Source organism: Saccopteryx bilineata, chromosome 3 (assembly GCF_036850765.1).
Source record: "Saccopteryx bilineata isolate mSacBil1 chromosome 3, mSacBil1_pri_phased_curated, whole genome shotgun sequence".
NCBI classification, from domain to species: domain Eukaryota; kingdom Metazoa; phylum Chordata; class Mammalia; order Chiroptera; family Emballonuridae; genus Saccopteryx; species Saccopteryx bilineata.
Window position 1 is genome coordinate 247,034,162 of NC_089492.1, and position 67,358 is coordinate 247,101,519.

The 67,358-nt window shown below is 50.4% G+C and overlaps 2 protein-coding genes and 1 long non-coding RNA gene across 3 annotated transcripts; 1 reads left to right on the forward strand and 2 right to left on the reverse strand.

Annotated features, from left to right (window-relative positions):
• Positions 1-1,699: 1,699 nt before the first annotated feature.
• BSND (barttin CLCNK type accessory subunit beta) lies at positions 1,700-11,954 on the reverse strand. Its single transcript, XM_066264994.1, has 5 exons — positions 11,928-11,954; positions 11,496-11,779; positions 6,032-6,126; positions 3,995-4,264; positions 1,700-3,113 (listed from the first exon to the last, which is right to left on the reverse strand). The coding sequence occupies exons 2-5, from the start codon at positions 11,670-11,672 to the stop codon at positions 2,699-2,701; spliced, it is 957 nt and encodes a 318-aa protein (XP_066121091.1). The 5' UTR covers positions 11,673-11,779; positions 11,928-11,954; the 3' UTR covers positions 1,700-2,698.
• Positions 11,955-20,166: 8,212 nt separating this feature from the next.
• On the reverse strand, positions 20,167-31,949 carry TMEM61 (transmembrane protein 61). Its single transcript, XM_066264995.1, has 3 exons — positions 31,600-31,949; positions 25,942-26,291; positions 20,167-20,566 (listed from the first exon to the last, which is right to left on the reverse strand). The coding sequence occupies exons 1-3, from the start codon at positions 31,612-31,614 to the stop codon at positions 20,287-20,289; spliced, it is 645 nt and encodes a 214-aa protein (XP_066121092.1). The 5' UTR covers positions 31,615-31,949; the 3' UTR covers positions 20,167-20,286.
• Positions 31,950-44,790: 12,841 nt separating this feature from the next.
• On the forward strand, positions 44,791-52,194 carry LOC136329049 (uncharacterized). Its single transcript, XR_010730143.1, has 3 exons — positions 44,791-44,899; positions 45,454-45,642; positions 50,164-52,194. It is a non-coding gene; the product is annotated as an uncharacterized lncRNA (long non-coding RNA).
• The last annotated feature ends 15,164 nt before the right edge of the window (positions 52,195-67,358 follow it).

Below are 67,358 nucleotides of genomic sequence, written 5' to 3' on the forward strand. Positions count from 1 at the left end.
CGTAAACCAGGACTGTCCTGGGCAGACCAGCCATGTTGCATCTGCATCACACAGCAGAACGGCGGGGAAGCTGGGGCTGGAGCCAAAGCCCACGTCTCGCCACCTCTCTGCTGCCGAGACCTGGCGCAACTTCCCGGGACGGGGTTGGCACCTCTCCCTGGATTCTCTGGTAAGGTCTAGGGAATGCCCTGCCACAGTGATTCAGGGACATTGGGGCCACTCTTGAAATTCCATACCCCACAGCTGTCCCACATGGTCACACCACTGTGTTTGGTGTTCACTTTCCAGAGGGTGCCATGCTGCCCGCCAGGCACGACGCCTCATTTATCCTGCCCAGAGGGGAACCAGTGGTTTCACATAGAAGAATGTACAGGTGAATGAAGGTGACCCCTTTAAATGTCGAAAATATTTTTATTTTAGCCATTCGTGTCGGTGCTGTTGCTGATGCGGTCAGCCCCTCCCCGCTTTAGTAAACAGAGCACAGGAAGAGACCACACCTCGCCCAGTCCACTGACTCGGGTCACGGGTGAGAGCACCCGTCACGGCACAGGGGTGTGCCCGGCGATGCCCTTCGCTGCTGAGGCTTCCACTCTGGAGGTAGACTGAGCCAGAAAGGAGAGGGTGGTGCTCCAGTGGGGCCGTGCCCTTCTGATCGGCATGGAGGGATCCCTTCCCCCTGCCGGGTCCCCCAGCCCTGACCCAGAGGCCCAGCCCAGAAGGTCTCCTCGCCCCAGATGGCCCAGCGTGCAAGCTCTAAGTGCGTGGACGTGGTTTGAGGCAGTGCCCTGCCCTTCTTTTGAAGCCGCTGCCACAGTCCTTGTGGTGGGACCCAGAGGGGCACGGCAAAGACCAGCACACTGAGGCCACCCTCTGTGGTGCTAAAGTACAGTGGTGTCTTCGGGGCTGCTGAAGCAGGCTGAGCTGTTTACGGCGGCTCGCTGGCCCCAGATGTCACTCTGCTGCTCCTGGTGTGCCAATTTTTTTTTTTAATTTTTTTATTTATTCATTTTAGAGAGGAGAGGGAGAGACAGAGAGAGAGAGAAGGGGGAGGAGCTAGAAGCATCAACTCCCATATGTGCCTTGACCAGGCAAGCCCAGGGTTTCGAACTGGCCACCTCAGCATTTCCAGGTCGACGCTTTATCCACTGCGCCACCACAGGTCAGGCTGGTGTGCCAATTTTTTAATTTCCCTGCTCTCACCTTGGCTCCTGCTCTGCACTCCGTCCCTCACCGGGAAGAAACCAAGCTCGCTAGATTGTGAGTCCTTAGAGAGCAAGAACTGTTATCAGTTCATGTCCCTTTTCTCCTACAGATCCTGGCTTAACGTCTGGCACACAGCAGATGCTCAGTAAATACCACCTGAATCAAATTGAGTTCAGCCAGGAAGCTTCCTTCTCCCCACAATCCTAAGTGAATGCAGACGTATTCTGCAGGAAGAGGGTTTATTCTGGGGGTTTTGCCTGGCTTTGTGACTCCTGTGCAAGCCATTTGGAAGTTTGAATGCCAGAGGGTAACAGAGCTGGGAATCTAAGTTGGGAAAAGGGGGAGGGGATGTTATCTGCGAAAGTGTCCTGAGTTCTGGTCAGTTCCGTACCCCCCCCCCCGTGACCACTGACTCTGGACACAGGAGATACCAGTGTGACTAAAGCAAGAGTGCTGCAAGCCTTGAGCAGTCATGCCCAGTAGTAAGTGTGTAAGACCCAGTGGTAAGTGTGTAAGACCCAGAGGTGGCACCGAGGAGCCAGGACTAACTGTTCCAGGAGGCAGGGACACCAGGAAGAAGTTTCAGAGGGAGGGTGTCAGCACAAGGGTCTGAAAGATGAGCACACATTTGCCAGGCAGACATGGGATCTCAGGGCTTCCTAGCAGAGAGGACAGCACGGGAAGGGAGGGGCTAGCAGCGCACGCGTGTGTCCTAGGGCCCAGCCTTGGGATGGAGGACAGAGGGTGCGGCGTGGGGCTGATGTGGGCAGGGAGCTGGGTGCGGCGTGGGGCTGATGTGGGCAGGGAGCTGGGTGCGGCGTGGGGCTGATGTGGGCAGGGAGCTGGGTGCGGCGTGGGGCTGATGTGGGCAGGGAGCTGGTTGCGGCGTGGGGCTGATGTGGGCAGGGAGCTGGGTGCGGCGTGGGGCTGATGTGGGCAGGGAGCTGGGTGCGATGTGGGGCTGATATGGGCAGTGAGCTGGGGGGCCGGCAGGGGCCAGCAGAGACCGGGCGTAGCAGTGCAGTCCCAGAGCAATAGCAGTTCAGTCTCAGGATCGCAAGCAGGGAGACGGGGTTAGCTCTGGGTGCAGGCCATGCACCAGGCAGACTACAGGACCCATAGGAGCAGGAACCCCAAGAGGCCCTCATGGAAGACCGGAGAGCAGGTGCAGCACCAAGGAGGGCTCCGTTCAGAGGCCAGCTTTGCGGAGAGGAGAGAGGGCTTTTGAGGGCCCAGCTGCTGCAAATCTCCTCAGTGAATCACATTTTACCTTCAAAGCTCTCACCTCCCAAAATAACAATTGGAACAGAAACGGTGCATTGAAAGGAGCCGTCCCTTCCCCAGGTGTTTCTGCACGGTTCTGCAAGTGCTCTAGGATCCGCCATCTCATCAGAACTTCCAGACAACCCTATTTTTCAGACAGGGAAGGTGAGACCCTGTGAAACTGCACGGGCTAGTGGCCAGTGCCACGCTAGCACCCAGGGGCAGCTGCATCTCAGCCCTGGGCGTCGGGCTCAAAGCCCAGTTCCTTGTCGGGGAGGGGGTCCCCGGGACTGTCTGGCAGTCCGTAGTACAAGTCTTCCTCCTCCTGCTCAGGCTCCTCTGCACCTGTGTCTGAAGACGCCTCCTCCTCTTTTGTCCTCGTGGGCCTCTGCCAGTAGCTAGGGAGGGCTGCATCCTGCCTATGTCCCTCTGAAAGTGTATCATCCGACGTGGGGGCATCGATCAGAGCAAAATCACGGAAGCGGTCCAGCTGGCACCGGCAGGCCCAGGGCTCCCTGGGCGGGGGGCCAGGCTCCTCCTCCTCGGGTGGGGACGGGTGGGGGCTGCCGCCCTCACTGGAGCCCACGTCCAGGTCATCGTCTTGGAAGGAAGCCAAGGGTGCAGGGCCCTGGGGACAGGCTGGGGGACTGCAGAGGCAAAGCGAGAGAGGGCAGGCACAGCTGTGAGTCAGAGTCCCTGGGTCTAAACCTCAGCCAAGGCTGCAAGGCCGGGAGAGCTGAGCTCACCTCTCTGGGCCTCAGTGTCCTCCCTTATCAGGAGGAAACAACAGCATTCACTCTGCTGGTGTCTCTGAGGTGTACAGCAGGCCGTGTGAGGAAAGCACTCTGCATAAGGCCTGGCACCTGGTATATGCTCAAGAAACGAGCCACTATCATGTTATTATCCAAACCAAGTCACTCCTCCACTCCTCCAGTCCCTCAGGGGCCTCCTCGGGGCCCTCAGCCCCCACCACACTAGGGGTCACCCTCTGCTCCCACACCTGGGAGCACTTGCAGGGTGGGGTCAAGGCCTGGAGGAACGGTGGTAGGCGAGGGAATAAATGGATGAATAAGGAGCCCAGATCATAAACATCCAGGGATGGGGTGGGGTGGGGAGTGACCTGCCCGAGCTCACAGAGCACATCAGTGGCAGAGTCAGGACTTGAACCCGGGTCCTCTGGCTCCCTGCCGCTGGCTACGCAGGGCAAGCATTCAGATGGTACAGAGAACTATGGTGTGACTGACAAATGCACCACCCAATCTTCAGAACACCCCTCTGATATAGGAGTGATTATTTCCATGTGGGGAAACAGGCTCAGGAGTGTAAGAAACTTACACAGAAGAGCTGTCGGAATTGGAACCCAGGCCCTTCTAAGCCCAGACTTATGCACCTGCTGCCTATCAGGTGCCCCCACCCCCACTGCCCTCTCTACTTCCAGGTGTACCCGGCCAGCCCTCAGTGGCCCACGTCCCTCCTCCTTCGCCCCGCAAGTGGGCAGCATTCGTCCTGCTGCGCTCTGCACACTCACCTGGGACTGTCCTGCAATGGGTTTCTTTCTCCCTCGTCCTCATCCGAGCCCTTGTGGACGACCACAGCAGCCTCTGTCCAGGCCTGAGCACCACTGGGACCAGCTGCCCCTCTACCACTAGCTTCCAGCGGCTGCCGGTCCAGCTCAGGGGCCAGCAGGGGCCGGGGATCCTCACTGTAGCCCATGACCTTCATTTGCATGTGGCTGAAGTCGGGTAGGCTCTGGTCATAGGCGGCTTCCTCCCACAGCCTTACGTAGGGGGGCTGGGGGCTAGACGGGGGCACAGCAGACAGCAGGAGAGAGAACAAGCAGGTGGGTAAGGATTCATTCAACAGGCATCAGTGCTGTTCCCTAGCCCACCTGCTCCGGTCACCTGGTCTTCCCTGATCTCAAAGAAGTCCTTAAAGGTCATTACTGTACCCAGCTCATGGATGAGGAGTCTGGGGCCCAGCAAGGTCAGGCAGGTGGCAGAGCTCAGACTCTGAGCCTGGTGTTCCTGTCACTCACGTCTCCAAAGTTTACCCCAAGGGGGGACTGCAGAACAAAGCCCAGTCTCCTGACTGGGGGTTTACTGGACTCCAGACAGTGAGCTCAGGCTTTATGCTTGTCTCCTTTTACTCTGAACAACACCTTCAAGTGGAATAATCGTTCCTGTTTTCCAGATGAGGACTCGTCAACCCTAATTAGCAGTTCCTGAGAGCTCCTTGCCTGCCAGGCTCCGTCAGTTAGCTCCTCTGATCCTCACCCTGGCTCTGGGAGATAATGAAGGGAACTGAGGCACCGAGACGGTAGTGGCTGCCCGGGCGACGCAGACACTGGTCCAGACCTCACACTCCTACTGCTCTCTACAGCCCTCCACAAATCAAGTCAAGTTAAGAGACTAGGTCCCTTGCCCAGGGTCCCGAGGCAGCCAAGTGGCAGGGGAGAGACCAGAACTCAGGGCAGCCTGAGCCTGGGCTCTGGCACAGCGGCTGTCCCCTGTGATCAGGCCTGAGGCTGGCCCCCTGGCCACCCAGGTTCTGTCACCTCATTTCCCCAGAACATTTGGTCACTCCGTGACCAGAACGTAAAATACCATCACCACCTCCTTCTCCAGCCAAAGCAGAGAGTTTCAGAGCCCCAGCCACAGAACCTGGCCCAGCAGCCTGGCCTTCTTAGCATAGAGTTACAGCCTCCAGGGACAGAGAGGGGGCAACCAGTCCCCCAATCTCTCCCAGCTGGAGTGCTCTCTGCCATGTCCCAGCAAGCCACAGCTTGACACCATCAGGGACAAAGGCAGGTCTGGTCTGGTCCGTCACTGATCTCCTATGAGGTTTGGGATTGTGCTTGCCCTTCTTAAGCCTCAGTTTCCTCATCTGTATAAAGGACTAGAGAATCCACCCAGTTCCCTTCACAGGGTCTCTATGAGGACAGAAGGAGGTCATGGGTGCAAAATGTCTGATTTGGTCTCTGGTGCATAGGAAGTTCTTACTAATGACGACAAACACAGAGGGCCTACCGGGCACCAGGTTGCTCTTAGCACTGTGTTTATATTATTATCTCACTGAATCCCCAGGAAGAAGGTACCATTAGTGTTCCCATTTTACAGAGGGGTCAAAGAGAGGTACATCACTTTCCCAAAGTTGCACAGCCAGTAAGTTGCAGAGCCGCAGGCTGTGCCTTGGCCTCTCGTCTGCTATAGTGGTAGTAGTCATAGCTCTTTGGGATTTAGGGTCAAACCTGATTCTGATTTTTCGTCTGCCACTAGTTCACTCTAAGACAGGATAAGGTCCTTGAGCCTCAGTTTCCTCATCTGTAAAATGGGAATAATAACATTTGTCTCACAGAGTTGAGAGTTCAAAGCAATCCATGATTTCTAACAGTACGCGCTTAGTTAAGTGGGAAAGCCAAGCCGGAGCCCGAGCGAGGGGAGGAGACACTCTCCACCCCTCCACCCTGCCCCTCACTCTCCTCTGTGAGGGAAGACTGGCTCACTGCCTCATGGACGGGCTCACTGTCCCCCTCCCCCGCCCCAGGCTCAGAGGGCCCAGCCCCTACCTCTTCATCTCGGCAGTAAGTCTGTTCTCCAGCAAGCCCAGAGGCTTTGGGGACAGGATGCCTTGGAATTCAGAGTCCGCAGGGATGAAGGCGATCTGCAGGGCAAAGGGAGAAAGGCTCTCTGCGGCTGCCCACACATACCCTTGGCCGCTGCACCCCCAGAGCACGGGCCTAACCTCTCCACGTGCCCTGGGAGAGAGGCCTGGCCAGGGAGGGCCTTTCCTTTCGACTGGAGAGGCGTCTGCTCAGGACCAGCACTGGAGGGTGGGTGGATAGCTGGACTCCTGCTCCTACCAGGCTCTACATTCACCCAACAAACATTCACTGAGCACCTGCTGTGTGCCAGGCACTCTTCTGGCCCCAGGGGCAGCAGGGAGTGGCGGAGACAAACATCCCTGCCCGGGAGGACCTCTCAGCCTGTCATCTACCAGGGTCCTCATCCAGTGCCCAGAATTTCCACTGCTGTGCAACAGATCTCCAGAATTTTTTTCTCTTGCAAAACCGAAACTCTCTACCCACTGAACAAGAACTCCTTGCAGCGTGTGACAGCCACCATTCTACTCGGTCTCTGTGCCTCTGGCTATTTTAGATACCTCGTGTAAGTGGATCGTACAGAATTTGTCTTTTTTGTGACTGGCTTATTTCTTAGACTTTTATCCCTGGCACTGCATCCACACCTGGTGAGTGAGTGGAAAGCAGGTCACTGCCATGTGTTTCTGGGCAGAGGTGGCAGGGAGGAACAGATGACTGGGGTGGTGCCCACCGGTCCCTGTCGCTGAGCTTTCAGGGATCAAGAGGTTTCTTCTGCAAGTGCAGCCCCACAGCGTGGGCAGGACGTAGCACAGGGGAGGCGGGCCATAAAGAAGGCGTTGGGATGAGGCGAGAGGGGACTGCCTTTTGGGTCTGGGGGATGGGGCAAGAATCCTTCCTCGTCACCTCCTCTCCCAGAGCCTCTCTGTCCTCCTCGGTAAAACGGAGCTGGCCTCGGAGAGGTTATCTGCTGCATCGTTCACAGTAGACACGAGGAGAAAGCTACCCATGTGTTCCTACACAGATGAGTGGACAAACATGGTCTATACGTGCAGTGGAATGTTACCCAGCCTTAACAGCGAATGGAGTTCTGACACCAGCTACAGCATGGATGAAAGTCTAAGAAATAAGCCAGTCACAGCAAGACAAATTCTGTACGATCCACTTACATGCGGTATCTAAAACAGCCAGTCACAGAGACCAGGAGAAGAATGGCGGCTGTCACACGCTGCACGGAGGGGGAGGAGGAGTTATTGTTTAATGGGTAGGAAGTTTCAGTTTTGCAAAAGGAAAAGAACTCTGGAGATCTGTTGCACAACAATGCAAATGTAATTAATCCTTAAAAATGGTTAAGGTGGTAAATTTTATGTTACGTATTTTACTACAGCTTTTCAAAATAAGACTAGCAGTGCCTGTCTCCTAGGGTTGCTGTGAGGATTCCATGAGACAATATATAAAGAATCATCCAGCCCACTGCCTGCCTGGCACATAGTAGCTGCTCAGTAAATAATAGTTTGCTGCAAATGAAGATGAAGTCGTCTTCTGAATTTTGTTCTCCTCAACTGAAAATTAGTTCAACAAATATTTGATGAGACCCTTCTGTATTGTACCAGGTTCATACACAGCATGGCCCTCTTCCTCTTCCATAGAATGCAGTGAGTAAGAGACGCTGGTCTGCATCAGCCAAGCTCCATTCCTCTGGGCAGACGGGGATGGTGGATGGAGGAGCTCTTTTAACTCCTGGGAGGGGCACGCTTCCCTCAAATGTCTGGACATAAAGCAGACATTTCCACACCCACTAAGGATGACCTGCATTTGCCAGTTGGCTCCATACTTCAAAGAAGCTGCCCCTTCCTCTGCTTCAATATCTCATGACCCAGTCACCATCTTCCTCCGTCTCATCATCACCACCACCACCCCCATCTGCACCAATGTCATCATCACTACCACCATCCTCTCCATCCTCACCATCACCATTATCATCACCTCCATCAACATCATCACCACGTCATCACCACCATCCTCATCCCCATCATCACTGCCACTGGGAAAAGCCTGGAGGAGAAGGAAAGACTGGAGCACCTTCGGACACAAGTCCTTTTAAGAGAGGGAGACAGGCAGAGCTGAAGCTAGCGAGGGGAGATCAGACCATGAAGACTAAGGCGTTCAGCCTTGATCCAGAAGCAGTGGGAACCCTGGAGGAGCTCTCCACAGGAGAGTGCAGCAGATCTGTGTTTAGGCAGAGCATTCAGCAGTCCCCAAAGGGGGGGAGCAGAGGGAAGAAGGGAGGCCCATGGAGAGGACAGGCCCATCAACTACCAGTCAGGACCCTGGTCCTGGGCTCCAGCGAGCAGGCAGGAGTGGGAATGAGGGCCCTGCGGGCAGAGGCGGGGGCTGGACAGGGAGGGACACTGCCTTCCCTGCTGGTCCTCCCCAGCTCTCCTGCCCCATCTCGGCTGACAGGTGCAGCATCCCTCACTGTCCCAGCGACTAGACCAGTGGTGGGGGTCGAACGACCAAAACACAGGGGTCACCTAAAGCCATTGGAAAATACATATTTATTATACAATACATTTTTAAATAAAATATGTATTTCCGATGGCTTAGGCAACCCCTGTGTTTTGGTCGTTTGACCCCCGCCGGGGTCGCGACCCACAGGTTGAGAACCGCTGGACTAGACCTTCCCGGATTTCTGCTCCTCTCTCAAGCCCAAGGCCTGGCAGACCACCCTATCTGACCAGGTCTACCTCAGCACTTCAGTGAGATAAGCTCGATGCAGGAAGCAGTGCCATGTCCAGCCCAGCAGTCACCGTACGTTTCGGTAAACTAGAAATGTCTTCCCAGTTCCTACAGTCTTGGGTTCAGATTCTGCCTTAGTCCAGGAGACCATCATCTCTCCTGGGACCAGAGAAGGAGCCTCCCGCTTGGTCGGGCGGCCCCTGGACAGCTCCCCTCCCTGTGTGAGTCTGATAACTACAGAGCTGACCACGTCCCTATCCTGTCCCTAACTCAAGGGGAAGGTCCACACTCCTCAGCACAGCCTCTCCAGCCCTGCCCCTATCCTCGTTACCCTCCTCTGCCTCCCGTGGCCCCCTGGCCACGCTGCCCACCGCCTGTCTTTGACCATGCTCTTCCCTCTGCCTGGGATGGCTTTCCCCTCTTCTCCACGTGGCGAATTTCTGCTTAGCCCACAAAGCCCAGCTCATCTTCTCTGTGAAACCCACTCCCTTCTCCCCAAATTAGGCAGAAAATTGTCTTCCTTGCGAGACCGCCAGCTCTCAAAGACAGAGCTAAATTCACGTCGGCACTGGCTACATCTAACCCTCATCTCTTAACTAGCTGATTCCAGTCCTTTATATTTATATTTCTTTCAACCTAGGAAATTTCCATTTATCAGGCACTGAGAGGCCAGGGAGGACCCTGCGGGAAGGGCGGGGCACCAGCATTTGCAGAGGGTCTTGATGGCCCAGGCGCCAAGGAGACCGTGCTGGAGACAGGGCCTCCCTCGCGAGCGTGCCTCCCTGGTGTGCAGCGCACTTCCTTTAGTGTGCGTTACCGCCCTCAGTGTGCCAGATCTAACACCCGTACAGACCCACCCTGCGCGCACACAGACCGCCAAGGCCCCCCAAACCAGTCCTCAGACGGAAGCACTGAACCAGCTTTGTGCCGGGTGTGACACACTGGGTCCCCCACACGCAGGACCCCTCTGGTTCCTCCCACTGGGCTCGGGAGGCAGGGGGACTCCCTCCGACAAGGTCACAGAAGTGGGGCAGGGAGGAGGAGGGATCTGAATCTGGGCCTGCTGAACACTAGGACGTGTTTCCACGCCACCCTGCTGCCTCCACAGCACAGGAACACGTGGATCTGTCAGCAGTTACTCATTAATACGCAGCCATATTCCCTCTCCCCTCTCCCCCATCTCCCGCCACCACCGGCCACTGCCCACCGCTCAGAGCCAGCTCTGCAAAGGGGGAGAGGGCAGGGAGGACACCCCCTCTGCACCCCCACTGTCCACAGGGCCCAGGCTCATCACTGGGAGGAGCAGGATGGAGGTTGTGACGGGAGTGGCTTAGGCCTCAAGTGTCTCTTCTCCTGTGACCTGCGCTCAGGGCACTGCACAGAGGCGAGTTGACTGTAAACTGCCGGGTAAATAACCACAAACCAGCCAGGACCGCCCCAGCACCACACAATCTGACAGCCTGGGGCTGGCGCATGACGGGGGCGGGGCGGGAGAGCTGGGCCTGGGCCCCCAGGAGCCTCCTCCTTCTCCCTTCTCCCCGGACCCCCGCCCCGCAGCAGTCACCCACGTGGGAGATGAGGAGGGGACTCAGGGAGTGGGGGCTGCCTGGGGCTTAGAGCCCTAGATGTCCGGCACAGCAGGGCCCTCAGGTGTAACCCCCTTCCCGCTCTCTCTTCCTGACTCACATTATACAATTGAGGAAACTGAGGCTCAGAGAAGGAAGGGGCTTGACCAAAGTCTCCCAAGCAGCAATGACCCATGCTTCTCTCTTTGTCTCCCTGGGTGTGTCTGACCAGCTGTGTGACCATGGAAAAGCCACACCACCTCTCTGAGCACAAAAGGCTTCCAACTCCTGCCCTGTCCATTCCGCAGGGTTGTTGGGAGGATCAGTAACAGTATGGGTGGCAGCCATTCACCTAAGCTTAACACCGTACAGTTTATAAGACATTCCTATATCCCATCTCTTCCCTGTTCATCGTAACTGTGAGCTCCACCTGCACGTGGAAGAAACTGAGGCACAGAAAGACAAAGGTCACACAGAGAGTTTGGGACAGAGCTGGAACTAAAACTCAGGACTCCCAAACCAATGTTCTCCCCATCATTAAGTCACTCAGAAGGCTAGGAATACACTGAAACTCTGAGGGACAGAGCACTCACCACCCCATGCCATCAAAGTTACACCTGGCCCACCCAGAACTCCCAGCAGCTCTGGAACAGAGGGACAGCCCTCCGAGGTGGAGGGGTATGCCTTACGTCACACACACCTGAGCTCTGATCTCTGACACTTGGGAGCCGTGGGACCTCACCTTTCTGAGCCTTGAGCTCCTCCACTATGACCTGAAACTACAGAGGAACAGAAAGCTCTGGAGGAGTTCTGAACTGCACCATGAGCGCAGGGGTGCCAGGCAGGCGGCAAGCACTCTTTCACTTTGAATTCAAGCACAAGGATGACTGTGTGTTGGGTTTCACTGCATCTCCCTGTGGGCCCAGTTCAGGGCTGAAGATCAGGGGCGCTTCTGACTAATCCTTATGATAAGGGAGAGAGGGATGGATAGATGGATGGATGAATGAATAATCTGGAGAGTGGAGAGAAGGAGGTGCAAAGGAGGAGGGTGAAAAGATGAAGAATGGTACATTATGCCTGGAATAAAGGCTCAGCCCCTGACCCCCAGATGAGCGCCCCCACACACATACCTTGGGGTAGCACTGGCACATGCTCCAGACGACGCCCCCAATCACCATGACGCTGCCCATGGCATAGAAGGTACCAAAGACCTGGGGCCGGTCGTGGCTCATGAGGAACGTGCCCAGGGCCAGCAGGAAGAGCCCCAGCACAATGAAGCCGATGCGGAAGGTCTTCTCGTCTGCCATGGCTACTCCGCCGGGCCACGCTCCATGCACCGCCCACGGAGGTGCGCCCACGAACCTGCGTGGACACCCACACACCTCACACCTGGAGGGATGGCACTCCGGGATCACTGCAAATCGGGGCTTATAGTTAAAGGAGGAGCAGGCTCCTCAGGTCCAGCCACAGCTTATAGTTAAAGGGGTGCACAGGCTCACCGGGCTGCAGGAGCTATGCTTCAATGGCCCCTGCCCCCACCACCCACCTTCACTCCCTCTCACCTTCCCTCTGGGCCCAGCCAGAGTGTGTGCGTGTGACTGAGTGAGGCAGAAGCCAGGAGGGAAAGGGGGTGGTTACAGGAGCTGGGCCCCAGCCAAGGCTTTGACATCACCTCATTTGCCTGTGTGGGGCTGAGCTGGCGGAGAGGCGGCCCCACACCGTCCAGCCACGGGAGGCCGGGTCCAATGCCACAGCCAAAATACACCAGAATGCTGCTGGAAGGTTCCAGGATCCCACAGGCTGGCATTTTAGAATCCTGAAGCATTCTACTAGACTTTCAAGGTCATGTGCCCACCTGAGGTTCAGGAATAACAGCCTACAGTTACTGGATAGTGCAGGGGTCCCCAAACTACGGCCTGCGGGCCACATGCGGCCCCCTGAGGCCATTTATCCGGCCCCCACCACACTTCCGGAAAGGGCACCTCTTTCATTGGTGGTCAGTGAGAGGAACATAGTTCCCATTAAAATACTGGTCAGTTTGTTGATTTAAATTTACTTGTTCTTTATTTTAAATGTTATATTTGTTCCCGTTTTGTTTTTTTACTTTAAAATAAGATATGTGCAGTGTGCATAGGGATTTATTTGTTCATAGTTTTTTTTATAGTCCGGCCCTCCAATGGTCTGAGGTACAGTGAACTGGCCCCCTGTGTAAAAAGTTTGGGGATCCCTGGGATAGTGCCTGCATGCGTGGCACTGTTCTAGACATGTCATAGATGTCACTCACTTAAGGGGAACCCCGTGAGGCAGGCACTACTATGCTACTTTACAAATGAGGACACCCATGCACAGACCAGTCACTTGCCCAAGGTACAACAGCTGGGTTTTGAATTCAGAGGCCATGCTCCGAGTCACTGTGGGATAATCCCTAACTGTAGAAGGCAGTTCAAAAGTTTGGTCTCTGGAGACCATGCACACTCCCTAGGCTTGGGTCCTGGGTCTTCTACTGTGAGGCATTATGGCCTTGATCAAGTTATTTCCCTGTGCCTCAGTTTTCATCTTCTGTAAAATGGGGATAATTACAGCACCTCCCAGGACAAAGCTGTTGCTGGCATGGCCTCCCTGGCTTCCTCTGTGAGCTGCCCCAGAAGGGCTCAGGTGCCTTAATGACCCCCTAGGGTGTGAATGACTGACAGTGATTTCCTTGCCTTCTAATCTAGGAAGATGCCTTAATTCTAAGAATGACATTGTAATGGTGGAATTCCAGTGCTGGGGATAGGTTGATGGGGAAGCTCAGATAACCTTACAGGATTATAGGAAAATGAGGACCAATCAGTCTCTCTCTCTCTTTATAAAGTGAGAGGTGGGAACCCAGAGACAGACTCCTATGTGTGCCCTGACTGGGATCCACCTGGCAACCCCTTTACCACCATGCTCTGCCCATCTGGGGCTGCTACTCTGTTGCTCAGCAACCAAGCTATTTTAGCACCTGAGGCAAGACCACAGAGCCATCCTCAGTGCTCAGGGCCAACTTGCTCAAAGTGTTTGAGCCATGCTGTGGGAGTGGAAGAGAGAGAGAGAGAGATGAGAGAGAGGAGAAGGGGAAGGGGTAGAGAAGCAGATGGTGGCTTCTCCTGTGTGCCCTGACCAGGAATCGAACCCAGAACTTCCACACACTGGGCCGACTCTCTACTGCTGAGCCAACTGACCAGGGCCCAATTAGCGTCTCTAAAAGAAAATGTTAGGCCTGACCTGTGGTGGCGCAGTGGATAAAGCGTCGACCTGGAAATGCTGAGGTCGCCGGTTCAAAACCCTGGGCTTGCCTGGTCAAGGCACATATGGGAGTTGATGCTTCCAGCTCCTCCCCCCTGTCTCTCTCTCCTCTCTCTCTGTCTCTCTCTCTAAAATGAATAAAATAAAAAGAAATAAAGAGTATAAAAGAAAATGTTAGCTTGTCATTTGTACAGGGTTCGATTGCTAATGTGAGATAATGGCTTCTATTTGGCATCCTGATTTAGTAGTTTGGGGATTTTCCTGTTTGTTGTCATCACTGTCCCTCCTCCTCAAGCGCTGTGCTTGCAGTCACCATACCTATGCTCACACTATACCCTCTGCCTGCTGCTCTGCCCACACACACTTTTTCCAACAGCGGTTTCCCCTTTGACAGCCCTGAGTTCCCACAGGACTGGCACCCTACAGTTAGCAGAAGAGTTCCCCTGTCACAGGGCTCGGAGAGCCTGCCAGTGAAAGGTTGCTGAGGGTCTCAGAGAAGAGCTGAGAGTCACAGGTCTTGTCCAGGTCTGATTCCCTGAGCTAGTGGCTCTGCTCTTGGCTTTAGCTTTGTCACCTGTAGGCTGACTGTGGTCAGGGTCATCTCCCAGGTATTGTGCAGGTAACTGACCTGATGGAGGAGAAAATGCTTTGTAATCTGTGCTTATCAAAAGGGTGAGACCCACCACAGAAACACTATTATCATCACCTTACAGACAGGGTCAGGGAAGGGCAGCAACAGTACCCCAACCAGAAGTGGAAACGGAGGTCCAGAGGGGCCTCAGCGGCACTCTTTGTCCCTGGCTTCCGGTGGGCGGTGGGAACGCGTTTCCGAGGTCGCAGTCCAGCAGGGGTCTCTCGCGCCCCCTTGCGGCGGTGTCGCATGCACTCGGCAAGGCGCTTTCACGCCCTTTGGGACTTGCCTCTTGCTGTCGCTTGGAGAGGGGCACAGGGAACTGGTTATTATGCTCATTTTACAGGCTAGGAAGCTGAGGCCGGGAAGGGGAAGGGACTGGCCGAGATCTCCCCAAACTGAGTTGGTGGCTGAGCAGGGATTAGGACCCACAAAGCCCCAGCCCCAATGTAGATGGATCTGGTCCTTAACCGTTCCTGAAAGCCCTTCCAGGCACCAGAGCACTCTCCTCCTCTCCTCATGTTTCCTTTCCTCTCCAACACCCCAGCCTCCTTTCTCCTTTTTCTCTCCTCTTAAAAAAAAAAAACTAAACTAAATATGAGTGACGAGTAAGCAGCTCTGAGACAAGCAGGTACTCAGTAAAATGTGTCTAATCTAGCTTCTTCCACAGAGCCGTGGTGAGAGATAAATAGGAACAAACAGGTATGCACGGTGCTTGGGCAGTGAAGGGTTACCTACCCGCGGTTCCCATTCCCCTCCCACGGGCCTCTGCGTTTTCTCTCCCTCAGCTGCGAAGTGGAAGGAGCGGTTGAGGAGTCTGTCGTCTTCCAGCAGAGGGCGCGCTAACCACTGTTTTCTTCCTACCTATGGAACTGCGGATCCCCACACAGTATCCTCAGAGACTGGGGGGCGGGGCAGATCACACCCATTTAACAGATGCAGGACCCTGAGGTTCATGGAGGCAAGATGAGAGACCCAAGGTCTCAGAACCTGGAAGTAGTAGAGCCAGGATTCAAACCAGGTCCCCTCAGTCTCTTGTTGAACACCTACTATGTGCAGGTAACTCTGAAGTATGAGACACTCCGATAAAACAGGTTTCAAAGAGTGATGGCCCTTGGTCTTATTTCCGGGGCAACATATGGTAAAAGCTCTGAGGTAAGCGTGAGGTCCAGCATGTGCGCAAAGCAGAGAGAGTGAAGACTGGGGACTTGGACTGTGGATTGAAGGAAGAGGTTCACAAAAGCTGAAGTCAGCTGAAGTTCTTCTGTCAGGGCAATCGAAGCCATTCAGACAGAGACCAGCATGTGCGAAACCCCAGGGGCGAGTAAGCACTGACTCATAACTGGAGATAAAACTCTAAATGCTATGCATATACTTGACCTTCGAGTACCCCCTCGAAAACCTAGATATCCTGGCCAGCATCCTCACCTCCTCTCTCACACCTGCACCCTGTTGGCTCTACTTCCAAGGTGTAAGAATCCAATAACTGTCACCCATCACTACTGCTTATAAGCCTGGTCTGAGTCCCTATCATCTCTGTCCCCCTAAGTTCTCTGCTTTTACCCTTGTCCTCTGAAGTCTCTTTCCAAATACCAGGTCAGACCATGTCACTTCTGCCCAGAACCTAGAATGACTGTCTGTCTTACCAGAGTAAAAGCCAAAGCCCTCAAAATGGCCTCTAATACCCTAGTCAACATGAAAATTTGCCTACCCTCTCACCCCTCTGAGCTCATTTTCTGCCATTCCCCCCCCCCCCCGACTTACTCCATTTCAGTCACCCTGGCTCCATGCTCTCCTTGGAACACACAGCCACCCCAGGGCCTTTGCACTTGCTGTTCCTGCTGTGTGGACTGCTGTTCCTCCAGATATCTGTATAGCTCCCTCCCTTACCTTCTTCAAGTCTTTGTCCAAATGTCAGCTTTACAGTGAGGTCTTCCCTAATGTGATATCACTACCTCCCCCAGATATTTCCTGTCCTTTCCAGATTTACTTTTCTCCATAGTACTCATTTCCATCTTTCATAATATATACATTATTTATTTATCTTGTCCCTTGCCTCTCTCCCCTCAGCTAGAACTCAAGTGCCCACAGTGGGGACTTTGTTTCATTCACTGTGGTATCCTCAGGAGCTAGAACAGTGTAGGCTCTGGATTCATATTTGGGAATGGAGGGATGGGTGTAAGTTGCAGAGGAAAGGGATGCCAAAGAGGAAGCACAGGCTGGAACCTCCTGGGGTCATGAAGCTATCTCACGTCTTTCTCAGAAGTCAGCAGAGAGCCTCTGCTATGCTGGGAATGACAGATCGGGTTTTAACTTGACAACGATCCTCTGGCTCCGAGATCAGGTCGGAAGAAGCAGGAAGAGATGGTGGAAGTGAGGTGCAGTGGCCAGGCGCTAGGAGAAACAGGGGGACAAAGACTAAAGTGAACAATTTTTAGGAGTGATTAGTTGCTGGGGGAGGTGGGGAGGTGGTGTGGAAATTGACAATCGGGAACTTTCCTACTGGAGAGCTGCGGGTTCGGGTCACTGGCCAGTCCAGAGGAGAGACGCAGGGAACGTGCAGGAGAGGCCTGAGCTCTGAGGGTCCCTGGCGTCCCAGGCCTGGTGGCAGGCACCAGCTGTGGGCTCTGAGTGGCGGCAGAAGAAACCAACAGCAGGTCCAGGAGGAAAGAGATGAGGAAGCAAAGCCTCCTTGGGGCTGGGCAGCGGCAGACCCGGCTTTTGAAGCCCCTCCACCCCATGCCCTGCCATTGAGCACAGGGTCCCCAGTTCACAGCAAAGCCACTGCAGCTCACGAGGACCAGGTGGCTTGCCTGACAGGAGACTGGCTCCATGGCTCTGGCTCAGCCTCCAGGCTGCTGGGTGCTGTTGACCTTGAGTGAGTCGCTGTCCCTGCTGGGGGCTCTCACAGATTAGTTGGTATAGAGAGAAAAGCACAAAAGGTTTTTCCAGTCTAACAGCCTTCTCCACTCTCTACACCTCCTAGCTCCTGCCAGGCTGAAATGGTGCCTCCTAGTCAGACCTGCAATTCATTAACTCACCTGCCTGGGGGAGATTCCTCACTTTGGAGCAGGAGGGAGACTGGGCTCTGCTTTGCAGCCTGGGACCCCATTAACCCTTTAGGAATTTCAGAGAGCCTGATAAATCTCCACCCCTATTTTTGGTATACAAATGGAAAACTGGTGTGTGTGTGTGTGTGTAAGAGAGAGGGAGAGAGGGAGAAAGAGAGGTCACACAGCAAGGTCAGGACCAAGGCAGGATTCAAACCTCTATCTCTATCATACCAAGAAGGGCCAGGCACAGGCAGGAGCAGAGGAGAGGAAGGGAAGGGGACTCGGAGTACAGGATTCAGTGTGAGGGGAGGGTCTGACCATGAGATCTGACTTGGGGACTAAGAGAGGGCCCAATAACAACATTAACTAATTCATTTGTTCAGTAACGAGTACCCACTGAGCCTCTTCCTCACGCTAGCACCATTTTAGGCTTTAGAGAGAGATACAAACATAAAGGAAAGAAAGAAAGAAACAAATTCCCTGCTCTCAGAGAGCTTACATTCTGGTGTGGAGAAACATACAATGAACAAAGGAATAAAAATCTAATTTAAAAAGGTAAAATGTTAAACGTGTTATAAACTGGGGTTATGCCCTGGCTGGTTCCTCAACAGTAGAACATCAGCCCAGCATGTGGAAGTCCCAGGTTTGATTCCCGACCAGGGCACACAGGAGAAGCGCTCATCTGCTTCTCCACCCCTCCCCTTCTCAATCTCTCTCTCTCTTCCTCTCTTTCTCTCTTTCTCTCTCACTCTCTTCCTCTCCTGCAGCCAAGGTTCTAATGGTTGAAGCAAGTTGCCCCAGGTGCTGAGGATAGCTCCATGGCCTTGCCTCTCGCGCTAAAGTAGTTCTGTTGCGGCCCTGGCCGGTTGGCTCAGCGGTAGAGCATCGGCCTGGCGTGCGGGGGACCTGGGTTCGATTCCCGGCCAGGGCACATAGGAGAAGCGCCCATTTGCTTCTCCACCCCCCCACCCCCTCCTTCCTCTCTGTCTCTCTCTTCCCCTCCCGCAGCCAAGGCTCCATTGGAGCAAAGATGGCCCCGGCGCCAGGGATGGCTCCTTGGCCTCTGCCCCAGGCGCTGGAATGGCTCTGGTCGCAGCAGGGCGACGCCCCGGAGGGGCAGAGCATCGCCCCCTGGTGGGCAGAGCATTGCCCCTGGTGGGCGTGCCGGGTGGATCCGGTCGGGCGCATGCGGGAGTCTGTCTGACTGTCTCTCCCCGTTTCCAGCTTCAGAAAAAAAAAAAAAAAACACAAAAAACAAAATAAAGTAGTTCAGTTGCCAAGCAATGGAGCAATGTCCCAGATGGGCAGAGCATCACCCCACAGCAGGTTTGCCTGCCAGGTGAATCCTGGTATGAGGTGAATGCAGAAGTCTGTCCGCTGCCTCCCTACCTCCCACCTAATAAAAATAAATAAACAAACAAATAAATAGGGGTTATAAACAAATAGGGCAGGAAGGAGACTGGAAGTGCAGGGGAACTCAGTTTTAAATAGTGTCCAGAGATAGCTGCATGAAGAGGGACAGAGCAAAGGTGCAGGGATGGAAGGAACGGGCCCTGGGGAGGAAAGAGGGAAAGTGCAGAGACCCACACAGGGACTGACCCTGGGGGAGGGCACTGATGCCTTGACCCCACCCCACCCGCCACCCCCTGCTGCTCACAACTGTTAAAGACTGCATTATTCAAGGTGAGCTGGGAACCACTTGAGCCCAGAAGGCCGTCATCTACATCATCTCCTGGGATTTGCTTAGGCCATTCCTATCTGAGAAGAGACTGCAGGGGACCCTGGCAAAAGCAGAGAGACTGGATGGGCAGCTACTGAGACAGTCCAGGCCTAAGTATGTAGAGCCTAGCCAGGCCTGAATAAAAACACTGGCTCTGCCTTTATTCTCTGTGATTTTACCTCCCTGAGGCTCAGTCTCCACGCCTGTTGAATGAGAACACCACCTGTAGCAGAGCAGACTTGAGAATGTAAAACATGGCAAGGGGCACCCGGCATACAGCAGGCCCTCCGGAAATGCCGCTCTCACCCAACTGACTGAACCGCAGGACTTTGAACCTTTGCTTGCTGTGTGACCTTGGAAACCTTACTTAACCTCTCTGAGCTGTTTTCTCATCTGTGAATGGGGTAGGGTGGAGATGTAGGGATGCAGAATGTAGCTGGACAGAAAGGAGACTTTTTTACGATGTCTAGAAAGTAAAGAGAGGTAGCCAGCTCCCTGTCACAGGAGATATGGGAGCAGAAGCTGAATTTGCACTGGGGGGGGGGGGTACCTCTGCTAACAAACTGTGACCATTGCTGCATACTTCATAGACACCTGTCACTGGGCTGAGAAGTCTGCATTTACCATTTAATGCATGAGCACCAAGGCTGCAGAGTCAGTGTGAGCTTACAATGCCAGCTGCTTTCACCTCATTTCATCTCCACAGCTCAGCTCTCTGAGGCAGGAGCTGGTGCCACTGTAATTCCCAATTCCCACTCTACAGATGAAGAAACTGAGGCAGAAAGAGGTTAAAGTCACTTTTCTAAGGTCACTCACCTGGTACATGGTAGAACCCAGGCACAGCTGGTCTGAATGCAGAGTCCACGTCCTTTTGGTTTTAAACTCAGTGTGTGGCCTTTGCCAGTCCTGGCTCCGCCTCTGGGGGCCAGTGTTCTCCTCTGCACCAGAGAGCTCCCTGCTGACAACCAGCTCTAATTGCCAGCCATATGAGTGCACCATCTTGGATGCTCTGGCCCAGCTGGGCCCAAGACTGCAGCCCCACAGACATCATTTGGGGCACAAGAACCACCCAGGTGGGCTCAGGCAACCAATAGAGTCAGGAGTGATAATAAAACAGATTTATTTGAAGCCATTTGTTACACAGCAATTGATAAATAAAACAGCTCTGAGAAACACACACCCGCCGAGTGCCGACAGTGAGCCCGGCACTGTATTAGACACTGGAAGCTCATGGTTTGTCTCAGGACTCAGGGCCGGCAGGGGCCTCGACTTCGTCCCGCTGTGGTCTGAGCCAGCCGGGCAGTGCCAGGTATTGTCTCTCCAGAGATGGCATCCGCAGCAAGGACAATGCTCTCGTAGCGGGGCAGGGGCAGGGGCGAGGCGGGCTGGGGCCCAAGCAGGGCAGCACCAGAGGCGCTGCACATCAGGTCTTCCTCCAGGGGGTACGCGGGTGGTGGCAGGGGCCCCTCAACCAGTGGACAGTGCATGGCCTCCTCGTACGTGGGGACGGCAACCAGCTCTGGGGTCCTACAGGGCAAGAGAAGAGGCTGTTAGCAGGGGCGAGGGCAAAACCTACCACGTGCCAGGCAGACAGTGATGCGGGCTGGCGGCAGGGAAGGCTGCACGGACAGATTCTCTGTGAGGCCCCTAGGGAGCCCTGTACACACTTGGAGCTTGGCATGAGCTGCCCCTGCCAACCACAGCTCTCCCATCCGACCCACCCCGCCCCCATGTGCTCACCAGGCCCCCTCAGGTCTCTGCCAGGCAAGTCCTTCACACCTCCCTCACCCCTTCCCCGCTGGACAGTCTCTGCTTGTCCTCTGGGGAGCTTTCCTGACTGGTACTTCCCCAGCAAAGCTCCCCCTCCCTGCTCTGGGCTCCCACGGGGCTCTCTGTCACCACACTGACCCCACCGGGTTGTCCTCTAGGGCAGGGACTGACTGAATGTCATGAGTCTGAGGACAGAAGCTTGGCGACAGACTAAGTGATTGTCTTGGGCAGAAAGGCTCCCAGCTTACTGTAATATCTCTTACAAGAGGCAGAGTTGTGGATGCTCAGAGCAGGACGGGAGACCTAACTCTCCTGCCCACCTGGATGCTTGAGGCCCAGCTGTGATAAGTCCGCCGAGTGAGTACCTCCGCTTATAGAGCTCCAAGATAAAGCCAACCATGTCCATCTCTGACCGGCATGGCTTTCCTGAGACTGGCCTCCAGCTCCCTTAAATGAACCACTGTGCAGGGGCTCGAGGCGGAGACCAGGTCCTCTAAGGCTGCTCCAACCAGGCTCTGCAGCTGGATTCCAGGAACAGTTCCCCACATCAGTGCTGATGGGAATGACAGCGGCCCTCAGTCCTCTCAGGCCCCACTGTTCACCTCCGGGGAGTCCCTTTCCCTTTCCCTCTCAGGGCCCTGTGGGATGGGAGTGTCAGTGACACTGTTGGGGATGACACTGTCAGATAAAGGGGCTGACTAGGTGATCCTGAAGGTTCCTTCCCACCCCAAGTCACTCAAGGGCTGGTTGAGTCTGGGCACTAGATGGTTCAACTCCCTGCTCTGTTACATACATTCCTGGTGGAAGGTCAGGGTCAGTAACTCCATTAATTGGGACCTTAGTTTTCCCCTCTGTAAATGGGGACAATAAGCCCCTACCCCACAGAACCGTGTGCAGATTAAATGAGATAGTGCAGGGGTGGACTTAGCACATGCTCTGCAAATGGAAGGCAGTCACAGAATCTCAAAGGTCTCCTCAAGGAAGGCGTGTGGGAGCAAAACCCATCACAGATTTCCTGCATGGGCTCAGGGAGGTTGTCACTCACCCAAGATCATCAGTTTGGAGCTGGTAGGGAAGCAGTTTAGTCCATACCAGTGGGCCTGCCTATCTAGACAAGGGGGTGGCCCATGGCAGAGGCTGGCCCAGAGGACAGAAGTGGAAGTAGAGGGGATTTCACTCCAGGGACCAATGGCGGTGCTGTGCTGAGAACCTGCACATGCCCCTCATGTGAGCACCTATGACCCAATGGGGACATGGTCTGTCTCTGGGCAATGTGTCTTCTCAGCCCAAGCCCACCGCAGCCCTCAGAGTGGCCCACTGCAAGGCAGGCTTGCTTCTCTAGCCACAGACAGGGTCATGATGCAGGCGGGGGGTGGGGGAAGCCTGGGGTTGACTCCCAGCCTGTGTGTCAGTCTGAGGGAGAATACCAGCCAGGAGCCTAATCTGGTACTTCCCACCCAGTGCTCTTGCAAACTCCTCTCACAACCCTCCTCCTCTGGAGGCCAGCCCAGGCGCCTCACAGCTGAGGAAGCTGAGAAAGTTGAAAAGGGACCTCATCCTTCTCAATATCCCCAGCATCCTTTGCAGGTGAGGGCAGACAAAGATTATTGCTCCTAGAGGCAGGCAAGGCAGGTTTGATTGTTGTGTGACCTAGGCCATGCTCACAACCCTCTCTGAACCTGTTTCTCCTTATCTGTAACATGGGGGTAACAATTTTCATTTTATAGATTCAGGGTAGGAAAAATGGAAAAAGCTTTGACAACACTCAGAAAAATGTGGGTAATAAGGCTTCCAGAGCCCTATATCTCCTGCCTTGTTCACTCCTCAGCCACACCTCAGCCGTCCCCCACTTCTCCAAGCGCTGGAGATATGACACAGGCATTGGGTATGCTTGGGGCCACCCAGCAGCCAACAGCTGAGAGGGCAGGGCATAGGTGACTGAGCTGCTGCAGGAAGTTTGCTTAGTGGGCAGACATGGGCTGGCCCTTAGGCCACCCTCTGGGCCAGCTGCACCTACCCAGCCCCAGGTCTCCATGTCATGGTCCAGAATGTTGGAACTTGAGGGCCATCAGGCCCCATGTAGAGTGCCATATTGCACATGGCAGAGGCTCTGTCCATGGTGTATTCTGGATGTGGCACCTGCAGTTGTGTGGAGCAGTCTGTCACTATGGTCCCCATGCACAGGAAGCTCCACTGATGTTGGAGCTCACCCCCACTGTGGAGCCTGGCCTGGCCCCGGCTCCTCCGCCCTCAGCTGAGTCAGGCAAACATGGTAGGAAAAGGGAAGGGACAGGAATGAGATTCTCCTTGCCCAACACTTAAGTACACTAAATCTATTTCACATTCATGACGATCTTGGGGGACAGCATCTCTCAGTCACTGTACAGATGAGTGAAAATCACACATCAACCAAGTGGCAAAGCCCCAGCTCTGTCCAACTGCAAAACTCAAGTCAGTTCCACCTGTCACACCTCTCCCCATCCAGCCTCTAATCTCTCCACACCTCAGCTTTCTCATCTGTAAAATGGGCCCAAATCTTACACTTACCTGATAAACTGTTCTGCTCACAAGCAGTGGAGGCTCAAATCAGTTAGTGGGCATAACAGTACATTTTAAACTATAAAGCACCAAAGTAGCAGCGAAAGATAAAGTGTGCATGAACTTGACAGTGTACGCACTTCCTCATCTATCATCTCATCTCTTTCCCTAACAGCAACTCTAGGGAAAGGGTCTGTCACCCCCAGCTGCCAGGTGAAGAATTAGACACAGCTCAGGGAGTCTAAGTAACATGCTCAAGAGCTCACAGCTCATCAAAGAAAGAACAGAGACCGAAACCCTCATGTCTGAATAGGTTTCTTTTTCTGCTGTACCTCACTGAGGGTGGAGGTCCGGGGGGGCTTCTGTTCAGTCACTTTATTTAGGGGCTCACACAAAAACTGGGAGCCCTCAGAGGGCAGGGGTTTTATCTGTTTAGTGCAGTGTTACGTTGTCAGCCCCCTGCATAGGACCTACCATACAGCAGGTGCTCAGGAAATAGGGTTAAATGGGTGAAAGAACAGTAGATAAATAAATGGAGAAAATGAGGTCCAAGAGGGGAAAATCCTGGCCGAGTCTTCAGCTTAGACAGCCTCTCTGACCTGGGTTACAGCCAGGTACCCCCAGGGAGTGAGGTGCCCGGGACAGGAGCAGCAGAGTGGCCTCCCCGTGGGGCCAGAGGCTGGTCCCACAGGCAGCAGGGTGGGGCGGAGTCAGCCCCAGGGACAGGGAAGAGCCGTTAGCAGAAGCAGCTTCCCTGATATCCCGCACCCGGTTCTGAATCTAAGACTTGGGTCTCCAAACCTGGACCACTCTGCAGCCTCCTGGGTAGGCCTCCTCCTTGGCCTACCTGGGAATTAAGGCTGGGTAGCCCTACCTGCAGCTGTGGCCCAGATCCTGTTGGGTCAACATGGCTGTGTGTACAGACAACATCCACCCCCTATACTCAGGCCACCCTGGGTGGGGAAGGACAGGCTCAGGACTAGAGTGCTCTGAGGCTGGGACTGGCTCCCTCTGACCCACTGGGTATCCAGGTAGGTCAATGGTCTCTCTGAGATCCAGGCTTCTCATCTGAAAAGTGAAGAGTTAGGTGGAGAGTTCCCAAGGCCCTGCCCTTCCCTCTAACAGGTCAAACCCAGGCCGGACCATTGGACTAAGTAGCCTCTGTTGAATACTCTATTGTCTCTGACCTCAAAGATTCAGCCAGTAGTGGGAATAATCCTGTTACATTCCTTAATTCGGAATGCATTTTCTGCTTTAACTAAGGGAAGAAGGTGTCTAGTTTCCAGGCCATCTCCCGGATGTCTGTTAACCCCCTAATATATCTAAATCTGTTTACGGAGTAGTATGCGAAAGCTTGAGTTTCCCAGCCAGCACGCTTTGCCACTTTCTGGTTGTATAACCCTACCTTCTTCTTCTGTAAAGGGCAATGGTAGGTCTTACCTTGCAGGGGACAGAGGACTGGAGATGTATGCAGGCCCCTGACATGTAGGTACACCCAGTGCTTGGCTGAATGAGTAAGTACATAGTAAGAGCAGGCATAATTCGCTTTCTCAACAAGGCAAAAGTTGGTTCCTGGAATCTTGGCAATATAAAGCACAGATATTCATACAGAACATAAACAAATATATAGTATATCTGTGGTATTTAAATTTCATGGGGGAGGATTTTTTTTTTTAAATGCCTGAAAAGCCTCCTTAGAGGGAGTAAAAATGAAAACTAAGGTTGAGAAATGTCTAAGATTTTGTCTCCGCCCCCCATCCCACCGCTGAGCCTTTGCACATGCTCTTCTGCCTGCCTAAGAAGCCTCTCGCCACCTTCGCCACTTGAGGGAAGGTTGACACTTACTGTGCACCTGTTGTGTACCAGGTATGGGACTAAGTTCTACATACACATCATCTGAGCTAGGGAATGGGTGAGCACACAGACTCTGGGTCCAAGTCCTGGACTCTAGCTGGGTGTTCTTGGGCAAGTTACTCAACATCTTGTGCCTCAGTTTCCTCACTTGTAAATAGAGTTAATAACCTTACCTATTTCAGAGGACTGCTGTAAGGATTAAAAGAGTAAATATATGGAAAACACTTAGAACAGTGTCTGGCCCATGGTAAATACTATACAGGTGTTCGCTATTATTGTTGCTCTTATTATTCTTGTTTTATTTCAGATGAGCACACTGAGGGTCAGTGAGGTTGCATGATCTAGTTGAAGTCCTACCACTAGTTAGTGAGGGAAGCAGGAGAGGATCCAGTCAGTCTGACTCCTGTGCCTAATTCTAAACCCCTGTGCTACTCTGCCTCATACCATGCTGAGCTCAGCTTTCAACGCTTCCAGGAAGCCTTCTTGGATTTATCTATGTCTCCACAGGACTATGTCTGGGCCTCTCTCATAGCTCTAACTCTGATTTGTCAACATCTACCTGTCATGGGGCTTTAAACTTCTCTAAGACTGTGCTGATCAGCCACCAAGTCCCCAGAGCATACATAGGCAAAGCCTGGTCCAGGAAGGAAACCTATCAGAGTGTGATGAGCAAACTCATGATGATGGGATGGTGCCGTACCTTTGGCCCCACCCTGCGGCCCCCAGCCTTCCCCACTAACCTGCAGCTCTCCTTCTCTAAGGGCTCCACAGTGAGGTAGTACAGGTCTCTGGAGAGGTGATATGGGTCCCGTCGGGGTGGTCCCCAGGTGTTGGCCTTGACGGACCACAGCAGGCCAAGGAGCAGCAGCAAGCCGCCCGCCCCACAGCAGAAGAAGCTGATGGACCTGAGCAGGGTCCTGGGGGCCTCAGGCGTGGGGTGTGTAGTGGGTGGGGCCAGATGGCTGGGTGGAGCACCTGTGTCCCCTTCACTCCACCAAGCGAAGCAGAGTGTCCCAGCCACCAGAACCACAGTGCCGCCGACCATCATGCAGTAGCGGAGGGTGGAGGCCACTCGGCCCCTGTCGCAAGTCTGGACATGGAGAAAGAAAGAGGGGAGGAAAATGGGCATCTAAGAGGCCTGCCAGGTACTGCCAACCAGAGTCTTAGTTCTCCTCCACCTGAGGTCACTGCGCAACCTTGAAGAGGCCATTTGAATTCTCTGTGCCTCAGTTTCCTCATCTGTGAAATGGAGATGATGCCCCTAACTTTGCAGGGCTGTTCTGAGGGTCACAGCTAACATATCCGAAGCTCCTAGCACCACACCTTGTATTGAGTAGAAGTTCAGTAAGTGTGGCTGTGTCCACTCTGGGCCTCATCTCCTGGTGGGTATAAGACTCCCCACTGTGTCCACCATAGGCTGGGAGAGAGAGGAGTGATACCCTCGGGTCCACCGGGCCTGCCAGGACCGGGGCTGGCAGCAGCACTTCCCTTCACCGAGTCACAGTCCCCAGAGGTGGACACTCGTCTCCATGTGAAAGAGGAATACACCAAAACCCAGGACAGGTAAAGGAGCAAGTCTGAGGGAGGGCACTGAGAAGTCCGAAGGTAAAACTCATGATATGAAGCAAAAGTGTGCAAAAAAAAAAAAAGTTCACTATGGCCTTATTTATAATGATCCTAATTTGGAGAGAGCCAAAATATCCAACTCTACGGAAATGGAGAGTAAACCACAGCATGACCTCTAGATAAAATATTAATGACTTATTTTTAAAAACTCAGGCTCAGCCTGACCTGTGGTGGCGCAGTGGATAAAGCATCGACCTGGAACGCTGAGGTCACCGGTTCGAAACCCTGTGCTTGCCTGGCTGGTCAAGGCACATATGGGAGTCAATGCTTCCTGCTCCTTCCCCCTTCTCTCTCACTCTCTATCTAGCTATCTAGCTATGTCTTTCTCTTTCTCTCTCCTTTCTAAAATGAATAAAGTCTTTAAAATTAAAAAAAAACAAACTCAAGCTCAGCACTAATGTTGAACAATATGAGGGAAGTGTTTTTCATAGCTTACTTCTTTCAATTTAGATACCTAATTACGCATAGAGTGTTATCTCAATTAGGCAAAGAAAAGACACCCTGGGAGGGAACCTGCCCCAAACCAGACAAAAGGGGGCTGAAACACATGTCCACGCTGTCCCCAAAGGCCGCTGTGCATGCTGTTCCCTCTGCCTGGTCCTGGCAACTGGCCATTATCTCCCCACAAGGCTCAGCTCGCGGCTCCACCCAAGAAACCTTCGCTGGTGACACAGACACCCAATCCCCTCGGCCTTATTGGACCAGGGTATTTGTCTGTCTGTGATGATCACCTTTGCTGTCCATATGGGCCTGTTCACTGCGCCATCCCCCAGTGTCTAGTGCATAATAGGTGTTAAACAAGCACTTGTTAAAGAAATTCCCTTCGATGAGGGAAAGTATTGCTGCCAAGTGTTTGTTGTGTGAAAACCCTGCCTCACAGCTGGGTGAGGGGAAGAGTCAGAGGGCCTCAGCTGCTTCAGCACCCAGCCATGAAGCCGAAACCTGGCTTTGGCCCCACTCAGCAGCTCACCAGCTGTGCCCTGGGTAGGCCTGTCAACTGCTCCGGGCCTGTTGTGGCATCTGTACAAAGAGCAGGTGCTCCAGCATGCTGCTAGGAGAGCCCGGGCGGCACCATCTCCTCTTCCAAAAGCCGAGCCAGAGAAGCAAGGGACTCACAGACCTCAGAGAGACTTCAATGACCAGAAACACTCTCTGAATGGGACCTTGCACAGCCAAACGTGGTACGTCAGAACGATACCCTGCTGTGCAGCTATTCAAAGACATGCTCCTACCGGAGCCAAGGGGCATGCACAATGTTCAAGCTACAGTAGTTGAAGCTTCAGATCTCAAAAGGGCTCATTTCCCGTCAGAGAGGTAGGGGGAGGGGTGGGAAAGGGGAAGGAGAAGGACAAACTTCTAGTTAAAAGTCACAGGGATGTAAAGTACAGCATAGGGAACAGAGTCAACAACATTGTAATAAACTATGTACGGTGGCAGATGGTGACTAGATTTATTGTCGTGATCACTTTGTAAGATATATAAAAAATGAATAACTATGTTGTACACCTGAAACTGACATAATGCTGTAGGTCCATTATAATCTAAAATATATGTTTTAAAGGTCACATTCCCAAATGTATTTTAAAATATGTTTGTGGTTAAGAAATAAATCCACCCATGTTATCAAAAAGAAAATGTGGGGGAGGGTGTATGTGTGTGCACATGCATGTGTGAGAGAGAACCTATCTATGTAATGAGGTGCTCTAGGAGTGGATCCCAATTCTTTTTTTTTTTTTTTTTTTTTTTTTATTTTTCTGAAGCTGGAAACGGGGAGAGACAGTCAGACAGACTCCCGCATGCACCCGACCAGGATCCACCTGGCACGCCCACCAGGGGCGACGCTCTGCCCACCAGGGGGCGATGCTCTGCCCCTATGGGGCGTCGCTCTGCCGGGACCAGAGCCACTCTAGCACCTGGGGCAGAGGCCAAGGAGCCATCCCCAGCGCCCGGGCCATCTTTGCTCCAATGGAGCCTCGGCTGCGGGAGGGGAAGAGAGAGACAGAGAGGAAGGAGGGGGGGTGGAGAAGCAAATGGGCGCTTCTCCTATGTGCCCTGGCCGGGAATCGAACCCGGGTCCCCCACACGCCAGGCCGACGCTCTACCGCTGAGCCAACCGGCCAGGGCTGGATCCCAATTCTTGAGTCCCCAGACCACCTAAAGGGTATAGAAAAACACCGCTTACAAATGACCTGCAGTTCTCTCCCTGTGAATCTGTCCTTGGGGCAAGGGCCTCCTGTCTCCAGCTCAAGGCATTCTCATGGGGGGAGAAAAAGAACGACTACCCCCTCCCCAAGGTCAGATAGCTAGGAGAGACCGTCCAGAGGAAAAGCTCAAGAAACCAAATTGGAAAAAAGAAACAGGCCCTGGCCAGTTGGCTCAGCGGTAGAGCGTCGGCCTGGCGTGCAGGGAACCCGGGTTCGATTCCCGGCCAGGGCACATAGGAGAAGCGCCCATTTGCTTCTCCACCCCCACTTCCTCTCTGTCTCTCTCTTCCCCTCCCGCAGCCGAGGCTCCATTGGAGCAAAGATGGCCCGGGCGCTGGGGATGGCTCCTTGGCCTCTGCCCCAGGCACTAGAGTGGCTCTGGTCGCAGCAGAGCGACACCCCGGAGGGGCAGAGCATCGCCCCATGGTGGGCAGAGCGTCGCCCCTGGTGGGCGTGCCGGGTGGATCCCGGTCGGGCGCATGCGGGAGTCTGTCTGACTGTCTCTCCCCGTTTCCAGCTTCAGAGAAAAAAAAATACAAAAAAAAAAAGAAAGAAAGAAAAGAAAAAAAGAAACAAACAGCAAATCAATCGTCGTAAGCCCTGGACTGTATATTATGGCACTTGACAGTGGCCCTTCACATCCAGCATCTCACCTGACTGCCCACAACAGGGCAAGGAAAGATATTCCTGTTTTGCAAATGAGGAGACAGGAGCCAGAAAGGTGAGGAACTTTGCCCACACCCAGATAAGACTGGGTTTCTCAACACTTGAAAAACTCCTTCCTGCCTAAGGCCACTTATGATGCTTTTTACTGTGGGAAGAGGAGAAAACCAAAAAAGGATAAACAAAAATTCAAACCGAAATTATCGATCAGCCTGCTCCTCAGAGATGAGCATGATCCCATGTGGATGTTTCCTTTGCATTTCTCCCTCGGCCTCCATATGCAATGATGGTGGCAGCAGGTGTGTGCTGGGCGTTTACACAGGCTGGACACCACACCAAGCTCTTTCCAGGCATTCCCCCACTTAATCCTCGCAGCGGCAATATGTCCCGAGAACATGGGGCTATGAGAGTGACAGTCTGCCCGAGGTTAGTGCCAAATTTGAAACTGGGTCTAATCTGACTCAAATCCCTGTGTGTTCCATGGCCAGTTGGCTCAGCGGTAGAGCGTCAACCCAGCTTGTGGAAGTCCCAGATTCGATTCCTGGTCAGGGCACCCAGGAGATGCGACCATATCTGTATTTTTTAGTACTGTATAAAGCTCAGATCTTGCTATGAAGAGCTGTGTCTGTAAGTCTTTGGCACAGGCAGTTCTCAGTTTCTAGAATACACCGTCCCTCCTCAGACAAGCCCCGGCAATCGCCCTTAGCATGTTCTCGCAGGTGCAGTAATCTCCCTCTGTGTGGGTCCCCCTCCTTCCACGCGGACCCCCCCCCCATGGATAGGCAGAGCACCTGCTAATCTGCCACCCCCAGGGGATGGAGGGTGTCAGTGTCCCCTGGCAGCCTGTTGTGTTGCTGGGCAGCAGTTTTCATTATGATTACAGATCAAAGTTCCGATTGACTGTCAGTAGCAGGGTGTCCTGGCCCAGGTCTCCTAGCCCTGACCTGCTTCAGAGAGGAGTCTTCCGGCAGCTTCCTTGCCTCTTACATTTGTGTACCTGAGACCCTCTTGAGGGAGGAAGAAAGAGCTGCCTGCCCTGGAGAGAACAACCCCAATCGCAAAGAAGTCCCCCTCCTGATCCTGGCACTTGGGCAGGGTCTGCCAGGCGGGCCCCTCCCTCACCTTCCTCATAGGCCCACACACAAACACATCCAAACTCAGGCCGCCTGGGGGCCTCTACCGGTGCTGTTCTCTCAGCCTGGGGAGCCCTCTGTCGGCATCCAGGGCCCTCATTTCACAGCCCCGCCCCTTCAAGACCCAGCCCAACACCTTATTCTCCCAGGTGCCTTTCTGCATCTGCCATCCCCAACTCCCACCAGCCAGAGGAGGCCTTTCCCTGCATCTGACTGCCCCTCAAACAGTGGCCATTCTGTCAGCTCTGTGACCTTGGTCAGACAGCTCAACATCTCTGAACTCTACATTCCTACCTCCCAGGGAGGAGCAAGCTGTGAAGATGAGATGGCAAGATGGTGAGCTGTAAGCAAAGCTCGTGACATAGAGCTGGACAGAGGAGGGACTGTGGCTCCAACACTGGGCAGGATACCTAGCTTCTCCAAGTCTCCCTTCCCTTCTCTGTGAAATGGGCACAATAACACCATGCTGTCCTGCTACCAAGAAGAGAACTTGAGGTGCTATTTTCTGTTTAAAAAAATTTTTTTTAATTGAACCATTTCCTCTGAACAAGAAGTGGTTCAAACCATCTCCACTTAACCAGTGGGTTAATTGAGGTCCTGAGCACCATGGACCAAGGCCACTCAGCGAATTAGAACACAGGAAGAGACCTGAGTGTGCAGACTGCCCACCAAGCCACCGTGGTCAAGGTGAAGGGAAAGGGTTCCGACGGGGTGGGCGTTAGAAAGAGCCGAGAAGCTTCCGAAGGAGGGAGCGAAGGCAACCTGTACCCACCTGGGGCGCAGCCATCGCGCGGCCAGCGGTCAGGCGCGGTCCAGGCGCTGGGAGCCGGGTGAAGGTAAAGGCATGGTGGCTGCGGGACCGGAGAGCTGCGCGAACCTGGGAACGGCGTGCCTCGGGGCTGCAGCCGGCCGGTAGCGGGTGGCCCCGGCGGCGGTCCCCTAGTCCCAACCTCCGCGCCCCGCAAACGCGCTGACGTCGGGCTCCGGCTCTCGTTCCGAGACCTTGCTGTCTCCAACCCGCTAGCCGCCGTCCGTGCCGTCCGCGCCCGCCGCCCGGCACCCGGAGCGGAGGTGCCAACCCGCCTTCGACAGGCAGGCGCGGGTCCCCGGGCTGTGCGCTCCAGAAGCAGCTCTGCTACCTGGCGGGAGCGGTGCGGGGGGCGTCGAGGGGCGCGCGGAGCCTGGGCTCCGCCCGCGACCCGCGTGGTGACCGACTGGGGCTGGGCCTTCTCGGCTCGGGCCCTGGGCTCGCCCTGCCCCCACCTCTCCTGGGATCCGCGTCCTCGTGCGCCGCCGGGTCCCGCGGAGACTCGGGGGACCAGCTCCGCACGACTTTAAGGCGGTTCCAGGTGCCGCACCGCCGCCCAGCCGGCCCCACCCGACCTTAAAGCCACAGCGACAGCGAGGCTGGCGGGGGTGAGGGTTTCCCAGCACCGAGGAGCGGCGGGCCCGCTGCTACCCGGACCACCCTGGAACTGTCGGGAATCGTCAGTCCTTAGGGCTGTCTTTCCCTGCTCTCTAACCTGGGACGGGCTTGGGATCGGAGCTGAACTGCTCGGAGAGTCATCAACGCCAAGTCAGAGAGGGATCTAGGATTCCAAAGCCCACGCCTCCTCACTCCTGTTTTTACAGCAAGGGAAACAGGCCCAAAGAGGGATAATCACGGGCCTGTTTTACCCCACACTCGGTTTAATTAACTAGCTTTTTCTTCTCAGAGAGGTCAATCTCAGAGCAAGCCCTACCGGAGACCCCCTAAGACCTCGCATCCTGGAGAGAAAGGCATTTCCAAAAATAATGGCCCGTATTTACACTCCTACCCCACCAGGTTCCTGCCCCTGTCGGTGAGAGGCCAGGGAGAACGGGGCTTGAGAGCAGGGCCTCCCACCTGACTTGTGTCAGAGGAGGGTTGGAGATCCCAACTCACAAATTTGTGAGGACTGAATTAATTAAGCAGTTCAGGTTAAGCGCTGGGGCCATTTAACAAGTGTAGGCTAAAAGCAGTTTTTAGGCCCTGGAGGTAGGGTCAGGTGTGTGTGTGTGTGTGTGTGTGAGAGAGAGAGAGAGAGAGAGAGAGAGAGAGAGAGAGTCCTTCTATGGGAGGACAGCTGTGCTATCTTAGGAAGGTGGGAAGGAGGCATAGCATCCAGGCTGGAGGAGTGCCACGTGCAAAGGTTGCACAAAGTCCCAGGCTGGTTAAACCTTGACAAGTTCACGTGGATCCAAGGGAGCCAGTTCCCAGACCAGACTAGGTTTGTGTTTTGTTGTTTTCTTTTCCTGCTGCTCCAATAAGGCAGGGGACAGGGCCCAGTCCTCTCAGCCCTGCCAGTGATTCCCCACAGAGCTGGGAGGGTGCACCCTCGAATTACAATGGCTCCATTTGTGAATCTTCTTCGTCAGTGGTGACCTCTCTGAGGGCAGGGACTAGATGTGACTTGGCTTAAGACCCAGCCAGACCCAGCAGGGCCAGAACCACTGGAACTCGGTGCTGATGGGAACTCAGGGATCTGGCCCAGTTCTCCTGGCTCCATCTTCTTCCTCTTCTCCACCTTTTGGGAGCTCCGGGGAGCCCCACAGACTTAGGTATACTTGCAGTCCCTTCCTGAGCAGGCAGCCTCAGATGTTCCTTGGTACCAGGTCAGAGACTCAGAGGACAGAATTGGTCACCAGGGTAGCAAAGGGAGCTATCACATGCACCCACTTATTACAAGTGTCACTAGCCAGCCATTTTTCTTGGTTTTTAAAATTTTTATTTTTCAATTATAGTTGACATACAATATTATATTTGTTTTTCTTGTTTAATTGTCACTCCGTGAAATCATGAAGGCTGAGAGGTAAATGTCTTGCCCAGAGTCACCTGGCTAATAAGTGAGGGGCAGCAAGTGGGAACAGGAGGTGCCAAAATCCATATTGGTCTGAACTTTCCAGGCCTATATGCAGAATATCCCCCTTCACAGATAAAGAACCAACCCTGTAAAGGAAGAAAAACATTTCTCTAAATGGAGCCCCATCTGCACAGGCTCTGACCACCCTCCTACCCCCACCCTCTTGGGCAGGTGATTCTGGGACACACAACCACATTTGGAGAAGTAATGAGAAACAAGCACTGGAATCAGGCCTCTTACGATCATTGTGAGGATTAAACGAGTTTTTACGTAATGTGCTTAGCAACAGTGCTTGGCTCACAGTGAGTACTTAGTAATATTGGCTATTATTGTTATTGCTATTATTACTGTTACATCTGTAAGTAGACGAGGAGCAATGAGAGAATCCATGATCTTCCTGCACAGCCTCCTCTCTCCCTCCCCACCTCCTACCACCAGCATCCTTTTGAAGGACCACAACCTCGAGACAACCAACTCCTGGAACGTTTTTTTTTTTTCAATTTTTTCATTTTTATTCCCTATTTTTTATATAATGAATATAAATTGCATGTAATAAAAATGAATACATGAATAGAAATATTTTATTTTTTAAAGTTGGTACTATTCAATTTATTTTATTTTATTTTTATTATTAATTTTAATGGGGTGACATTTATAAATCAGGGTACATATGTTCAGAGAAAACATCTCCAGGTTATTTTGACATTTAATTATGTTGCATACCCATCACCCTCCTGTAATGTTTTTATATCTCTTTCCAAATGTGTACATTAAAAAAAATAATAAGCTGGTCGTACATTGCATACCATTTTTAATAGCTTTTATTTTCATTTCACACAATTCACCATGAACATCCTCTCATATCTCACTGCATTCTAGTTATCTGCTTACATATCCGGCTCCCTATAGACAGCATCTTGAAGGCACGAATAGATATCTCATGTCCTATCTCTCCCAACCACCACCCTCTCGTGCCATCTCAAAGCTGGTGTGCAATAGGCCCACCATGAATATAAGTCATGAACGGCATGGAATACAATATTGGTGGGTAGCTCTGTCCCCTACCTAGGAGCATAGCTCACTTCCACAGGCAGGGAAGAAAGCTTATGGGGTGGGGGCATCTCAAGGTCTGCCTGCAATGCAGCCAAGGCTGGTCACGGTCTAGGGTGAGACTATTTTTAAAGAACGGTCTCTGAGCACATTCAGTAATGCCAAATAGCAGTAGGATTCTGAGATTCAGCTTCCTGAAGGAGGGCAGGGTTTACACCATTGTTCTCAGCCCAGGGTGGTTTTGTCCACTCGCGACCCCCACAGAATGTTTGGCAATATGTAGAAACATTTTTGTTGTCACAACCATGATAATTGTGGTAGGGGGGATACTACTGGCATCTGAACGCCCTACAGTACACAGGACAGTCCTCTTAAAGAATGATTCCAGGCCTGACCTGTGGTGACGCAGTGGATAAAGCATCGACCTGGAATGCTGAGGTCGCCGGTTCAAAACCCTGCACTTGTCTGGTCTAAGGAACATATGGGAGTTAAAGTTTCCTGCTCTTCCCCGCCCCCGCCCCCACGCTCTCTCTCCTCTCTAAAATGAATAAATTAAAAATTTTTTTAAAAAAGAAAAAAGAATGAATCCATCCCAGGTGTCAAAAGCCAAGGTTGAGAAACTCTGGTTTAGATATTTTAGTTAGGCTTTGAAGATTAACTGGATCAAAGAACATCAGCCCATGTTCCGCAGCAAGGGAAAATATATAAATATATAAGTATATGGTATACAGAAATATAAGGGAAAATAAAACTGAGATTCTAGAAATTCAGCCCTGTTTTCCCGTATGCCATTGAAAAGTTTCAGACACTGACATGTAACTTCTAAACCAGATCGACCTACCAGCATGCCTCTTCAACAGAAGGAGCAGAAGGGTGTGGTGGGCGGGAGCAGGCAGGGACCCTGGCTCCTCTCCCAGGCAGTCAGAGCCTGTGCCCTTTTTATCAGTTTTTGATGCTAGAGTCCTGTGTCAATTTTTTTGGGGGGTGGGGGTGGGGAGCGTATCATGGGGCTGGAGAATTGGTGGAGAAAAGCTTTGAAAACCACTGGTCTTCTTTGGTCTGTTTTTATAGGTCCAAGAAAGGAAAGTGAATTGCCTGTAGTGACACAGTGAATCTGAAGTATAATAGGGACCTAAACTCAGATTTCTGATGTCCAGAGCCCTTTTCCCCAGTCTGTTAGCCACTCTACAGAATCACACTATTTGGGCTAGAAGTCGGGCACCTGAGCTTGGGGGGTCAGCAAACTATGTCCCACACACTAATCTGGCTCACTGCCTGTTTTCATATGGCCTACTTATGGAGAGGGGGTTTTTAAATTATTTTTTTAAGTTTTATTTATTCACTTTTTTATAGAAGAGAGAGAGAGTGGGGGAGGAGCAGGAAGTATCAACTCCTATATGTGCCTTAACCAGGCAAGCCTGGGGTTTCAAACTGGCGACCTCAGCATTCCAGGTTGACGCTTTATCCACTGTGCCACCACAGGTCAGGCACATTATTTTTAAAGGTTGAAGAAAATCAAAAGAAGAATAATATTTTATGATACATGGAAAATTACATAATTCAAAATTTAGTGTCCATAAATAAAGTGTTATTGGCACACAGGCAAGCTCATTCTTTACATAACACTTTTTTTTTGTATTTTTCTGAAGCTGGAAACGGGGAGAGACAGTCAGACAGACTCCCGCATGCGCCCGACCAGAATCCACCCGGCACGCCCACCAGGGGGCGATGCTCTGCCCCTCCGGGGCGTCGCTCTGTTGCTACCAGAGCCACTCTAGCGCCTGGGGCAGTGGCCAAGGAGCCATCCCCAGCGCCCGGGCCATCTTTGCTCCAATGGAGCCTTGGCTGTGGGAGGGGAAGAGAGAGACAGAGAGGAAGGAGAGGGGGAGGGGTGGAGAAGCAGATGGGCGCTTCTCCTGTGTGCCCTGGCTGGGAATCGAACCCGGGACCTCTGTACGCCAGGCCGACGCTCTACCACTGAGCCAACCGGCCAGGGCTACATAACACTTTTGTTCTACAACATTAGAATTAAGGAGTTGTTACAGAAACCAACCACATAGCTCAAAAAGCCTAAAATATTTGCTATCTGGAGCTTTATAGCAAATGTTTGCTGATCCCTGCCCTAGCCTCTTTTCAGCCCTGGCTTGAACGGGCTGTGCAATCCTGGGCAAGTGACAGCACTTTGCTTTTAAAATGGCAATAAAACTTTTCTCCACAGACAGGTGTCATATTAATTTTCTATTGCTGCAAAACAAATCACCACAAACATGGTAGTTTAAAATAACACCCACAGGCCCTGGCCAGGCAGTTTAGTTGGTTACAGCATCATCCCGATACACCAAGGTTATGAGTTCAATCCCCAGTGAGGGCACATACAAGAATCAACCAATGAATGCATACATAAATAAGTGGAACAACAAATTGATGTTTCTATCTCTCTCTTTCTCTCTCTCTCTTTTCCTCCCTCTCTAATATCAATCAATACATTTTAAAAATCTAAAAAACAAAATATTATAATAACACCCGCAGTTGACACTTGAATAACACAGGGGTTAGGTGTGCTGACTTTATGCCCTGCATAGTCAAGGAGCCAAGAATAACATCTGACTTCCTAAAAACTTAACTACTAATAATCCATTGTTGACTAGAGGTCTTACCAATAACATAAGCAGTTGATTCATGTATTTTGTGTTATGTGTATTATATAATATATTTTTACAATAAAGTAAGTTAGAGAAAAAAATGTTTAAAAAATCATAAGGCTTGACCCGGCAGTGGCGCAGTGGATAGAGCATCAGACTGGGACACAGACACCCAGGTTCGAAATCCTGAGGTTGCCAGCTTGAGCATGGAGTCACCAGCTTGAGCATGGCAGGGTCATTGGCTTGGAGTGTGGGGTTGCTGGCTTGAGCGTGGGATCATAGACATGACCCCATGGTTGCTGGCTTGAGCCCAAAGGTTGCTGGTTTGAAGCCCAAGGTCACTGGCTTGAGCAAGAGGTCACTCACTCTACTGTAGCCCCCTGGTCAAAGCATATATGAGAAAGCAATCAATGAACAACTAAAGGAGCTGCAACAAAGAATTGGTGCTTCTCATCTCTCTCCATTCCTGCCTGTCTGTCCCTATCTGTCCCTTTCTCTGACTCTCTCTCTGTCTCTGTCACAAAAAAAAAAAAAAAATCATAAGGAAGCAAAAATACATTTATGGTACTGTACTGTATTTATTGATACTGTAAGTTTACGTTGTCACTTTACAAGATGAAAGAACTGCATGTAGGTGGACCCATGTAGTTCAAAATGTGTTGTTTAAAGGTCAGCTGTACTTATTATCTCATAGTTCTGTAGGTCAGAAATCCAAATGGGTTCAACTGAGTTCTCTGCTTATGGTTTTATAAGACCAAGATCAAGTCAAAGTGTGGGCTGGGCTGGGCTCTAATCTAGAAGCTCTGGAGAAGTATCCTGCTTCCCAGCGCATAGATTGTTGGCAGGATTCTATTCCTTGTGGTTGTCAGACTGAGGCTCTGTTTCCTTTCTGGTTGTCGGCAGGGGTCTGCTCTCAGCTCCCAGAGGCCACTCCCAGGTCCTGCCCTGTGGACCCCTCCACCTCAGCAATGGAGAACCTCTCTCAAGTCAAATCTGTCTCCAGCTCTGAACCTCTCCAACTGCCCTTTCTGCTACCAGTGGAAGACAACTCTGCTTTTAAAGGGCTCCTGTGACCAGGTTAGGCCCGCCCATCTCTCTGTCTTAAGGTCAGCTGATAGATAATCTTAATTACATTAACAAAATTCCTCTCACCATGTAACCAAAGGGCAAAGGTCATGAGGGCCATCTGAGAATTGTACCCACCACAGGTGCTGTGCCTAGGAAGACGGAGCATGTGTGCTGTGAACACTTCAGTTACAGGATCCTGCCCTCTGTGCCAGGGGCCATGCTGGACACAGAGGGCAGGACACATCCAGTGACTGTGTTCACAAATTTTGGAAAAAGACAGATTGTGACAAGATCTTGCCTCTGAATATCTGCTATTGGGGATACTACAGAAAGTATCCCAGGATTTTGAGGTAGACTATTAGGGAGACTTTGCTGAGGGGGTGTCTGAGCTGTGTTGTGATACGGACAAGATTTCAATAAGTAAAGAAAGGGCTGGGACTAGGAGTAAGGAAGCAGCATCTGCTCAACCAGGACACAGAGTAGCAAAGGCTGCATGGTTCTTAGGTTGACAAGGAACATATGTTTATGCTCGTATGTAAATCAGCCTCTTGAAGCTTATTAAAGAATAAAAGTTAGCATCCATTGATATGCACCGAATGCCAGATACTATGTTAGTCAGGTACATTGTATACTTAGGCCATGTAATTCTCAAAGACCCCTGTGTGGTAGAAAGTTTTTTTCAGCTTTATTGAGATATAATTCATAACCATAAAACTCATACTTTAGTAACTTAGTATATTCACAAAGATATGTGTCCATCACTATAATAAATGAAGGACATTTTCATTACCCTGAAAAATTACCCTTATACCCCTTAGCCATCTAATTCTTCTATTCCTCCCAGCCCTAGCCAATTACTAATTTATTTTCTGTCTCTATAAACTTGCCTATTCTGGACATTTTATATAAATGGAAATATATAACATGTGGTCTTTTGTGTCTGGCTTCTTTCACTTAGCATAATGTCTCAAGGCTCATCCACGTTGTAGCATGTGTCTGTACTTCATTACTTTCTGTTGCCAAGTTATATTTCATTATATGGACATACCACATTTATGTTATCAGTTGATGGACATTTTGGTTGTCTACTTTGGGGCTACTATGAATACTATTGCTGTGAACGTGCATGTACAAGTTCTTATGTGGACGTGTTTTCATTCCCCTTGGAGATACTGCTGGTTTATATGGTAACCCTATATTGAACCAACTTGAGGATAAAGTAAGAATTTTTATCTCCACATAAGGCTCAGAGAAGTCAAAACAGCCACCCAAGATCAGAAAACAGAGCAAGTTTAAAGTCAGGTCCACCCACACCTATACCCCCTGTCTCTGGGCATACATGGAATAGTACGGAGGTCAGGCCCACCCACACCTATACCCCCTGTCTCTGAGCATACATGGAATAGTACGGAGGTCAGGCCCACCCACAACTATACCCCCTGTCTCTGGGCATACATGGAATAGTACAGAGGCCTCTTCTAGGCAGTCCTCTCCTAAAGTACTTGGGTGTTGTTTTGGGTTTTTTTTGAGAACAGGGATCTTTGTTTTGACTGATATATCCAAAAAAAAATCTAGTGCCTAGAAGAGACTTGACACATAGTAGGTGCTCAGTAAATACTTGGTGTGTGAAGGGGAGGATGAGTCAGTGAGCATGGTCTGAAGGTGGGTGAGTGAGGTTATGGGAAACCTCCCGAGATCCCTGTTGGTCCAGAGTTGCACCAGCCTGGGTGCCAGGATGAATGTTTCAGACTCTCGGAGCTAGCTCCAGCCACTCTGCAAGGGACTTGCTGTTCCCTGCAGCTAACCTTGAAATTGAAAGGCCAGCGGCCTTCCTCTCTCGGGGCCCTGCATTCCTGGAATTTTGCGCCTGGGAGACAGTGTACTTGTGGAGAGGCAAGGAGCTGCTGCTGCGACCTCCGCATTCACGTTATGAAAAAGGAAACTGCCCCCTGTGGGTAAGAAAGGGATTAGAACGTCAAGGCCTCCGCTTCCTTGGAAGGCATTTCTGCCCAAATGAGATGGTCCAGGGATATTCTGGGGCCTCTTTTCTTGGGGGGCTAAGCCTGGGCCAGCAGCTCTGGAGCAGGGGAGAGGCAGGCCAGTCAGAGGAAGAAATCTTGTCAGCCATCTGAGACAAAGGGCTGAGAGCTGGGAGAGTGTGTGGATGGAGGGCTGGTGATAGCCTTGACCCCAGGGGTGACCTCTGGGAGCTCAGGCAGACACAGGAAAGGGCTCAGATTCGGGGAAAGAGCCAGCTGCTCTCTCTGTTTCCAGGGACCCTGAGAAAGATACTGCACTGGCTCAGTGAGGAGAGCTATTCTCCATATGCTGGAATGCGGTGGCAGGAGCCGGCAAGCAGACAGGAGGCCTGGTTTGGGTCTCGTGGCCTCAACCAAGTCTCTGCCACCTCTCAGCCTCAGTTTCCCCATCTGTAAAAAGTTCAGGTCCTTTCAAGTGATTCTGAGGCTTAGTTCTCTTTCTTCCTCCCCTTCCTCCTCTTCCTAATCGGACTCACTAATTGACTAGTTCCCACTCAAGCTTAATAGAAATCCTGATGCCTGATTGTTCAGAGTCAGTACTTTCCTTACAGGTAACAGACTCTTCTGTAATCTTCTACTGCTAATCCAGGATTTCTAAGGACCCCATTTCTGGCCTCCGCTCCTGCCCCCTCTGCCAATCCACTCCCAGCTGCACCCCGCTCACCTGGTAGCTGACATCTCATAAAACCCTCCCACTCAGCCTGCTCAAACCAAATCAGGGTGCCTGAGCTGCCCTGCCTCCCGGGCTCAGCACTCAGTGAATGACAACCCCACCCACCCAGGTGAGGACACCAGCAACAGCAAAGCCGGACACTAGGAGAAATGCCACCACTCGCTACCATTCCTGGCCCTGGTTTCTCAACAGTTAAATCAGGGGTTGCACGTGACTGTATCTAAAGTGGCTGACAGGCCCGAATGCTCTGATTTTGCTCCCAAGCCTGCCCTTGCTTGCTCTGCAGAGTAACCCTGGCCAAGTTATTCCTCTCCGGGGCCTTAGTGTCTCCAATTGAGATGGTTGCTTCCTAGTGTCTGACCCCCAAGTCAGACAGATTAGAGTGAGGGGCCACTGAGAGGCAGCTGAGGACCTAGGAGTCAGGGGCCAGAAGATAGGGAGGGCAGCAGAGAATGCCCCCGCCTGGGGGCTGAGGACTTGGTCGCTTCTCTGCAGCAGAGGTGACCTGGCACTAGCCACTTCCTGACAATGAACCTCTGTTTCCTCATGGGTCAAATAAAAATGAGAGTTACTGCCTTATGTGGTTATTAAGAGTGTCACAAACTACATACATACCATGCTTCAGCTATAATGCTGCTTTATTAATGTTCGGTTCCCTTGCTCGCTGTTGCATTCCCATCAACACAAGGCAAAGCAAGGCACGTAGACAAGACACAGAACAGCTCGCACTTACCTAGCACTTATTATGTGACAGGGACTATTCTTAGCACTTTACACAACGAACGCATTTAATCTTCATAGCAGCCCACTTCACAGATGGGAAACTGAGCTACAGTCAAGTTAAGTCACCTGCCCAACTGAGTAAGTAGTAGAGCTGAGATCTGAACCCACACAGTCTGGCTCCAGGGTCTGTGCTCCTAACCAAAATGCCACACTTCCAAGTGGGATGATCCTCTTGAAAAGGGACAGAAAGAGCCACTGTTATCAGGTACCTGCAAAGAGCTCCTTATAGCCCAATCTGACTTCCTGTCATTCCCTGGCTGAGCAGGCCTCAGGGAGAAGCCAGGCTCACCAGCTGCCTCTTTCCTGAGAGGGGAAAGCAGCCCCAACTGTCCACACAGTGGGGGACCCTTCCTGGGAATTTTACTCAAGGAAAAGTACATCATGTGATCCACCTTCCAGGAGGCCCTGAGTCACCAAGTGGACAATGGCTCCTATTATGACAGGAAGCCATGTCATTTCTGGAAGCAATCTGACACTGCTTTCTTATAAATCCTGATGTTGGAGTTTGAACTGGCTCCTCACTCAGCAGGACCATCCAGCCTAACACCAATGTGTTAACAGGCACTGGGCAGGTATCCAAAGGAACCTTGTTCTACCTGGGAGGGCTGAAGTCACTATTCTGAATTCCTGTCACCTCAAGCTGGCAGTTAGGATGCTCAGGGTCCATACCCAGATGGGCCACACACTGACTGTGAGACTTCAGGGGCGTCACTCACAATCTTGCATGCAGGGAGGACCCGTGGACACAGACATCCCCAGGCTGAGGCCCCGGGAGGCAGTCACTGCCTCACACTCCTCTTTGCCTCCAGAGGCAGCACGGGGCGAGGGGCCTGGTGGGGACTCTGCACAGCTCTGTAAACGATGGCTGGAAAATTGAACTGGAGTCCTTGTGCAGGGCTGGGTTTAAAGAGTTTTCAGACTTTATTCATTTGAGAGAAAGCGAGAGAGAGAGAGAGAGAGAGAGAGAGAGAGAGAGAGAGAAGGGGGGGAGCAGGTAGCATCAACTCCTATATGTGCCTTGACCAGGCAAGCCCAGGGTTTCAGACCAGTGACCTCAGCATACCAGATCAATGCACTTTATCCACTGCGCCACCACAGGTCAGGCTGAAGGGTTTTGATAAAGAAAATAATACAGCACTGCTTCCATTTGTCCTTACTTTCCCCAACAACGTATGGGAGAGGAATGATTATTACCCCCACTTTCTTTATTTTAGAAAAGCTGAGGTTCAGAGAAGTAAATGTCTTGCCTGAGGTCACACAGCCAGTCAGAATGTTGCATTATTGTGCCTTTGGGGGCTGCCATCCAAACTGAGTTGTTAAATGAGGACTGGTATTCTGGTCTGGGAGTGCTGGCCTGTGTTCCCCAGCTGGACGTAGTGGCACGAACCCACAGCACTCCAAGTCAGCCCCCTAACTTGTGAAGAATAAGTCAGAGTGCAGTTCAGCAACACAGAAGGATCCCAAGTTTGTCATGGGGGATGGAAATTAAAAATTAAGAAAACCTATGAACGCCACCTTGTGGTGAGCTCTGTCATCACACCTCTAAATGTGGGCTTGGACAATTGAGGACACATTGCACTGTGGTTCCCAGGACACTCGGGCCACAGGAAAAGTAGGGGTTTCACAGTGACCTCCACACATGGTGTCCTCAGGGCCAGGAGCCCAGCCTGCTGGGCACAGACACTTCACAAGTGGTCTTTAATAGCCCAGGACAGAGACCCCAGGCACAGCCCAGGCACTCTCAGGCACGGTAGGGTCAGTGGCCCTTCTGGTGGTCCCTACATCACCTCTTAGGGACCAGAAGTTCAGTTTTCACTCATTCCACATGCACTTACTGAGGTGCTGTGCCAGCTCTGTGGTGGGCTGGCTGCCTGCTGGACCTCAAAGCCTGATTCCTGGGTCTGTCCTGTCCGACGTCCCTGCCCGAGCCAGTCCTGCCTCCCGGCCCCACGTGCCCATCAGTGACACTCACTTCCATCCTGGGAATCCCTCTGGAGTCTTCTTTTCCTCCCAGCCCTACCCCCAATTACCACACCTGCACATTGTGGGCACCCCTCAATTTCCTCCCTTCCAGTCACTGTCCTAGTCATAGCCACCAGCTTGCCCGATGCCACAGGCCACGGGCCTTCCCTGATCTCAGTTAACCTAAGGATAAAATGCAGGTAAACAACACAGCAGCTGGGCTCCTCTGTCTCTCAGAGGTCCCTGGTTCTGAGCAGCCAGGCCACCCCTTGCCACATCCAGGTTCCCCTGTCCTACTGTGTGGCTCTTGCCCCTTGTGGATGAACAACCAGCGCTTCTCACACTGTGTGGAGAGTGCAGGCTGGTCCTCCCCCCAGGGCCCCACCAGGCCTAGGTGTCTGTGGATGTGGGCTCAAAGATAACCTAATGAATGAATAGTGAGGAGATTGGGGTGGATACCCTTATTGCAGGTTTAGGGATGTATAAATGGCAGGAGACAGCCTCGTGTCTGTCTTGCAGCATCCTGGATCACGCCATGTTGGCAGAGCCCATACTTCCTAGTGCAAGGTCCCCTGTTGAAGCCAACCAGCGCCCCCTTGCTCCCCCTCTAGGGAGAAGGAAAAGAAACCTTGGGTCTCTCTTTGACATGTTGCTTTGTGCTGCCACCTTGTGACTTCACAGGGAGTACTTACATTATTTTTCACCCTAAGTGCCCAATGACTTAAAAGGTTTGAAGTCCGTGCGGGGGGGGGGGGGGGGCTGGCCTTGCCCCTCCCCTGCCCTGTCCAGAACCTGGGACCTTCCGTGTGTCAGGCAGCCTCCAGGTCCTTGACTCACCCAGGGAAGTTTTCAAGGACGAATTGGTGTGAGAACAAAGCAAGTCTTATTCAGATAGAGAAAAAGAAAGAGGCCAGGGTGCTGCTAAGAAAGAAGCAAAAAGTACGTGTCCGATTGGACACCGGTCAGCTCAAGAGTGAGTGGCTTGCATGGTCAGTTAGTAGTTCTTGGGCTTTTATGTGTTTCCAAGGGTGTGTGTGTGGCCGGGGGTGGGGAGGTCTCCAAGCTCTGTGGCGCCAAATTCTGACTCCGCCTTCTGGTTGGGAAGGGGCCTTATTGTGATTTCCACAGCCGACCACCGCAGGGGTTCCTGCCAGTAACTGTTTCCCTTTGATCAAGCCTGGAGGTGGGGCTCTGGGAGAGGATGTCCCTCCTACTTCCTCACTCCACTTGTCCGGATCTTTCCCTAACTCCTTTCTATCCTGCCTCAAAACCACCCTGAGTTGATTTGATCATAGTAAAGTTATCTTCCAATTACACTAAAAGAAATAAAGATATATAAGGCCCCGGCCAGGTGGTTCAGTGGTACACTGAGGTCGTGTGTTCTATAAGGTCAGGACACTTACGAGAAGCAATCAACGAGTGCACAGCTAATGGAACAACAAAGTGGAACAATGAGGTGATGCTTCTCTCTCACACACACTCCCTTCCTCTCTCTCTCTCTCTCTCTCTCTCTCTCTCAAATCAAAGGAAAAAAATTTTTTAAAGATAAACTCAAGTGCTAAACTGCAAGAGACCACCAGTATGCACATAATGAGGTATAATTCCAACCAAAGCCGCAACTCATGGTGCTTTTGATGTGGTTGGAAAAGAGGTCCTTCCACGGAGTCGCAAGGAAAGCACTCCAGGAGACACGTCCGTCGGAGCCTGCGGCTTGCTGTAAGTGTAAGGGTTACTGAAGCTGGAGCAAATACAAATGGCTGTCTGTGTTCAACTGCTCTGTCTCTTCTCCATCCACCCTGCTGTGGAAAGTCCAACCTTGTCTTCATCAGACCTCAGAGAAAGGCCAGTATCCACAAATTCTGTGTCATTGGTTCAGTTTGGTTTAGTCCGTGTCTGTCCCCATCTGACTAGCATACTCTGTTCCTGCTGCACTCCGCTGGTGCTGCTCCCAGGCCCGCACCTGCCCGGGCACAAGCGGCTGCTATGCCCACAGGACTGCTTGAAGACAGAATGTGTGAGCGCATGGGGCTAGCACGTGTTACTGAGACAGAGAGACAGAGCGCGCAAGAGAGCGAGTGAGAGAGAAGGAACGGGCTTCCCTTTGTTAGGCTCTGATTATATTACCCTGGGCTTGGGGAGGACCAGGGATTACTTCAAACTAACTAATCAACTTCCCAATCTTTTGCAAGCTTTTGCTGTTTCTTCCTCCTAACCAGTCCATTTCCAAGATTTCTGGAGTTCTGTGTTCCTTATCTAATCCGATCTTTTCTGCACCCTTCTGCCCACTTGGGGATTATGTCCTGATGGTGGAGGATGCTCTGGGGAGTGTGTGAAGCTGTAATTTCCTAGGGAAGCAAGAGGGCTTACTGTTTGATTCAGCTCCTAGTTGATTAGACTCAATGTCTGATTCCCTCTGCTACTCTTCTTTATTAAGAACTAGATAATCGGCCCTGGCTGGTTGGCTCAGCAGTAGAGCATCAGCCTGGCATGTGGAAGTCCCAGGTTCGATTCCCGGTCAAGGCACACAGGAGAAGTGCCCATCTCCTTCTCCACCCTTCCCCTCTCCATTCTCTCTGTCTCTCTCTTCCCCTCTCGCAGGCAAGGCTCCATGGGAGTAAAGTTGGCCTGGGCACTGAGGATGGCTCCATGGCCTCTGCCTCAGGTGCTAGAATGGCTCCAGTCGCATCAGAGCAATGGCCCAGATGGGCAGAGCATCACCCCCTAATGGGCATGCCAGGTGGATCCCGGTCAGGCGCATGCAGAAGTCTATCTGCCTACCCACTTCTCACTTCAGAAAAATACAAAAAATACAAAAAAAAAAAAAGAACTAGGTAACCACTTATGCTAACACCTTCAATAGCTTCTGAGTCCCCCTTGTGGGTGTATGAGAATCACCCATTATGGGTGGAAGAATGTTTTATAGCATAGATTAAATAACCCAGGCAGACCAGGCTGTTCTTTTTTTGTTCCAGGCACCGTCCTTGGATAAGGGAACCATGGAGAGCAAAACAGACCTGGTGCTTATCTTCAGGAAGCTTAAAGTCTGGAGGCAGAGACCAGTCTTAATAATTATATAAAAATACCATCTGAAACTGAGATAAATACATGTTTAAGAAAACATCCATTTGGCCAGAAAGCAAATAACAGGGGGATCATTTCTTTCGGAGATTTCCTGGGGAAGCAACTTTTGAGCTGAGACCTGAAGAATGAGTAAGAATCCAGAGAAAAGCGCTGTTATAGACTGAATTGTGTCCCCTTCTCCCAAATTTAAATGTTGAAGCTCAGTCCCCAATGTGACTGTATTTGAAAATGGATTAGTTAAGGAGGGGATAAAGGTTAAACAAGTCATAATCTGATAGAACTAGTGTCCTTATAAGAAGAGAAAGAGACACAAGAGGTCTCTCTATCATGGGAGCACCAAGGAAAGGCCAAGTGAGAACAGAGAGAGAAGACAGCCGTCTGCAAGCTGAGGAGAGCATTCCCACCAGAAACCAGTCCTGTTGGCACCTTGATCTTGGACTTCTAGCCTCCAGAACTGTGAGAAGATAAATCTATGTTGTGAAGCCACTCAGGTTGTGGCGTTTTGTTCTGGTAGCCTGAGCAGACTAATAGAAGTCCTTACAAAGGTCCTGAGGTGGGCAGGAGTCTGATCCATTAGGAATATTGAAAGATGATCACTGCTTTGACCTGTGGTGGTGCAGTGGATAAAGCATCAACCTGGAATCGCTGAGGTTGCTGGTTCAAAACCCTGGGCTTGCCTGGTCAAGGCACATATGGGAGTTGATGCTTTCTGCTCCAACCTCCATCCTCCTTCTCCTTCTCTCTCTCTCTCTCTCTCTCTCTCTCCCCCTCTCTCTAAAAATAAATAAAAGCTTAAAAAAAGAAAATAAAAAAAAGACAATCACTGTGGAGAGAAAAGAGAAAGAAATACAAGTCCAATCTTGTGAGGTTGAAGGAGACCATCTGCGGGCTGGTGAGTCCGGTCTGCCTAGGAGCAATGGGAGACCAGTAAAGAACTTTAGGCAAAGGGATGACACCTGATGCTTTATTTAAACTAACAAACAAACCCACTGGGTACCATGTGGAAAATGACTTGGGGCAGGCACAAGTGGCTTCAGGAGGAGACCCTTGAGGAGGTTGTTGAAGGACCAGTGAGAGATGGTGACAGTTTGTGCTAGGGAGATGGCGGAGAGAAGTCTTCCAGCCTCAGATATAATTAGAAGGCAAAATCAACAGTGGTTAATAATAAATATGGGGAGGGGGTCACAATGCTAACTCCTAGATTTCTGGCTTATCCAAACCAACAGACAGTGGTGCCACTTCCTGAGATGGGGTCACTAGAGGACTGGGTCTGAGAGGGGGAGCCCATGTTTGGTTTCCACATAGAGATAGATGACGGAGGTTATGGACTGGCCAATTTGTCTAATTACTGTCTATGTGACTTTGGGTTAACCGTGGAACCCTTCTGATTTTCCATTTTCTAAGCTGTCTGACAGGGATTTAAAAAAACAAAACTATCACATTGAGGAGTTGTAAAGATTAAATTTGGTTAGGAAAGTAAATGAGCATAGCATAATATTAATGTGGAATTTCTGAATAAGATACCAAGATACAATCAGTGCTGCAAGAGAAAGCATTTGGGGCAAGCAGCTTTTCACTAGTTGGCATGGAAATATTTTAATATTTGTGTTAACAACTAGCACAGGCACCAGTGAAACATCAGTCCTATGTGGGAGGTAAGAATTCTAAGGGTTCCCATGTCTTAATCCCTGGAACTAATGAGTATGATGAGATGTCACTTCCATGATTATGTTATATGGCACAGTTGACCTTAAGAGCGGGCGGGCCTAATGTAATCACTGACAGTTTTCTCCAGCTGGCAGAAGAGAAAGGTGAAGAGATTGACAGCACAAGGGGAATTTGACACATCATTGCTGAAGATGAGTGAGAAGAGCATGAAGATGAGAAGGAATGGGAGTGCCCGCCTTGAGGAATTGAGAAAGAGGCCCTGGCCAACAGCTAGCAAAGAAACAGAACCTCAGTCCTGCGACCTCAAGGAACTGAATTCTGCCAAAGACAAACTTGGACGTGATTCTTCTACACAGGCTCTAGACATGAGCCAAGCCCACCAACTCCTGACTCTGACCTTGTGAGATGCTAAGCAGAGAGCCCAGTAGACCCACTGTTTTGTTAAAAGTTCATATATGCAAAGCAGTCCCCAAACACTGAAGTCCAGCTTATCAGTTAACAAGTTTAATAGGAAACTTACGTACAGTAACATGTTCTTGGGCAGCAGCAAGACAGTCAGTCTATGTGCTAGGAAAGGAATGCATGAGTGATCAAAGGGAAAAAGGGGATCAGATACTGGAGGATTCTGGCCCCAGAATGAGTTAAGACAGTGGTCGCCAAACTGCAGCTCACGAGCCACATGCGGCTCTTTGGCCCCTTGAGTGTGGCTCTTCCACAAAATACCACGTGCAGGTGCTACCTCAATAAGGAATGTACCTACCAATATAGTTTAAGTTTTAAAAAATTGGCTCTCAAAAGAAATTTCAATCGTTGTACTGTTGATATTTGGCTCTGTTGAGTAATGAGTTTGCCGACCACTGAGTTAAGACATAGATAACATTGAGGGCACCTCGCCACAGGGGAAGGATTTGTGGGAATTCTCTGATTAGTTCACAACCTCAGTACACATTCTAGAGTCCACCTGAGGGAGGGGAGGGGGTCAATGGTCTGTGTTCACTCAAATATGAAGCTGGTGGATCAGTTCCAAGACAGACTCAGCTTTTCAAGATGGAGTCAGCTCTGTCTGCTCAGCCATGTTGACTTTAGCCCTACAGATCTGCAAGATAATACATTTGTTTGACTTTCAGCTGTTTGGTGATGATATGTTACACAGCCATAAAAAAACTAATACAGAGGATCCAACAGGGTAGATTCTGAAGGAATGTTTACAAAGGGATTTCTTTGGAGACAGCTGCTGACCTCACCTCCGGAGAGGGGGCCTGCCAGGGTCTTCTCAGCCCCCTAGGGTCTGTTCTTTTTTTTTACTTTCAAGTGTTCCCACAAGTTCTCAGATAGATAGCTGATGGCTGACATTATTAAGCTTTAATTCTCAACTATGTTTGATGTGTTTCTCTGCCTTTTTTTCTCAGTCATCTATAAGTATACTGACATTTCTATTTTTTAATACTTATTAAAAAATTTTATTTATTGATTTTTTTTTATTTTTAGAGAGAAAGGAAGGGAGAAAACATGAATTTGTTGTTCCACTTATTTATGCGTTCATTAGTGATTTCTGGTGTGTGTCCGGACCGAGGATTGAACCCGCAACCTTGGTATATCAGGATGATGCTCTGACCAACTGAGCTTCCGACCAGGGCCTTAGACTTTGTTCTTGAGGTACAGCGGCCTGGGGCCTGACCCCGAGCTGAAGAGCTGAGGAGGCTGCGGCAGCTCCAATGACTCCTGGTGTTCCTCAGCACCCGCTGGGCCATGGACACAGCCTGCTATAGCCCTGAGGACTCCTGCCAAGGGGCCGCCCAGGTGGTGATAGGCTGCAGCTGAGACTCTTCAGCTGTGACATGTGGAAAGACCAGGGGCTGAGGGGGTAGAGCATCGGCCAGAGGAACAGAATGCTAGAGAGCACCCTAAAGCTGTCAAACATAAAAAGAGTCAATCTTACAGTCAAGAGCCTGTATGCCTCAGAAGAGGCAAAGTCAATCTCAACCATGTCAGTCAGGCAAAATTCTTTCTTGTGCTCTCCTTCCTCAGCTCCAGCAGAGGGGCCTGAAGCCGTTAGCAAGCCTCTCGTTTATTGAGCACATCATTCCACCAAATCGCACAACTCTCCCAAGAGGTAACCTTACAGATGAGGAAACTGAGGCATGGAATAGTGAGGGGATTTGCCCAAGATCGCACAGTAAGAGCAGCCCTGAGATTCAAGCCCTGCTCCGTCTAAAATCAAGACCCATGCAATTTTTCCTGTGCCGTGAACCGTCGGGAAGACAAGAGCGTGAAGGAGAAAGTGTGATGCAGACACGAAGAGTACAAAAGTACGTATTTTACCTGTTAAGAAACACAACTATCTAAACAAGCTCATGCTTTCTTCACAGCATTCGTATTCTGTTTTATTATATATTGTTATTATATTTCCTGGTTTTCTGATGAGGAACCTGAGACCAACAGATCGAGTTCTTTGCCGCCTCTTCTGATGCCACATCCTTCCCTTTGCTCTTTGCTCTTTACCCTCTGCTTGGACTGTGGCATCGAGAGAACCTTCTAGAAGATGGAGGGAGACAAGCTGGACTGCAGAAATGGAGCAGGTTTGGAGATACAAGACGAGTGGGGCATCTGGGTAGAAATGGCATGAACAAAGCTTCTCAGATAAGAAAACCAACACGGAGGCTATTTCAGAATGGGCAGCCCCAAGGAGGCCCCCATGCCTCCTGCTTGGGCCTGGCCTCCCCACTCTCGCCTGGACAATGACCGTACCGCCTACCAGGCGTCCCTGAGAGATTGCACAGCATGCTGAGCAGAGGCCACAGGGTCAGGCCGCCTCGGCTTAAACCTGGGCTCTGCTGGTTACTGTGTAACTGTGTTACCTCCTTGCTCAGTGCCCCTCCTCACCTGTAACAGGGGGTGGTAATCACAGCCAGCACCTGCTGTGGTCTCACTCTGTGCCACCTACAGTGCTCAATACTTCAAATGCGCACGAGGGTTTTTGTTGGGATTGTCTGAGCCCATTCATGGGAAAGGCTTGGCCCAGTGCCTGGCACATAGTAAGTGCTCAACAAATGTGAGCCACTACTGTTATTGAGGAGTCCAGGTCCAGGCCAAAACCTTGTGTATGGCCTTTCAGGCCATGCCGGAGGCTGTGACAAAGCTTTGCCTGACAGGCTTCCGGGGGAGGCTGCCCACCCAGACCAGACTATGAGCACAGCCTGCCCATGGCACTCTCTGAGTGGAGTTGCAGCCAAGGACTCAGCCCCCAATCTCTTCCACTTATCTGCATCCCTATCCCAGGCACCCCAATTTGAAGGCCTCTATCTGGGGTCTTCAACAGGTGCCTCTGCTGAGATCTCCTTATCAGATGTAGCTGTTGACCTGGAAGACATTTTCCTCCACTCTGACTCAGTCCTCAGGATTTTCCACCCCAGCCCGCCCCTCCCACTCTCCCTGCCCCTGCAGGAGCCTGTTTGAGATTCCCTGTCATTCCCTTTGTCTTTGCTGATCCATCACTCCACAGGGAGAATGGAACAGAGGTTTAGCCCCTTGCTTACTCTATCACAGTACGTGATTAAAGGCTTGATGATTTCTTTCATTTGACTTGTGTCTTAATTGGCTACTCAGCTCTCTCCAGGCCATTGACAGTTACCAACAGTAACACCCTCTTCCTCCATCCACCGTGCAACCTGCAACCTTTAAGCACAGGCCCATCCTGTCACTCTGGAGCTTAATGCCCCCCCACCCTGTGCTGTTTCTAATGGAATAATATTCAGACTTTTTCAGGGCCATGGCCAGTGGTGGGAGTCAGCTTGTTTGTACTGGTTTGGCAGAACCGATACCTAATTTTTTGTTGAGTTCGGCGAACCAGTTTTTAAAATGGCACTTGTAATCAGGGTTCTCTCTTAGGTGGGCGCCTGGGCAGTGGTCCAATGTGAAAATCACAAATTTAGATTCCTTACTCCTTTTTTTTTCTTGTGGGAGAGACAAAGAGAGTCAGAGAGAGGGACAGATAGGGACAGACAGGAAGAGAGAGAGATGAGAAACATCAATTCTTTGTTGTGGTTCCTTAGTTGTTCATTGATTGATTTCTCATATGTGCCTTGACCGGGGTGCCACAGCAGGCTGAGTGACCCCTTGCTCGAGCCAGCGACTTTGGGCTCAAGCTGGTAAGCCTTGCTCAAACCAGATGAGCTCGTGCTTAAGCTGGAGACTTTAGGGTCCTCCAGATCCCAGTCCGATGCTCTATCCACTGCGCCACAGCCTGGTCAGGCGTTCCTTACTCTTTTTTAACGTTCATCTGCATAACAGCATATCCTAAGTACCCGTAGTAATGTTCATTCTGTCCATAAGTGAAAAAAACTGCAAGTGAGGCCGCTGATCAAGAGCAATATGGAAATATCTTAAATAACAGTTTATTGGTTTCTGTCAAGTATTATTTAATATTTTTATTAATATTTTAAAATTCTTTCTTATAACATCTACTTTTGTATACCTCTTTTACTGTTTATATTTAAGCATTAAATGCATGAAATACCAGTAATAAACTACCTTTTAGTATGTATTTTTTTATACTTAAAACGGTCATTAGGACAGAGAACCGGTTGTTAAATTGTTTAAATCCCATCACTGGCTGTGGTCCAGCCCCTGTGGCCCTCCCCAGCCTCCCTTCTGCACCTCTAGTTCCCCTCCAGCATATACTTTATGATAAAGCCCTTCTGCAGGTCGAGCATGAAAAGTATGTAACACCTTTACCCATTCTGTGAGTTAGTGTGTGTGTGCGCGTTGCGCAGGAGGGCCCCCTGCCTCATTGCTTTGTTTCACTCCTGCTTGTCTTTCAGAACAATAGGCTCTTAATAAAAGGTAGTGATAACTCATATTTGAGCACTTAATACATGCTAGGTGCCGTGCTGAGCATTTTCCACACATTCTCTCCTTTAACTGTCACCACATCCCTGAAAGTTATTTATTATCCCATTTTACAGATAAAATCCTCCTTAGACCTGCTCAAGGCCACACAGATAACAAGAGAAGAAAATAGAATTTGAACCCAGATATATCTGTTTTCTGAGCCAGAGTTCTCAGCCGCTAAGCTCTTGTCGGGGCGGAGCTGAGCCTCAGGGACAGAGTGTTGTGTCAGTGATTAGCGGGATGGGTTGCAGAGGGAGACAGGCAGCAGCAAGGCCATTTAAATAGCAAGCTGTCCTCCAAGCTTTGTTTGCATGCCTTTTATTCTTTTGGTCTCACCTGCCCCTTATTAAATTCCGAATTTTTGAGGGCAGCGCCAACTTTAATTCACTTTGCAGCCCCAGTTCCCGGTCCAGGGCCCGGCACGCAGTAGTCCCCAGGTGACGGGAGCTGAATGAATCGATTCAGTATACTGTGTGCTTCCAAAACAGCAAGGCTGTGCCGTTCGTCTCTGCACCCCTAGTGCCAGCACTGGGTCTGGCACGTGGAGGGTCCTCGTGTTTGTGAGTTGATGGCCCCTCTGTGGTCATCAGGCTCCTCATAAATTCAAAACCTCTGAGAATCTCTTAGACCTGATCCCCTCCCTTCGTTTACTTCATCAGAGAATTATCCTCCATTTATCTCATCTTCATGGACAATTGAACCTTCCAAGTTCACCAGGTGCTTCTTATTCCTCCCCGCTGGGACCTGCTTAGACCAGCGACTCATCCCCTGTGAACACAGTGCGCCCTGGCAGCTCTCCCAGTGTGCTCCAGCCCAGTGTCAGCCCTCTACCTGTGTTCCCCATTCTAACAACAGCTCAAAGGAAGTGAGGTTTACCTCCATCTCCCAGAGGAAGAGAGGGAGAGGAAGTGGCAGCCAATTACCTAAGTAAGCGGAAGGCCTAGGACGAGAAGCCCAGGTCCTGCTGATTCCCAAACCTGGGCTGTTTTCCATTCTCACCGCCTCTAAAAAGCCAAAATCTTATCTTCAGTTGGACCAACATGTATTTTATAATAAGGCCCTTCTATAGGTTGAGCATGAAGAGAAAAGTATGTAACAGCTTCACTCATTATGTGTACGTGTGTGTGTGTGTGTGTGTGTGTGTGTTCACTTTTATGCTCCAGGCTCTCTCTCTCTGATGGATGCTAGACTCATCACAATGCCACAGTGGCCGCCCCCCAGGAATTCAGTCTGGGGGGAATATTTTGCCAATTTTTTAAAATTGATTTGAGAGAGAGAGAGAGAGAGAGAGAGAGAGATTTGTAATTCCATTTGTCTATGCATTCACTGGTTGATTCTTGTATACTGCTCACAAAAATTAGGGGATATTTTATAGCTTCGTATTCATTTTGAAAGATCCCCTAATTTTTGGGAGCAGTATGTGTGCTCTCACAACCTTGACACATCAGAATGGCACTCTAACCAACTGAGCTAACTAGCCAGGGCTGTTTTGCTAATTTGTAAATTAGCATATCATAGAGTATATTAGTCAAGGTCCAGTTATTTTAACAGAGAGAATTTAGAATACAGAAATGGAAGCTGAGTTCAAGTTGTTGACTTGGTCCCTGAAATATCAGGAAGAAAACAAGAAGCTTTCAGGGAGAGAGCTGGTGGAGGAGCCGGTGAGGAAGCCTTCTTTCTCCTGGGGCTGAGCTGGGAGGGGCACAGGGAAGAGGTTGGAATCATTAAAAGTGAACACTTAGGAGAAGGCCCTGAAGCCTGGGGAAGGGGTGCTGTGTGCTGATCGCTGGTCCTCTGAGGCCACAGCATGAGGATGTTCTGTGAATACCGGACAACTGCAAACTGGATCCTGTGCTCCTACAGAGGAAAATGCTACCATGACAGAAGCATGCTGATTGATGCTCTCAGGAAGAGGAAAACAGATGGGAGGCCCAGGAAGCAAACAGGAGGGAACAAGTCCTTCTTCTCCCCACATCCACCTCTAGCTGATGGCTCTCTCTCTCTCTCTTTCTCTCTCTCTCTCTTTCTCTTTCCTTCTCTCTCCCTCTCCTATCTCTTGAGCACGTGCACAGATCCTAACATGGGGCCAGTGGGCAAAGCAGGAAAAATGTGCTTTGCACAGTGCCAGCTCCACCATCCAAAGCCCAGTGCAGAAAGGTGGAGTTTGAGTTGAGAGGCAGTAGCTTAACAACTGACACACAATGTAGGCAAGATACTGGACTGGAAACCAGGGTTCCTGAAGCCTTAACCTCTCTCTTCCACTATTGCTGTGTGGCTTGAGGTAAGTCTGGTTTCTTTTTCTTTCTTAATTTTTAAAATGGATTTTTAGAGAGAGGGAAAGAGAAACATTAATTTTGTTGTTGTACTTGTTTATGCATTCATTGGATGACTCCTGTATGTGCCCTGACGGGATCAAACCTGCAACCTTGGCATACTGGAATGATGCTCTAACCCAGTGGTCCCCAACTTTTTTGGGGCCACAGACCGGTTTAATGTCAGAAAATATTTTCACGAACCGGCCTTTAGGGTAGGACAGATAAATGTATCATGTGACAGAGACAAGCGTCAAGAGTGAGTCTTAGACGGATGTAACAGAGGGAATCTGGTCATTTTTTAAAAATAAAACATCGTTCGGACTTAAATATAAATAAAACAGAAATAATGTAAGTTATTTATTCTTTCTCTGCGGACCAGTACCAAATGGCCCACGGACTGGTACCTGTCCACGGCCCGGGGGTTGGGGACCACTGCTCTACCCAACTGAGCTACCCAGCCAGGGAAAGTCTGGTTTCTTAAGAGGAGTGCTCTAAACTCCTGCTTCTCAAACTGTGGTACTCAGACCAGAAGCATTGGGATCGCTTGGGAGTTGTTAGAAATGCAGACTCTCAGACCCACCCCGATGTCCTGATTCCAAATCTGCATCTTATTAAGACACCCCCCCCACACACACACACACTCAGTCACACTTGAGGAGCATTGCTCAAGTGCCCCTCTGCGCTGGGCCCACAGCAGGTGAGCGTGACAGTGCACCAGAAAGGCGTGCCGTTTACAATCAGGCTCAGTTTGAATCCTCATTCTGACGTGGAAGCCTGGGCATGTTGCACAGCTTCTCTCAACTCCACTTTCCTCATTCAGAGGAAAAAAAGGAAGTTTCCATGAAATGCGCAGGGTCAGGGGAAGGATGAACTGAGGTGGAGTATTCAGATGATCCCAACAGCAGCAGAGGCTCAGGGTTACTCTGCAGAACCTGCTACACTGAGTCAGGGCGGGTCCGACATCAGGGCGGGCTTCCTGGGTGTGTCACAGAAAGTGGGCCTCAGCGGTTCACAGGATGAACAGACAAACTGCCATCCAAAGGGATGGAATCTGAAGGAACTTATTAAAAACGTGGAAAATGTCAAACTGTTCTCTCTCTAGAACAGACAGCACAGTAGGAAGGGTGTGAACCTCGAATTGCTTTGTTTTGGTTGTGTGACCTTGAATCATGCTAACTCTATTCCTGGCCTCAGTCCCCACATTTGTAAAATGGAACCATTTTATAATTTTCCCATGCTGAATGTTACTTATATAATAGAACGATATTTGTGCAGTGATTTATTTTTTAAAGAACGACTCCAATGCCTGGGGGACTGTACTGATTGTGCCATAATCCAGAATAGGACCTTCGGAAGGACGCGCTAACTCACAACAGGAACTTGAGCCATGCGGACTGGGAGGCTTCCACAGGACTCCGCATGGAGATGCCCAGTACGCTGCACGCACAGGATGAGAAAGGGGTATGTTTGTGTATGTGTCCTACTTTACCTGGTCAGTGTACAAATAGGCTCACATCTGTGATTTTCAAGTGAACTGCTCGGGCCCCCTCCGTAACAGAAATTCTAACATCTCTCTCTTAAGAGACCTTCCTACTTCCCAGCTAGCCAAGAACCCTGAGGATCAAAGTCCTCTCTTCACTACTGCACTGACCACCACTGTCTTCAACTTGTAGCCCATTTACGGCCAGCCTCCCCTTTATTTCCCAAAACAGAACAGCACAGCTAAGCACTGCCCTTCACCTGCATCGTGGGTGGATGCTCATCTCCCAGGTCCCTCCAGTATCCTGTCTTTTAAGGCGTCAGATGATCTTTCCACCAGCTCGAGGACCAGGGACAAGACCATGGGTCCACCTGCCAGTGTCTCTACCTTCAGATCTCAAGGAGAAGAGGTTGGGGAAGAGATGGTGTCTCAGGCCCTCCTCCCCCAAGGCTGCTGGTTTCCTGTGTCAGTGGGCCCCTGCTCCCCTCAGGCCCTCTACTTAGCAAGGGGAGGGGCAGCCTTGCCGAAGACCCTCTTGTCCCAGAACAGTGTGGCTGAGTCCAGACACCCTGCGCAGAACCAAGGTTAGCATCAAGGCATCTCACTTGAAACCTGCATTTCTGCCCTGCCAGGCTTCTGCCTCCTCAAAGGTGTGGATGCTGAGTGAAGTCACCCTACAGGTGGAGGGGCTGTTGAGCAATAGGAGAGCAGTGGGCCCTGAGCCACACAAGGAAGAGCCAGGCTCCGGGCTGAGGAGTCAGACTGGTGGAAGGAGGGTGCCGGGTCACAGGCCAGGAGTTCAGCGCTTCAGGAGAAGAGAGAGGACCAAGAGGGCAGGAAGGAAGACTAAATGGGGCCCTCTGGATCTGGCAAGTCTAAAGTCATTGGTGGTCCGGATTCTAGTGTTTAGGAGAGGGTCACTGGAGCCAGTGAGGTTGCCAAGGTACTAAGAGTGAGGACAGGAGACAGCAGTATGAGCGACTTACCCAAGGAGCGTCTCTCTAAAGAGAAGTGAGAGTTGGGATAGCGAGGGAGGCAGAATCAGGAGAAGGCTTTGGTGTTACAGGGGCACCTCGGAAGACAACACCAAGAAGGGCAATTAATGGCCTGAATGGGGGAGCAGAGAGCAGGACTGAGGCAAAGGCGGGAGGAATATGGGAGGAGAGGGAGATAAACAGGAAGGGTGGGATGCCTCATCTTAGGTCCTCTGTGACAGCTGGCTGGAGGAATCTGTGCTTACAGAGCAGCAGGGAGCTCTGGGCTGGTTGAGCAAGGTCTGATAGGATTGCGCTGTGTTTACAGAAGGTCCATGTAGCCGGCCATGTTCATGCCAGTGAGCCGGGCTCTCTGGGATTGCCAGTGTGTTTTAAGCTGATTTATCAAGTGATTATCAATGATCTAATTAAGATCTATTTCTGCACTCTGATTTCTCAACCCTGCCATCCCCACAGTGAGCTGAGCATGTTACTGTGCAGAGGAGGAAAGGTAAGGCTTGACCTGGGCAAAGGCCTGTGTCAGGAAGATAGATAAACTGGTTGTTGTTGTTTTTTGGGGGGGTGGGAATCAAAATGTTCTACAACTGGATAGGGTGATGGTTGCACAACTCTGTAAATATACTAAAAAAAACATTGAATTATGCACTTCAAACAGGCTAATTTTATAATATGTAAATTATATTTCAATGAAGCTCTTAAAAAAGACAACAACTGGTACTTAACTAATATCCAACCTCTTATGAAGCGCAAAGCCAAGGGAAACAAGTGGTGTTCCCACCTACGAGGGACAGAGGACTCTATGTTTGGGAGCTCAGCACTCCCAAGCTGCCCGCCTGCATTCCTCTCTAATGTCAACACCAGAGCAGCGCATTCCGGCTCCTGCTCTGGGCAGTGCTGGCTGCGCTTTCGGTTTTTACGGAACTCAGTTCTAATTACAGAATATCTGACCTATTCACCATGGTATCTGCAGTGCCTAGTAGACCACCTAACACACGATAGGCGCTCAATAGATATTTGTTGAATAAAGAAAAGAATGACTTGACCCTGGCCAGGTAGCTTAGTTGGTTAGAGTGTCATCCTGATACACCAAGGTTAAGAGTTCAATTCCAGGTCAGGGCACATACAAGAATTAACTAATGAGTTTATAAATAAGTAGATCAACAAATCAATGTTTCTCTCTCTCTCTCTCTCTCTCTCTCTCCTCTCTCTTCCTCTCCCTTCCTCTCTCTCTCAAAACTATAAATAAAAGTAGAAAATAAAATACAAGCACTCCTTGGGTTATGAATGAGATAAGTCCTGTAGGTTTGTTTTTAAGTTGAATTTGTATGTAAGTTGAAACAGGTACATTTATCTATTAGATGCAACTTAGATGTTTGTCTTAACATAGTGTTTATTTTTTCCTTTCTGTGCATACAAATATTTAAACAGTTTCAAGTATGACCTTAAACAATCTTGGATGATGCAGAAGATGATGGACTTGTTGGAGAGGCTGGGGCTGGTGTTAGAGAGTCAGGGTTTGATTCTGCTGCTGGAGTCAGTTTCTTGAAGTAGGCTCCAAGGGAGGTTTGTACAGAGCTTTTCTTTTTCTCATCATAAGTGGCCCCAGAGCATCTCAGGCCTTCTGTAAATGAACGGTAAACTTTAGTGAACATCTCTGTATCAGATGGAAGGAGGGGGGCGGGTGGATCCGCTAACTTTGCCATTCCTGCTTCAATGAGCTGAGAAGCACCAGCTAACCCTTTTGTAGAAAACTTTTTCAGTTCTGGAGTTTCTAGGTCCCTGTTTTCTTCCCTAAATGCCATCATCTGCTGCTCTAATTCCATAAGGTCTTCACTGCCATGGAAGTCGAGTAACTCTGTGATATCTTTCACTGAGGTCCAACTGCAGGTGATTACCAACAGCCCTTGTGCCACTCCGTTCATAAATATGAGTTGTACGTAAATCATATGTTTGCAACTCAGGGACTTATTGTAAAGAAAAAAGAATGACTTAGTTGGAATGAACATTAAGATTAATTTTAATATTACTCACTTTAAGGACAAGAAAACTGATACTTAGAGAGGTTAAGTGTTTACCACTTAGCTAGTAAGAGACAGAAAGATCATTTCAACATGTATTTACTGAGCATCTGTATATAAAGAATTGTTCTAGCCCTGGCTGGTTGGCTCAGCGGTAGAGCGTCGGCCTGGCGTGCAGGGGACCCGCGTTCAATTCCCAGCCAGGGCACATAGGAGAAGCGCCCATTTGCTTCTCCACCTGCCCTCCTCCTTCCTCTCTGTCTCTTTCTTCCCCTCCCGCAGCCGAGGCTCCATTGGAGCAAAGATGGCCCGGGCGCTGGGGATGGCTCCTTGGCCTCTGCCCCAGGCGCTAGAGTGGCTCTGGTAGCGGCAGAGCAACGCCTGGAAGGGGCAGAGCATCGCCCCCTGGTGGGCAGAGCATCGCCCCCTGGTGGGCAGAGCATCGCCCCTGGTGGGCGTGCCGGGTGGATCCCGGTCGGGCGCATGCGGGAGTCTATCTGACTGTCTCTCCCCGTTTCCAGCTTCAGAAAAATACAAAAAAAAAAAGAATTGTTCTAAGCATTGTGGGTGAAAGCAACACGATGAAGAGGAAGTCCCTGCTCTTAACAAACAGGGGCTATGAACCGAGGTGTGCGTGCTGACAGAAGGGAACAGACGCTGGAATCGGGTGGGTGGGGGCTTCTGTTTCCTTGGCTCTCTTAGTTTTCACAAACACCATATCAAAGGGATTTGTCCCCAATTTGCATATAAAGAAATTTAATCTCAGCAACATGAATGATACACTAGTTAGAGGAAGACTCAGAATTTGAACCCAGGTCTATCTGGTGGCAAAATCTATGGTAAGTTCTTTTCCTAATACTATTATATAATTCAAAAAGTAAATGCCAAATGACTTTGAAAATAATTATTCGGGAAATAAAGGCCAGATGAGTTAAAGGAGGAAGTTGCCCACACTCTCTGGAAGTAAGTTGTAAGAAATGTTTTATGAGAGAAATAGCACTGGGTCATTGAAAAAATTTTTGACAGAGAGCCATGGGGCAGACAGAGGGCAAGGTGGAGACAGTGGCCATTATGGAGAGAAGAAATGCAGGAGGAACTTCGTGTATGGAGAAAGGCCCATAACTCGGTTCAGCTAGAACCAGAATCCACATAGGACAATAGTGGGGACAAGGAGGGAAGGGGAACTTAGGGCCATATCATATACAGACCCTTGAAAGTCTGGGAGAGAAACTTGAAAGAAAAGTAATTTTAAAGATATTTTTATTGATTGATTTTAGAAAGGAGAGAGAGAAAGGCAGGGGGAGAAGAGCAGGAAGCATCAACTCATAGTAGCTTGTCGTATGTGCCTTGACCGGGCAAGTTCGGAGTTCACAATTGGCAACCTCAACATTCCAGGCGATGCTTTATCCACTGCGCCACCACAGGTCAGGTGAAACTTGAAAATTTGAAGATGGTGTTTCAGCAAGGAGATGACACCATAATCAGAATTGAACTTTAGGCAGATTAATTTTTTAACACAAGTAGGCTGGCTTGCACAAGTCAGAAACTGGAGTCAGAGAATTCATAGGTAGCTGCTGAAATAGTCCAGGTGCAGAAATAGGTGGGTGTGCACTGGAGCTGGAAAGGAGTCACTAACATATATTGCTATAATGCACATGTGTCTAGATACAACCTATCTGTATTATAATTATATAATTGCTGAGTGCAACTATTCAGTAATAATAACAACAGAGATATTTACCAAGTACTTACTATGTACTGGGCACTTTGCTAAGTGCTTTATCAGCACAAATTCATTACTACTCAAAAAAGCCTCAGAGGTATATTATTATCCCCATTGTACAGATGAGGAAATTGAGGCTTAGAGAGAATAGGAGACACATCCAAGGTTGTGTACTTAGTAACTGCAGATTATGGAACTCAACCCAGATTTTTTTACTTCAGAGTACAGGTTCTTCCCTACATGTTGCATTCTCAGCCCTGATGACCATCTCTTCCTGGCTCAGCCTCCTCTAAATTAATAAGATTTTGATGGAAATGTAAGGACAGCTTAGTATGGTGCAAATAGCATGGGAGCTGGAGTGACACAGACCTAACTGCGGAATCCTAGCTTAGCTATACAAACTGAGTGATATTGGGCATGCTACTTGACCTCCCTGAACGTATTTTCCTTCTATAAAATGGAGATAACAGACCAACTTCCCAGGGCTGTTGAGAAAATTAAAAGTGGGAAAAATGGAATATTGTTAGGTGGTGCATGGCAGTCACAAGTATTCAATAAATGGTACTTGATAATAATAATAATAATAATAATAATAATAATAATAATGGGTATCCAGAGGGTGATCAGGCTGACAAGAGGACTGGAGATGAGCCACAAGGGGGCCAGTAAGAGCAGTGGCCCTGCTCACCTGGAGAAGGGAGCTATATAAGTCGCCTTCAAATGTCGACAGTGTTGTTGAGTGAGATTAAACAGAGAGGACTCATTTTACTGGCTCAAGAGGACAAAACTGGGGCCAAGGAGGCTAGTTCAGGAGTTCCTAACCACCTGAAATGACTCACAGGAGAACGGACTTCTTTGTGAGGTAGTGGGACCCTATCACTGGAGATTTGCCAGAGAAGGGGGGCGCAATCCATCAGAAGGGACTTCACAGCAGTGGCTCTCAGAGTTGGGTGTGTCAGAATCACATGAGGGCTTGTTAAAACACAGACTTGGGGCCCAAATCCAGACTGTTTGATTCACCAGACAGGGGCAGAGTGGGGGTGGGGGCTGCACCTGAGAGTTTAATTGCCAACCAGTTCCCAGGTGACGCCCACGCTGCTGCCAGGGGCCCACACTTTGAGAACCACTGCCTTAGAGAGCAGTTCTTTCTAAATTCCATACCCATTTGTTTAACAATGCTCAGAATAACAATGCTTCCAGAAGTTACCGCGAAGTCAGAAAAGCTATAAAGTGCATCCAGAGTTTCACAGGGCAAAACGGGTTCCATCTGAAGGGTTGTCCTTTACTGGAGACTGTGCCCTTCCGACGTTTTCTCACATTAATTCCCTTTCTTTTATGGAGAGATCATGATAATAGATGGTAGTTCTTTTGTTAGTTTGTTTCTAGAGTTTTTTTTTTCTTTTTTTATGTGACAGAGACAGAGAGAGAGAGAGAGAGACAGAGACAGAGACAGAGAGAGGGACAGATAGGGACAGACAGGAGGAAAGAGAGATAAGAAGCATCAATTCTTCATTGTGCCTCCTTAGTTGTTCATTGACTGCCCTGCCCATATGTGCCTTGTGGGGGAGCAAGGGTGGGCACAGCAGAGCGAGTGACCCCCCACTCAAGCCAGCGAACCCTGGGTTCAAGCCAGCGACTCCGCTCTCAAGCTGGTGAGCCCACACTTAAGCTGGTGATCTCAGGACCTTGAACCTGAATCCTCCGTGTCGCAGTCCAATGCTCCATCCACTGCGCCACCGCCTGGTCAGGCTGTTTCTCGGTTTCTTCACATGACAAAGTAACAACTTGGCAACCCTGGAATGCTCCTCAATTTTTTAAAATCTTTTTGGTCCATGTACGTCTTAAGTCAAGAACACGCTGCTCCTGGGCATGTAAGAGTTTAGACTAAGTGGTTTCTCTTCCAAAGTTAAGCTCAGGTGTCTTTTAAAAAGGCATTACACACTGCTGTGCCTGGCATCTGTATATAAAGATCTGGTCCAGCTTACCTGGAATATATTTGACCTTTTATTGATGCTTCAAGCCATTATTATGTGCATGGTTGATTTAAGCATCAGCCCCAGACAGCAGTTGCATATAAAGATACATCAAACCCACAACCATGCCCTCTGGGAGGTTACTAAGAAAAGACTTTTTGTCCTTCAGTAAATGACCCAGGCCTCTATTCTGTTGATATGTGGCCATCCTGCTGCCTCTGCTATTTCCTCTCACTCCATCAGCTGTCCCTTCTCTGTATGTCAACTTGTTCTTCCACCCACCACCACAGAATGCCAGATCATCAGGCTTATTGAATCTGTGGTTTGATTTTATACTTTAATTTAAGTCAGTCATCTGTGACTTTGGGACCCTTTATTTCTGCCAAAGAATGAGGGAGCAGGCTCAGTAAATGATTAAAGATGTTTACACCATTCTGTTGAGAAATGGGAACGACAGACACTATTCACTGAAACTTACCACGTGCCAGAACTTATCTAGAGCAGTTAAGTAACCTGTCCAAGGTTAATATATGACAGAGTCAGGTTTCAAACCTGAACTGTCAGAATGAAATTGGTACGGCTAACCTTGACTGTACCTGGCTTCCCTGGTGTTTCTGATAGTGAGCTGCTGGAAGTCTGATCACTAGAAGATATATAGACGTTATTGTTTGTATGTGATGCTTATTTCCCAATAGTTTTTTTAAGGGATGTTCTGACTTTGTTAGAAGAAACTGAAATTATTCTGATGCAAGAGTCAAGCTGGGGACTAGTTGACTTTAGGACACTAGCCCTGTGCTGAGCACTAAGTGAACAGCAATTAAATATATTAAAACAGATAAATAATAGAGGTCACAGTATAATGCAGGGGTCGGGAAACTTTTTGGCTGAGAGAGCCATGAACGCCACATATTTTAAAATGTAATTCCATGAGAGCCATACAACGACCCGTGTACATTATGCATTATCCAATAAAAATTTGGTGTTGTCCCAGAGGACAGCTGTGATTGGCTCCAGCCACCTGCAACCATGAACGTGAGTGGTAGAAAATGAATGGATTGTAATACATGAGAATGTTTTATATTTTTAATGTTATTATTTTTTTATTAAAGATTTGTCTGGGAGCCAGATGCAGCCATCAAAAGAGCCACATCTGGCTTGCGAGCCATAGGTTCCCGACCCCTGGTATAATGCATGAGGGCTTTATGATCACTCTGTTCAATATATATTCAATGGTTTATCAATTGGTTTTGAAATGAATGAGTATTGCCATCGAGAACATTGGTCAGCAAGTTTGTGGCTGACCTGAGCACAAAGAAGGCTGTAGCTACAAAGGAGCTGTAAGAACTGCCCTTGGAAATGACAGCAAAGTATGAAAACACCCTGAGTTGCCACAGGGCCAACAAAGACAGGACAACACCCCTGGTTTCTATTGACTACCTCTCAGGATGCCAAGACCGACCAGTCTCAAAAATTTGCTTCAATCTTTAGCATCTAGAAAGCACTGAGGGCCTGACCTGTGGTGGCGCAGTGGATAAAGCATCGACCTGGAAATGCTAAGGTCGCCAGTTTGAAACCCTGGGCTTGCCTGGTCAAGGCGCATATGGGAGTTGATGCTTCCTGCTCCTCCCCCCTTCTCTCTCTCTCCCTCTCTCTCCTTTCTAAAATGAATAAAAAATAAAAAAACAAAATAAAAATAGAAAGCACTGAGAACAGGACATTATGGCAGGCTAGAAGAGCAGAGTGGTGGCTGGATTTCATTTGTGGTGGACTGGTCTTCCCATAAACTATTTACCTGTGAGAAATACTGACAGGCCAAGCGACACAGCCAGCAAGTGTTTGGCTTTCCTACTACCTGAGCCAACAGGAGATATCAGACTTTACTAAGGGTGTGGGGGAAATGCTATCTCTCTCTCTCTCTTTTTTTTGCAAGAGAGAGAGAGAGAGACAGAGACAGAGACAGAAGGACAGACTGGGGCAGACAAGACAGGAAGGGAGAGAGATGAGAAGCATCAACTCATAGTGGCAGCACCATAGTTGTTCATTGATTGCTTTCTCATAAGTGCCTTGACTGGAGGTCTCCAGCCAAGCCAGGGACCCCTTGCTCAAGCCAGCAACTTTTGGGCGTCAAGCCAGAAACCATGCAGTCATGTCTACGAGCCTACACTCAAGTCAACAACCTCGGGGTTTCGAACCTGGGTCCTCAGCATCCCAGGCCAATGCTTTACCCACTTCACCACATCCTGGTTGGATGAAATTGCTATTCTTATATGTGGGTAATGTTGGAGAGTAATTTGGCAATAGGCTTCACGATATAAAAATAAATTTGGCCCTGGCCAGTTGGCTCAGTGGTAGAGCGTCGGCCTGGCGTGCGGAAGTCCCAGGTTCGATTCCCAGCCAGGACACACAGGAGAAGCGCCCATCTGCTTCTCCACCCCTCCCCCTCTCCTTCCTCTCTGTCTCTCTCTTCCCCTCCCGCAGCTGAGGCTCCATTGGAGCAAAAAGATGGCCTGGGCGCTGGGGATGGCTCCGTGGCCTCTGCCTCAGGCACTAAAATGGCTCTGGTCGCGGCAGAGCGACCCCCCGGATGGGCAGAGCATCGCCCCCTGGTGGGCATGCCGGGTGGATCATGGTTGGGCGCATGCAAGAGTCTGTCTGACTGCCTCCCTGTTTCCAGCTTCAGAAAAATGCAAAAAAATAAAAAATAAAAAATAAAAAAATTTAAGAAAATTTCCTAAGTTTAAAAACATGTATGATAATGAAAATTTGCTAGAACCGGCCCTGGCCAGTTGGCTCAGGGGTAGAGCGTCGGCCTGGCGTGCAGAAGTCCGGGGTTCGATTCCCAGCCAGGGCACACAGGAGAAGCGCTCATTTGCTTCTCCACCCCTCCCCCTCTCCTTCCTCTCTGTCTCTCTCTTCCCCTCCTGCAGCCGAGGCTCCATTGGAGTAAAGATGGCCCGGGCGCTGGGGATGGCTCCTTGGCCTCTGCCCCAGGCGCTAGAGTGGCTCTGGTCTCGACAGAATGATGCCCCGGAGGGGCAGAGCGTCGCCCCCTGGTGGGCGTGCCGGGTGGATCCCGGTCGGGCACATGTGGGAGTCTGTCTGACTGTCTATCCCCGTTTCCAGCTTCAGAAAAATACAAAAAAAAAAAAAAAAAAATTGCTAGAACTTTGCGCATCATAATAAAACTTTGGAAACAACTTATATATCCTCCAACAGAATAAATTAAGCTATACATATGCATGTACACACACACAAATACCTCTATACATACACACAAACATACACATTG

Coding starts and splice junctions, on each gene's coding strand:
- BSND (XM_066264994.1), bottom strand. CDS start 11,672: ATGGCAGACGAGAAGACCTTCCGCATCGGCTTCATTGTGCTGGGGCTC. Junction 6,127..11,495: donor TGTGCCAGTGCTACCCCAAG/GTATGTGTGTGG, acceptor TTTGCCCTGCAG/ATCGCCTTCATCCCTGCGGA. Junction 3,114..3,994: donor CCATTGCAGGACAGTCCCAG/GTGAGTGTGCAG, acceptor TTGCCTCTGCAG/TCCCCCAGCCTGTCCCCAGG.
- TMEM61 (XM_066264995.1), bottom strand. Junction 20,567..25,941: donor TTAGAGAAGGAGAGCTGCAG/GTTAGTGGGGAA, acceptor CTTGCCCTGTAG/GACCCCAGAGCTGGTTGCCG.